At 38.1% G+C, this 72,089-nt stretch overlaps 1 protein-coding gene, 1 pseudogene and 5 gene segments (V, D, J or C); all 7 read left to right on the forward strand.

Moving 5' to 3' along the window:
- Window positions 1–2,019: 2,019 nt before the first annotated feature.
- Window positions 2,020–2,714, forward strand: LOC122125425. The segment is given in 2 exon segments: window positions 2,020–2,174; window positions 2,317–2,714. Coding segments are annotated over 2 exon segments (450 nt in total).
- A 7,925-nt stretch (window positions 2,715–10,639) lies between these two features.
- LOC122125427 lies at window positions 10,640–11,298 on the forward strand (annotated as a pseudogene).
- Window positions 11,299–18,177: 6,879 nt separating this feature from the next.
- LOC122125428 lies at window positions 18,178–21,243 on the forward strand. The gene is made up of 3 exons (XM_042700028.1): window positions 18,178–18,348; window positions 18,504–18,881; window positions 21,005–21,243. Exons 1-3 carry the CDS (start codon window positions 18,297–18,299, stop codon window positions 21,241–21,243), a joined length of 669 nt encoding a protein of 222 aa, XP_042555962.1. The 5' UTR covers window positions 18,178–18,296.
- Window positions 21,244–36,329: 15,086 nt separating this feature from the next.
- Window positions 36,330–36,886, forward strand: LOC122125429. The segment is given in 2 exon segments: window positions 36,330–36,420; window positions 36,531–36,886. Coding segments are annotated over 2 exon segments (432 nt in total).
- A 5,701-nt stretch (window positions 36,887–42,587) lies between these two features.
- On the forward strand, window positions 42,588–43,762 carry LOC122125395. The segment is given in 2 exon segments: window positions 42,588–42,664; window positions 43,347–43,762. Coding segments are annotated over 2 exon segments (417 nt in total).
- Window positions 43,763–56,642: 12,880 nt separating this feature from the next.
- Window positions 56,643–57,692, forward strand: LOC122125400. The segment is given in 2 exon segments: window positions 56,643–56,715; window positions 56,888–57,692. Coding segments are annotated over 2 exon segments (399 nt in total).
- A 9,050-nt stretch (window positions 57,693–66,742) lies between these two features.
- Window positions 66,743–67,281, forward strand: LOC122125430. The segment is given in 2 exon segments: window positions 66,743–66,803; window positions 66,947–67,281. Coding segments are annotated over 2 exon segments (381 nt in total).
- The last annotated feature ends 4,808 nt before the right edge of the window (window positions 67,282–72,089 follow it).

Consider the following 72,089-nt stretch of genomic DNA (forward strand, 5'->3'; position numbering starts at 1 on the left):
TTATTTAGAACTTGTTGTGAATGTGCAGCTGTAGCCCACCAGATCATGATATTTGCTAAGGGGTCTCAAAAAGGCTGGTCTAGCAGAAAACCTTTATGAGGGTCCTGACACAATTGACAGGAAATTTATGAATGGCAGCTGCTGTAAATACCTGGGTGCTTTTGGAAAAAGTCCTAGCAACCTTGTGGAACTGTCAGTGCTCTTCTCTGATGTTTCTCTATGTGTGCCAGGCTCGCCAAAAGAGGAGGAACACTCAGCCCTAAAAAGGAAAACTTCTTCCTCCTAAAATTGTCCTTTCATTCAGATCTAATGACAAAGCCACATATCATGCCAAATGGCCAAGGAAAAGTATTTATAGGGCTCAGATCCCATATCACAGACAGGGAGTAAAGGGTTGATTTGCAGCTAAGAATCAATAAGCTGATAACCGGCACTCTGCATCTCCTTGCCAATTGTTTTCATATGTACCTGTCTTTAAAAAATAGTCATAACCTCTTCTAACAGGAACACAATCTGCCTTGGATTAGGGTCATTCTAAAGACCACAGTTAAAGACCTTGCCTCCAATTACAGCCACATTCATAGATACTTAGTTCTGGGCCTTCAGCATAGACATGCTATGTAAACACAGCTTGATGCATAAGAATGGGCATCTGAGATTTTGTTTCTGTGACAGGTGGTAGATGGCCAAAGGAGGACACAGGGAAACAACAGTTTACAGTCAAGACATCCAGTTCAAGTATCAAGTTCAAGATCTACTTACCCTGCAGCTGTTAAGGTCCTCTGTAAAATGTGGACAATATATAGTAGTAATGCAGTGCTATCTTTCCAGAGTTGCGGAAAGCTTTTGATGAGATAACAAAATAGCATTAGAGCAGCACCTGACAGTAATGACTTAAATCTCTTGTTGCTGCATATATTAGGTGCTGGTGATGAGTGGCCAAGCTCATGTTACAAATCCTTTAGAAAGTTTTAAAATTGGGCTGGGAATGTGGCCCAGTGGTAGAGTGCTTGTCTAACATGCATGAAGCCCTGGGTTCAATTCCTCAGTACCACATACACAGAAAAAGCAGGAAGTGGCGCTGTGGCTCAGGTGGTAGAGTGCTAACCTTGAGCAAAAGAAGCCCAGGGACAGTGCCCAGGCCCTAAGTTGAAGCTCCATCACTGGCCAAAAAAAAAAAAAAAGAAAGAAAGTTTCTAAATTGATTTTAGGATATTCTGTGTATAAATCAGAGACAGAGATGGAGAAGAACAGGAGGATGCATTGTTACTAATTTTTGACTCAGGAATTACTTTGCAATAAATGAAAGTCTACTATTTTGGGGGGGGGATGGCTGTAATTGCAAGATGATGGAGATAGCAGAGCAGCAGGTCAGCAGAACCGCAGATGCCCACTGTTGTTCTTTGTGACAGCTTTATAGGCCCCACCTGTAGTGCTGGCCCTCAGGAGAAGGGCCTCACAGTAAGGCTCTGCAGAGTGAATTTCTGTCTTGTTCCTGACTGCATAGTGTTTGAGTCCAGTTCCTCAACCCTTCTTGGCATTTTGAGTCAAACTCAATCACTTTCTACCTAGTCATATCAGAGTCCATGTCCTTGACCATCCACAGAAGCAAAGGTATTTTATTTTCATTCAAGATACTTTGATAACGATTATAGTTGTTATAGGAAACCTATATTTCTCAAAGCTCTTTCTGTAAATCTTATCTCCAGCATTCTTCCCTCAGAGATCTCTTGCCTGACTTCAACTGCATCTGTTCCTCCTCCAAGCTGGAACCACAGTTCATAAAGGCAGAAAATGGAAAAGCTGCTTCAGCTCTGAGCTCTTGTCAGAGTGCTGTAGCCACCACTAGAGGGCAATGCCTCTTTCTTCTCTGAAGCCCTTGGTTTCCAAGCATCATCAATGGTGTGTGTGTGTGTGTGTGTGTGTGTGTGTGTGTGTGTGTGTGTGTGTGTGTGTGCTTTCACATGTAGTCAAAGCAAATAAGCGATCTGGACTCTGACTGGCTTGCTGTGGCAGGAAAGCTAAGTATCTTCTTAGAAACAGGAATTCACTCGTGCCTGAGAAATCAGCTCCATTTTCGTGTCCACAGTTGCATCTCCTGTGATCTTAAAAGGACAGAAGGATGGGGAAATTCCTGAGAGTGTTCTTGGTGACTCTGTGGCTTCATGTGGCAAGTGAGTTTTGACTGCTGGTGATGGAAATTGGGACATTAAATCTCAGAGGCCGTATGGTTTACAGTTGAATCTTCTTGTTGGAGATGGAATGTAATATGAAAACTGACTAACTCACCAGTCTCTGGCTTGTTTTTCATTCTAGGGGTGAACAGCCAACAAGCAGAAGAGAAAACTCAGACTCTGAGCATCCAACCTGGTGAAAATGCCACCATGAACTGCAGTTACAAATCTAGCATAACTGTCCTGCAGTGGTACAGACAGGATTCTGGCAGAGGACCCACCATGCTAATTTTAATAAGGTCAAATGAGAGAGAGAAAATCAGTGGACGGCTAAGAATCACCCTGGATACCTCTGCTAGAAGCAGTTCCCTGTCCATCTTGACTTCCCAGCCTGAAGACACTGCTGTTTACTTCTGTGCCACAGATGCACAGTGTTCAGTGTGCACCTGCAGCCTGACTCTAACCTCACCAGAGCTTCTGCCTAAAGGCCTCAGCACTGAGAGAGCTGTGTTATGTCTTCTTATGTCTTCCTATGAGTGAGAGTCTAAGATAAGTATGTGGAATCCTCTCCTACTGATGTATTTTGGAAATACCTGAAATTTTGCCAAGGTCTAGAATGTGGAATGGGGAAAGAAATGTCAGGCTCAGATCTGGCCCTCCTGCCAGCTGACCTCAAGCTCATCTTCAGTGCAATGGCCTTCTAAGTCCTCAATTGTTGTGAAGGGCAAGGATTCCTAAGTACCAACTATTCTCGATTTATGTTCAGGTTAACTAAGAAAGGGAAGCCCTGGGTACTTGGTGTGTGTGAGCAAGGACTGCTCAAGACTGGAAGATGCCCTCTGTACTATGTGGGGGATAGCAAAGATGGCCCTGAGAGGAAGTTGAGTGGGCAGAGCTGGATTTGTTTAGGTTCAGTGTGTAAACATCTCATGGAAGCTTAGGCGCATGATAAGGTGTGGCCTTTCAGTGATTGGTTGGTTCCATTTCCCCTCCTCCCACGCAGTCTTTTGCTTTAAAAAGGGGATGCTCCCTGTTAATAAACGAGTTCCTGCTTGGTTTGACTCCTGGCTGCCTCTGATTGTCTCCTGGGATACTGGGCTAAGGGAGGCTGGGAAACGGGCGAGCAGCTACCTCTCCCAACAGTACTATGCATAGCCTCTGGGCCAAGTCAGGTCTTTGTGATGCTGAGGCACTCTAATTTTCCTGCAGTTCTGGGGATTGAGTCAGATCTCAGGACACACACAGCCATGTCTTTCATTTCACAATGAGAACTGGAGCCAGTGTATAAGAAGAGAGGCAGAGAGCTGAATCTTGTAGTAATGGAACACAAGATCTGACTCTGATCCTGCCATATAAGGGTATGTGATTTCTAGGCCTCAACTTCATAAAATTTCCCCTCTGTGTATAAAGGTATGTGAGTCATGGGGGAGCTCTCTGTTCAGTTTTTTGAGGAACCTCCACACTGCTTTCCAGATTAGTTGAACAAGTTTACACTCCTACCAACAGTGTAGTAGCATTCTCTTTTGGCCACATCTCCTCCAGAATCTGGTGTTATTAGATTTCTTGATTATAGCCTCTCTAACTGGGGTGAGATGGAATCTCAATGTTTTTAATACATATTTTTATTGTAAAGATACTTACAGAGGGGTTACAGTTACATGAGCAAGGTAATGAGTCCATTTCCTATTGAGCATTGTTACCTCCTCCTTTGTTTTTCTCCTACAATCCATTTCCTCCCCACATCCCCAACTCCTCTCTCCCTACCCCCAAAGTTGCAAAGTTCGTTTTCAACATAGTGTCTTGTACATCTCATTGTTACAATGGGTCATCCTGTATCCTTACTTCAGCATTGTGTCATTTCCCTTCCCCTCCCCAAATTAGAAAAATGTATGTACAAAATACAGGACAAGAATCCAATACAGTGAAAACAGGGGTTATGGCTAGAGATATTGAACATTTCTTTATGTATCTATTGGCCATTCTGGGCATTTACCAAAATGACCACAAACAAGGCCACACTAAAGCTACCAGCACAACTATGTTTATTGCATCATAATTTACCATAGCTAAGATAATGAACCAAGCCAGATGACCCTGAGTAGCTGAATGGATAAAGAAAATGTGAGATATATAGATATATATATGTATATATATATATATGTATATATATATACATATATATACATACATACAATGGAATTCCATGCAGCCATTAGAAAGAATGACACTGCCACATTTGTAAGGAAATGGAAAGACTTTGAAAAATCATATTAAGTGAAGTAACTCAGGCCCAAAGAAACATAGGTCTCATGGTTTACCTTTTTTGAATAATTAGTATACACCTAAGATAACCTTAGCATATGAGAAAAGTAGCTCAATAACTATGTACATATGACCATATAAGATGATACTAACCAAAATGAACTCCTGCTGTCATTGTATTAGATTTTGGGCTCCTGGGTATTGCATATATATATATACATATATATACACACACACACACACACACACACACACACACACACACACACACACACACACACACACACACACACACACACACACACACACACATATATATTATCTGAACTGGGGAAGAGAACAACAAAATGGTGAGACAAAGGGGAAAGTGGAAACATATGCAACAGCGATACTCACAAGACAGTATGTTGGAACTGATCTGCACAACTTGGGTGGAGGGGGTTGCAGGGAGGGAAAAAGGGACAAAATGAGGGAGGGAGGTAAGAAGTCAGACAAGAAATGTAATCACTACCTTACATTTGTGTAACTGTAACTGCTCTGTACATCACCTTGATAATAAATTTTTTTTAAAAATTACAGGTAGTTTTTTACCTGTAATCCTAGAGACTCAGGAGGCTGGGATCTGAGTATTGCAGTTCAAAGCCAGTTCAGGCAGAAAAACCTGAGACACACTTATCTCCAATTAACTACGCCCCCCCATAAAAAGCCAAAAATGGAGTTGTGGCTCAAGTGCTAAATTTGGGGGAGGAGGAAGCTCAGCACAGGTATCACTGGACAGAAGTGAGGTTTAGTAAAATTTACCTTTAAATTTAGGAACTCTTCACTTAGGGTCCTTGACTTCGATTGCAGAATAAGAATTTCTGAGCAAGTCCTAATGGTTGGAAAACTTGGCAGAGCTTTATTGAGTAAGTAAACAAGCAGGCACACAAACAAATGGACAAAAAATGGAAGTACATGAAGGAATATCTCCTATATTTGCTGTTAGCTGACCTATCTCATTTCCCTCTAGTCTATCTGGCTTCCTGTCCTCTAAAATGACATTGTTCCCTTCATCTTAAGAGAAGTAAATAGACAAGCTGTAAGCTTGAGTCTTTGAATCCTTGACAGCCATTTACCTTGCCTCATTTTCCCTAGGCTATCCTGCCTCACAGGGACAGTATCCAGGCCCAAGATTGACACACAAAAAATTTAAGACATTGAATTTAAACTCCTTTGTATAACTACTGGAAATAAAATATAAAGATATTAAAATATTCTAAAATAAATTAATAAAAATAAATCTTTAGAAAAATTTCTCCCACTTTTTTTTTGGGGGTGGGGGGGGTCCGGTCGTGGGGTCTGAACTCTGGGCCTGGGTGCTGTCCCTCAGCTCTTCAGCTCAAGGCTAGCGTGCTACCACTTGAGCCACAGTGCCACTCCTGGCTTTTTTCTTTTTGCTTATGTGGTGCTGAGGAATCGAACCCAGGGATGCATGGCAAGGCAAGCACTCTACCACTGAGCCACCTTCCTAGCCCCTCTCCCACTTTTTTCTTGTCAAGGTGATGTACAAAGGGGTTATAGTTAGATAGATAAGGCCATAAGTACATTACTTGTCAACCTTGTTACCCCTTCCCTCGTTTTCTCCTACTTTCTCTCTCCACCCCCCACCCCCCAAGTTTTTCAGAGAATTTCCAACGTATTTTCTTGTGTATGCTGTTGCATTGTTTCCCTCCTTGTCCTTTGTCTCACCATTTTGTTGTTCCCCTTCCCTTCCCTAATTCAAATAGACATATATATATTACCAGGGTACCAAAATCAAATACAGTGACAACAGGGGATACACCATTGAGGGAAGACCATACAAAAGAAACAAAAAATCACATTGTACATTAAAAACAACAGAGACATGTGTCCAGGTTTTGTAGAAAAAATTTTAAATGCAATGTCTTGAAAACAGATTTTTTTAAAGCTCAAGCGTATCTATCACTTTTCATGTTTTTATTTTGGGCCTTCTAAGACATGTGGGTGATGATTATAGTTTTGTTCACAGTCTTGACACCATTGAATTCATGTGTGGAGGAAATCAGGGTCTTTCTATTCATGCTCATTTGGTGAGGAGTGAGTCGGATGGTAGGAGAAGTAAGGTTCATGGCAGAGCTCTGAAAAGCAGCCATGCACTGCCCCACCAGTATTTCCTGTATCAAAGGCATCCAGAGCCCCAGGGAAGGTCTGGGCTATTCACCTCTATGCTGACTTACTAAATCAGTCTCTCATGAAGTAAAACATTTATTGTATTGTTTTGTTTTGTTTTGTGTTTCTGGGGTTTTGACATGGGGATATGGGCTTGTTATACAATCACCTGCCCCCCCCCCCGCCATTTTATTGTAAGATAGGAGAGAACCTTGAATAATTTATGCTTTATCTTCCTAATATACTATCTCTTTCTTTCTCTGTTCCTTCTTCCCTCCCTCCCTCTCACTCTCTCCATCATTCAACTAGCAATTGATAGCTCTCTTCTACCAAATGTCTTCTGCTTCTTTTGCTGCATAACAATATTTTCATGTTAACGTTTTACTTTGAATTTTATTCATGTGATATTTTGCATTATTTGGTAATTGTGTAAACCTTACAAGCAAAATAAACTTCTTTATTTTAAGCTTTTTGTGTATGTTATAGGGTTACCACATTGAAATTTAGGTCTTTCACGTGCTCCATTTACTCACACTTGCTAGGCTCCTACTCTATCACTTGGTCCACATCAATAATCTCTCTTTTGCTGATTATTTTGGAGATAGAGTTTCAGAGACTTTTCTGACTAGGCTGCCTTCAAGTAGCAATCCCCCACATCAAGGCCTCCTGAAGAGCTAGGATTATAGGTGTGAGCCACCAGTATCCACCTCAAGAGTAAGATTACTTAATCCATTTGTGCTCATGAGCACATCAGTGACTCCATATCTCAGCTACTGTGAATAGTGCCCTACAAACCAGTGTGCTGGTGTCTCTTTAGCTTGCTCATCTCACTTTCTTTGGATGGCTGGATGCAAAAGTATGACAGTTTTATTTTGGTTTTCTGAGGACTTCCATATTGTCCACTAAAATGATATAAACTAATTCTTACTCTCAGCATGCAAGAATTCCTTTTTCCTTGTAAATTAATGTTTTTCATGATCATCATTTTATCTAAGGAGAGATGGTTCATTCTTCTTTATAGATTATTTTTTTTTATTTTTTACAGGTGTTTACTCAGTTCACTTGGTATTTTAATTCCAATACTTCTTTATTTGTTGTCATATTTTTATGTACTTCTGCTTATTACCCTATTAACTTTGGGAGACAAATATTTAGTAAATCACACAGTTGTAAGGTGTCTATGTTAATTGGCTACTTTCTGCAGAAAATTTTAGTTCAATGCAATTTTATTTTCAATTTTTATACAAGAGCACATTTCTCGTTGGGATGACTAACAAAGCAGAACATTTCTATAGATTTCATTGCTTTTTTGTATCTTTTTCAGCAAGCTAATGTCATTTTACAAATCAAGGTACTCTTTTTTTTCCAGTCATGGGGCTTGAACTCTGGGCTTGGGCACTGTCCCTGCACTCTTCAGCTCAAGGCGAGCACTCTACTGCTTGAGCCACAGCACCACTTCTGGTTGTTTATTGGAGAAAAGAGTCTTGCAGACTTTCCTGCCTGGTCTAGCTTTGAACTGCAATTCTCAGATCTCAGCCTCCGGAGTAGCTAGGATTACAGGCAATGAGCCTCCTACTCCTGGCCTACATACTCTTTAAATGGGTACATTTTCTTAGAATTTGATTGTTTTTATTGCTATGGCTGACAGAGAGAAGAGATTCCAAGACTGCACTATGAGTGAAAGACTGGTAATTTTAGAAAGGCAGATTTTCCTGCACCTTAAGATGAAGAAGGACTACATACATACCATTTGGGTTCCAGGCACTTCTGTGATGTCTACAGAAAGTATTTGGTGTTTCCTGCTTGAAGCCCCGTCAGTACCTCAGACACTCCTTTCCCTTCTCTGCACAAAATTTAAGCTCCCTGTTTAAAGATGCAGGGCAGGCTGCATGGACAGCAACCACAAGAGGGTGTGTTCCCTACAAGTTGCTGTCAGAAACAAATTCACCTTAGTGACTCAGCACACCATTTTCTGTTTTCAGCTAGTACTACCAGCATGAACTTTGTCTCATTTAATACATGAGCAGGATGTGTAAAACTCCAGCAAAAATCCAGCAATTGGATGAACCTTCCTAGGTTTGGTGAATCGTAACCACAACTTTCAGATGAATCTCAGCCAGCCACTCTTTCTGCTTCCTGGTCAGGGCTGGTGATCTTGATGATATTCAATGAGTAATTCTACTCAAAACATCAGAGATGTTTCCTTCCAGGTTTAGGCTGACCTGTAACCTCTTCAGAGCTGTAGGATACTCCTCTGACATAGACATTGTAGTAAAAGTGTTTACTGTTTTCAGAAAGAACTTATTGGTTCTTGAGGTTCCTGATGTAAAGCAGGTTACCTTTCCCAAGGCATAGGTCTGGCTCTGAACTGCAATTGTTACCACACTAGCTAACAATCTTTCCTTTTCATGTAAGTCTAGTGCAAAATTAGAGACTGAATCCTTCTGAGGAGCTCATCATACCAGGATTGGCAACAGTTTCCCAAGCCAGTCATGCTAAGAGAGACAGCTCCTTCTACTTGGAGAACCAGACCTCTAAAGAATTATGCACTAACTGCGTAATTTTGCATAAGAACATAATACAAAATCTATAGAACAACAACTATGAGATATTTACTGTCTTAAAATACTGATATATGAAGTACAAATTCAAAATTTGGAATTATTAGTGCAATGTCAGTGTAAATCTATGACCTCTAAACATACATGTAGATGGCTGAAACAAGTTACTTTTATCTTGAGACTACAAACATTTAATGATGTAGTGCCAGAGTCAAAAACCAACAGAGATTGAATACTGCTAGTCTTTATTTCTTAGAGACATGAGAGAATAAAAAATGCTTTAGCCTGCCTCCATCTTTTGAGTACAGGAATAACAGATGAGTGCCACCATGCTTGGCTCCTACTGTTATTTTTAAATGGCTTCTGTTGTTATTGTTAGTGCTCTGGTTTCAAGTTCTCTTCTTCAGTCTTTTCCCTCTCTTAATGTTCACCACAGCTTGTGAATACAGTTTGAAGGAACAAGAGGGATTTCAAGAAAATATGGATTAAATCATAAGTGAGATCCCTTGACCTGAGAACTACATGGAAGTGTCTAAAATTTAGTCCACATGTGTGATATCAAGCAATACATGGGTGATATCTTCTCTGCTGTTATTAAACATGGCACATTTATGACAGCCCTTGAGATCCAGAGGATGATGTAAAATCATTCAATAATAACATTTACTAGATAACATTTTCTTGAAGCCCATGACTGGTAAGAACAAGGATTGAAAATAAAGATCTTGACTTCATTTTAGAGTCAAATTTCTGAATAACCTTTCAGTTTGGTTGTGTCTAGAGAATAGGAGGCACATGTAGGAGACAAAGGTACCTGAGAAGCTGGTGCAGTGGCTTACACCTGAAATCCCAGCTATATGGAGGTCATCAGGGGGCCTGTGGTTTGAAGCCAACATGAGCAAAATATTAGTGTGACCCACATCTCATCAAAAATACCAAGTGAAGCAGTACTGTCCTCCTGTTATGTTGGAGATATAGAAGGAAGATCACAATCCAAGGCTGGTGTAGGCAAAACTATGAGATCCCACCTGAAAAATAACCAAAACCAAAGGAGCTGGATATATAGTTCGAATGGTAAAGTGCATTGCTAGCAAGTGCAAATTAGAGTTCAAACCTGAGTACTACTCATCCCAAAAGAGTTGCATGAGAATATGACCTAATACATTCATTAATGCAGTTGATAATAGTGAGTCCTGAATTATCCATGCACCAAAAATGAGCTGAATATAAGTAAATTTACCTATGATTATTTCCAGACCAGTAAGTTATGAGACACATCAGGTGCTAGGACAACACAGCACTTGCCCCTGTTCAGGAAGCCTGTGAGAGGACACAAGCAAGCCTGCCTCCTGTCTGCTAGCTGGTGGGCAGCAAATCACAGAACATACTATTTTTCCTAGTGGTTACAATTGTACAGATTAACAATTGGCTTTGAGGCATAACCTCATCTCTGTCACAGGAAGAGCCACTACTATGTTGATCACCAGCTTGCTGGGAGCAGCCGTAGCCTCCATGTGTCTTGGTAAGGATGTCCATAAACCCAGGTCTCACTCTCTTCTCAGTCATGAAAGTGATGAGGAGAGGAGCTTTGTTCCCTAATAAGGCTCAACAGGAGACATTCAGAGCTGAGTCTTAAATCCCTTCATCTTTTAAACGCCGTGATTATAAAGAAAATGTCAATCTGACTCTGTCCTCTTTATTTCAGGAACCAACATGGCTCAGAAGGTAACCCCAAGCTCAGCCTGCAATTTTAGTGTTGGAGAAGGAGGCTGTGACCCTAGGCTGCTTATATGACTGACGCAAAGGAATCTTCTTACTCCATCTTCTGGTACAAAGAGCCCACTAGCAGAGAATTGGCTTTTCTTATTCATCAGAACTTTTATGATAAGCAAAATGCAACAGAGGGTCATTATTTCCTGAACTTCCAGAAGTCATCTAGATCCATCAACCTCACCATCACAACCACACAACTGGAAGACTCAGCTGTGTATTTCTGCACACACATAGAGCCCATAATGAGAGAGAAGCCTTCAGGTACCTTACATAAACCTCAGCCAGAGCAAGAGACCCAAGGAGAGAAGCAGGGCTGTGGGCACAGAGAGACCATAGGGCAATTCACATACACTGTCTAGACACACCACCTATTAGACATGTGTATCTCCTTTGTTCTTTTATTGAGATAAAATATAAAGCACATGTAAAATCACTTGTAAAATGCTCGTAAACAAAGCCTATTATGTATACTTGTATCATTTTACTAAGGTAGAAAAAAATTATCAAGTTCTATTAACCAGTTGGAATAATTGTAGAAATATATGTTTATGCAGTGATGATTACATAGAATATCTTTATCTACTTTTAATACAAACATATTCCACTGGTTCTTATTAAAAATGTGTAATTCAAGCCTGGCACCAGTAGCTCACACCTGCAATCCTACCTACTCAAGAGGCTGAGATCTGAGGATCACGGTTCAAAGCTAGCCCAGTCAGGAAAGTCTGTGAGACTCTTATCTCCAATAAATCACTCAAAAAGCGGAAGTGGCACTGTGGCTCAAGTGATAGAGCATGTGCCTTGAGCTGAAGATCACAGGGACTGCACCCAGACCCAGAATTCAAGCCCCACGACAGGCAAAAATAAATGTAGAATTCTTAACCAGTTAGGAAGAATAAATTATTTGAATCTGGACTTTTTTACATAATAATGTGAACAATATTACATACAAGCAGAAGACATATAAACTATTTCTCAAATTATATTGTTATAAAATTATGAATTTTAAAAGCTATTTAGACAAGTTGTTCTCATTTGGATACTGCCTATGAAGGGAAATATTTAAAGTGGGAAAGTGTCCAGCCTGGCCAGTCTCTTGCTGCACCTTTAAAATGTCCAGTTTTATCTCTTTTGAAACCAAAAAGGGGCTAGGGCCAGAATGACAGCTGTCATGGTAACCAAGTCCAGACCATCATCAGTACTTACATCCTGCTATACAATGTAATTTTCCTCACATGTTACAACAGATGTTCAAAAACAAGAATTTTAATGTTCCTTGGCTCTGTTGGGGAACACTGACATCTCTAAGCAAGGCTGAAGGCACCCTTGGGTACATGTAAAGACACCATGCCAGGGATGCCTACATAGCAAGAGTCACTTAGAAGCAGAGTGCAGAGGCATACACAGAACAGTGGCTTTGGTCCCTACCCCTGACCCTTCTCCCAAACCAACATGAGAAGATAGCTAGTTGACTCAAGAATGTTAGCTTAAGAGGTTATGCTTGGCCAGTTCCCTAACCCTTCCTAACCCTTCTCCCACACTACGATAAGAAAAGTTTACTCAAGGATGTTAACTGAAGAGCTTGTTTAGCTCAGGTTTACTTTTCTGCCAAAATGATGTCTGCTTTGTGTTAAAAAAAAGAGACTTGTTTGTTCACTGGTTGTGTACAAAGTTTACTGCCTTTCTTACTGTGTCATGCTATCTGCATGGGAGATGAACTAGGGGCCTTTGTCCTCTAAGACATAGTGCCCCATGGCTTCCCCACTTTGATCCCTGAGATTATCTTTGTGACTTTGTTTCTATCTCACACTGTACCACCTGCCTCTAGGTACCTGTTCATCTTGTAGCACTGGACATGGCATGGATCCACAAAATTTTTGGAAACTTCTTGAGTCACTTACCACTATTTAAAATCAGGTGTCACATTAAAACCAATTAATTTCTCACTTACCTATAAAAATGGACACTAGACACAAGGAGGAAGAGGTCAAATGCTATGTTTGAATATGTAAAGACTTTGGTGTATATTCATTTTTCTAGTTCATATTATTTATTCACAATATGAATATATATATGTAAAATGTTAAATTATTGGTCATGAAATACAAAGAATCTCATAAAACAAAACAAAACAAAACAAAAAACCACCCCACAAAGCAGCACCAAGCACTGATGGCTCATGCCTATATTTATAGCTGCTCAAGAGACTTCAGTTCAGAGTCAGCCTGAGAAAGAAAGTCTGTGAGACTCTTATCTCCAATCAAGCACCAAAAAAGCTGGGAGTGCAGCTATGTCTCAAGTGGAGAAACTAGCCTTGAGCAAAAAAGTTCAGGGTCAATGTCCAGGTACTGAGTTCAAGCACCAGAACTTGCACCAAAAACAACAACAATAAAACTGGGTTAACATTGCATGAGACTAAGACCTTTTTCCCTCTGATTTCATATGCTTAATGTGTACACCAGTTTGGGAAACCTAAATAGAGTTTATTAATTCCAAGACACTACATAAGTGAGGGGAAACCAGGTAACAAGACAGACACAATTCTTGCCTTTGCAGGTATCATATTTGATTATGCTGTATCTGGTATGGAATGTCAGCAGACAGAACACTAAGCAACTCTTAGAGTTCATTGCATAAATAACCAGTGTGGCATTAAATAAGTTTTTCACTTTTCTATATTTCCATTTACATCTCTGTAAAATGCTGAGGTTTGGCCAGGCACCAATGGCTCATGCCTGTAATCCTGCATTCATTAATGCAGTTGATAATAGTGAGTCCTGCATTATCCATGCCTGTAATCCTAGATATTCAGGAGCCTGAGATCTGAGAATCGCAGTTCAAAGCCAGCCAGGGCAGGAAAGTCTGCAATACTCTTTTCTACAATAAACTACCAGAAAACCAGAAGTGGCACTGTGGCTCAACTGGTAGAGCACTAGCCTTGAGTTGAAGAGCTGAGGGACAGAGCCCAGGTCCGGAGTTCAAGCTCCATGACCAACAAAAAAAAATGCTGAAGTTTTAATTGGACAATTTCTAGTTTATCATTCATTACCAGCCTCACATGAGCAGTAACTTTGTTACCTTTTGTAGTTCCTAATGTTCATTATCTAGTCATTTTTATTTTATTTAAGAAATTAGCAGTTGCAGAAATTTCTTCCAATTCTTTTCCGAAAATATCTTTGTCTGATGATATAAAACTTCAATATTCTTAGAGACACAGCTACCTAAGCCAGAATATTATTGAGATTAATTTTTATTAAGTACCTATTCTCTCATGTCATTAATTCATACTTTTATATAAGATGGTATTGCCTAAGATACTATTACCTTGAATGTTTGTGTATTTCTTCAAAACCAGATGTAGTGATTCCAAATTTCAAACAAAATCCAAATATCCAGAAAAGCATAGTGAAGACAAAGTCTGTCCTACATTAAATAACAGTAATAACATGAAAGTCCTTGGTACTAGTAGAAATAAAAATGGGCTACTTAGTTTGCTGGATAAGAAGATGTAAGTCAGACATCAAACAAATCACATGTAGATTACCACAATGTCACACTAGCCAGTAGAAAAACAAGGTAAACTGCGAAGATACTTGAAAAAAATTGACTTCTTTTATCAAGTAGTTCAAATTACATTCTTAAAAGGTAAAATGTTAAGCACAATACAAAATGTCAGAATATTTTAAAATACCTTGGAGTAGATCTGACATTGAAATTAAGGTCTGAAATTGAGACAGCATATTGAACATGAACACATTTGAATAAACATGCAGTAAGATGACATGTATATAAAACCTTTCACATGAAAATACCATTAAAAAGTGAAAAATAGTCAGACATCAGTGGCTCATGCCTGCAATCATAGCTACTCAGGAGACTGAGATCTGAGAATCACAGTTCAAAGCCAGCCTGGGCATGAAAGTCCTTGAGACTCTTATCTCCAATAAACCACTCAGAAAACCAGAAGTGGTGCTGTGGTTCAAGTAGTAGAGTGTTAGCTTTGAGCTGAAGAGCCCTACAATCAAGAACAATATAAACAAAAACAAAGAGAATAAGGGAGCATGTCTCAAAGAGAGACATGATAATCTGTTATAAAATGTTTTCTTTCCTAGTTTCAATAGAAAAATTATACTTATCATACACTGAGTTAGCATATTCATCTATTAAATTAAGAAATTTAAAAAAATTGTTAACATAATGTGTTCACTGGGGAGTGGAGAAGTAGACACTGACACATTTATTCCATGGAAAATGTACATGTTTTCTATCTCAGTTTTCTACATCTGAACTTTCTTACTGATGACTTGTTTGCAACTTTTTGCCTGAGGAACTTTATGTTGGTGTAACTTGTGGTGGTAGAAGATCTGAAATAACCACAAATCAAAAACTATAAATCATAAATTTACAAAGAGCATACATTCACTGTGAAAGTCTGTGGCCATTCTGTATGGAAAAACAGTAAAACATAGATTTAGATATAGATATAGATAGATAGATAAATAGATATACACACACATATATAAATAATTCAATCTATATATTTTTCTGTGTGTGAGAGAGATAGAAAGTTGTAAAGTTCGTTTTTCTACATAACGCCTTGTACATCTCATTGTTGCAATGCATCTACCTGTATCTCTATTTAAAGATTTGTTTTTTCCCTTCCCCTCCCAAAATTATTCCAACATCAAATACAGTAAAAGCAGGGGTTACACTGCGAGGGAGGGACATACAAAGCAACAAAGAAATCATCTTATAAATATGTTAGAAACAATCACATGGAAGAAAAAAACATTTGAATACCTATCTTGGGGTTCATTTCACCTAACATCAACTTAATCTGACCTTTTCTGCTTGTCTTAGACATATACTAGTTATTGGAAATAAGGGAAAGCATGGGGCTATGTTTCTTTGGGCCTGGCTTACATCACTTAATATAATTTTTTCCAAGTCGTTCCATTTCCTAACAAATGGGAGCAATGTCATTCTTTCTGATGGAGGCATAGAATTCCATTGTGTATATATACCACATTTTCTTGATCCAATCATCTACTGAAGGGAATCTGGGTTGGTTCCATATCTTAGCTGTGGTAAATAATGCTGCAATAAATATCGTTGTGCTGGTAGCTTTCATATGGTCTTGTTTGTGATCATTTGGGTAAATGCCCAAACATGGGATTGCTGGGTCATAGGGAAGCTCTATGTGGAGTCATTTCAGGAACCTCCATACTAATTTCCAAAGTGAACAAGTTTACACTCCCACCAACAATGAAGTAGAGTTCCCTTCTGTCCACATCCCTTCCAGCATCTGTTGTTATTAAAGTTCTTGATTACAGCCATTCTAACTGGGGTGAGGTAGTATCTCAGTATTGTTTTGAGTTGCATTTCTTTTATGGCTAGGGAGGTTGAGCATTTCTTCATGTGTCTATTGGCCATCCTTCTTTCCTCTTCAGAGAAGTTTCTCTTTAAGCCTTTAGCCCACTTATTTACTGGGCAGTTGTTTCTTTGAGGATTTGTTGTTGGGGGATTTAATTTTTTGAGTTCAAGGTATATTTTAGATATGAGACCCTTGTATGTTGTATGGCTAGTGACAAAATGCAAACATAAAGGGGATCCAAATAGGGAAAGGTGAAGTAAAACTCTCGCTTTTTGCAGATGACATTATCTTGTTCAACAGCTGGTTCAATATACACAAATCAATTAATAAAATTCATCACATCAACAAGAGCAAGAATAAGAACCACATGGTTATCTCAATAGATGCAGAAAAAGCATTTGACAAGTTCCAACACCCCTTTATTATGAAGGCTCTAGAAAAATTAGGAATCCAGGGAACATTCCTCAATACAATAAAGACTGTATGTGACAACCCTACAGCCAGCATTATACTTAATGGTGAAAAACTAAAGCCATTGCCTCTTAACTCAGGAATGAGACAAGGATGTCCACTCTCTCTTCAATATAGTATTAGAATGCCTACCTACAGCATTAAGACAAGATGCAAACATAAAAGGGATCCAAATAGGGAAAGCTGAAGTAAAACTCTCCCTCTTTGCAGATGACATGATCTTGTATTTAAAGAATCCCAAAGACACTACTCCCAAATTACTCAAGCTGATTCAAAACTTTGGCAAAGTAGCAGAGTATAAAATTAACCCTCCAAAGGTAATGGCTTTTCTGTATGCCAACATTGAGAAAAGCATGGCTGAAATCAGGAAAGGAACTCCATTCGTAATAGCCCCACAAAAAATAAAAGAACTAGGAATTAAATTAACCAAAGAAGTGAAAGACCCCTATGATGAAAATTTTAAAAACCTGAAAAAGGAAATCAAAACAGAATGTAGAAAGTGACAAAACCTCCCATGCTCCTGGATTGGAAGGATAAACATCGTGAAAATGGCAATACTTCCAAGGCTATCTACAAATTCAATGCAATACCTATTAATATTCCAACCTCATTCTTCAAGGAAATAGAAGAAACAATCCAAAAATTCGTATGCAACAATAAAAGACCCCAGATAGCAAAAACGATCCTTAACAGAAAGAACAGTGCTGGAGGAATATCAATATCAAATTTCAAACTCTACTACAAAGCCATAGTAATCAAAACAGCTTGGTACTAGCACAAGAACAGACCTCAGGACCAATGGAAAATAACTGAAAACCCAGAAATGAACCTATAGACATATAGCCATCTAATCTTCGGTAAGGGAGGTAAAAAAATAGAATGGAAGAAAGACAGCCTCTTCAGTAAATGGTGCTGGCAAAACTGGTTAAATCACTTGTAGAAAACTCAAGCTAAGTACTTATATATCTCCCTGCACCAGAATCAACTTCAAATGGATCAAAGACCTCAGTGTCAAAGCAGACACTCTGAAAACATTACAGGGTGAAATAGGAGAAACCCTAGGTCTCCTTGACACAGGCCCAAATTTTCTTAATAGAGACCCAGAAACACAACAAATCAAAGAAAGGTTGGACAAATGGGATTGCATGAAATTGCAGAGCTTCTGCATGGCAAAGGACATAGCTAGCAGGATCAATAGAAAACCCATGATTGGGAGAAGATCTTCACTAGCCATTTACCCTTCTTATGCTGCATACTCACCAAGCATGAAGAATACTTCAGCAGGGACATGGAGTGAGCACTGTGGCCACTAGGCGTCAGTAGTTCCATTCTCCTCATTGCACAAATGCCCTGGATTTCAAAAGCATGAAACAACTAGAGGAGGTGCATTTGATTGGCTAAACTGAACTTTTCTCCACACATCTTAGAACAAGACCAAAGAACTGAAGGAAGCTCCCCTGAGAAGAGAAGGTTTGGAATCATTATAACTCATCTCAAGACTGAGAGCTCACCATGGAGAATATGTTGCAGTGCATATTCCTGGTCTTGTGGCTTCAGCTTGACTGTAAGTGAGAAATTAAGAGATGAGAACCCCAGGGCAGTTTCATCCAACCTGAGGAGTAGAGGGAGGTATTCAGTCTCAGCTTCTCCAAAGTCTTCTGTTGTAAATGTATCTGAACTGTAGACATTTTGTCATTTTGATTTTCTCCTCCTGAACAGGGCTGCATGGGAAAGATGAGGTGGAGCAGAGTCCTGAGAGCCTGAGCCTCCAGGAGGGAGGCAGTGGCAGCCTCAACTGCAGCTACACCACCAGCAATTTCAGAGGACTTCTGTGGTACAGGCAGGATGCTGAGAGAGGCCTCACACTCCTCTTCAGCCTATATTCAGCTGGGGATGCAAAGCAGAAAGATAGACTGGGAGCCACATTATCAAAAAAGGGAAGCTTTTTGCACATCACCAGTGCTAACCTTGAAGACTCAGCCACTTACCTATGTGCTTGTATGCACAGTGCTCCCCAGGCACCTGCTGACTGCACTGAAACCCTGCAGCAGGGTTCTGAAACAGACAGAGATGTCTCTGCTGCTTTCCTCAAAATGGGTATTTATTTAGCACCCAGAGATGTTACAATTCATTCCATCCAAGTCCTAGATTGTTCTCTGTCCATGGTCATAGTCAATCTGCTCTTCACAATGGATAAATGCTTTCTTCTCAGGAACTCAGAGGTGAAAGCTGGGATGTGGAGGGTCAAGGTTTCTAAGGCTCATTTGTAAGGGAATGCACAAGTACACACACTTCCCTTAGAGAATATTGATTCTCTCACAATATTGTGCCTACATGATAAGTAAATCTTTTCTATTTTAATAATCTCCTACAGTGGCCAACATGGCTATCATATCAGAATCAAAATCAAGTAAATTATCTATAATCTGACCCTTTACTTCCTCAAGTCCAGTTCTCCAGGCCCACTTGAATCTGTCCTCTCTCAGCATCTTTCCAAGGGAAGCTACCTAGAACACCAGGGATTTGTGGCTAATCTTGTCTGCAATGTCAGTAGTCTTTTCTCCTTTCCTTTAAAAATACTTCTATTTTAATTTTAATCTATTTAATCTATTTATTTACAATATTAAATAGCAATATGCATTTGGCACCAGCCCAGTGCAGACAGCAAGCTGGGCTGCCCAATGATAATTCTCAGGTGAGGGGTCCAACACTTACCCCAATACTTTGGAAAGCAATTTCCCAACACATATAATAAAGTACACAAAACATAAGCTTATTGCTGAATAAAATTTTATGCTAGGTTTTATTCTATATAATACCTTTGTATCTATATGTTGAAACTTTCTATTATTGAGATTTTCATGGCTCCTTCCAACTCTACAGCTCTCTCCTCTACCCCATTCACTTGAACTCCATCGTCAGCTCAAACTCTATAGGCCTGGAATCAGAGTCATTCTGTATCTACAACCATGTCCACCTTCCATCACTTAGCAAAATCTCTACAATTCATTGATGTTGTTGTGGGCATCAGTTCTTTTTTCTTTTTTTTAAATGGCAGTACTGAAGATGGAACTCAGAGCCTTGTACTTCCAAAAGTATCTATTCAAAAGTATCTATCCAAAAGTATCTATTCCTGGGCTATAATCCTCTTATGTTTCCTTGTGTTGCTGAAAATGACAGACCTGTACCACCACATCTAGTCATTATGCTTCCTTTTACCTGGAGCTTCAGTTTTGCCACTATGACCAGACATTTTAAGTGGGATGGAGGCTTCTGAACTTTCATGCCCTTACTGGCTTCTAAGTTCCATCACATAGTCTCTACCTGCTGCACAGCTGGAATTCAGGCATGACCCATTATACCTAGTTCTCTCTCTTGACTCTAGAATTATTGAGTAGAGATCCTTAAAATAAATACACATCAACTTATTTATACATTCCCCTTGGAACAGACATTTGCTGTTGGATTATTTAGTTTGGTGCCATAATGAGAGAAGCAGCAACAAACATACATCAGGTTGTAGTGTAGATATGAATTCATTACCTTTGGCAATTGAACCAAAATGGATGTATGAGGACTTACAGTACACATGTGTTTAGGATTAGTGGTTATAAAAAATATATTCCAAAGAGTTGAGCCAATTAAATTCTCAACAACAACACATGGATTTCCAGAAGCTGACTATCCTCATCAAAATTAGATCTATTTTCTTTACTTTTAAATGAGGACTGGATTTTTATTAATTTAACTAGAGAAAGATAGGGATGTTAAACAACGGAACAACATGTGGCACCTCCAAGCAAGAATTTTGGCATCTTGGCAGTTCTAGCCTAGCCCTTGTCTCAGCCAAGGTGTTCCTCAAGCCAGGGAGGGTGACTGCTGAGTCACACACAGCCCTCTCACACTGTCCAAAGGAACCTCCTAGTATAGCAATCATGCTCTGTAAAGATGAGCCCATTCGTCTAAGTAAAGGATGAGAATCATGTTGACAGACCTCTATTAGGAAGCTGAATTCTCTACATTTGAAAATTGGACATTGGAGGCTATTGATTTGGAACATGTACATTTGATGGATATTTCAAACCCCAAATCTCCTGCATTTGTTGGAACTCCATTTCCCCTTATGTCTGATGTAGTGTTGTAAGAGTGGACTTAGTTAATTAATGATTTCACATCAACAGAACCTGTCAACCTGAAGATTTTGATTCCATAATGTGTAGGTGTGGAAGTGCACAAAACAGTCTATGAGTCCTTCCAAGAGGCCTGTTGGGTAGTTATGGCTGGGTTCACTGCAGACAAAGGTGATGTCATGGCCATGTATCTTGATTGCATGATGGTGACACCAGGTGGTTGCAGTGGAGGAGCAATTTGGTCAACAGCTGGTGTTTTTATGGCTGCTGGGTGGCATAGAAAACCATTGTCAGATTATTGTCCACTTAAGATCCCTAAGGTGGGATGAGGTATGCCTCTTGAACTGGATGGATGGCCAGTATTAGAGCCTGATCCATGCATGGGCAGGAACTATGAAAAGTATATTGTTGGAGTCTTTCAAGGTGGAAATAATGCACTGTGTGTCAGATGATCAGAAGCAGGAGGTGGGTCCTGGTTCAACTCAGAAAGATCAGAGGAGAGTGAAAGAAGGAAGCCTTTGATGGTGGTGGTGTATGTATAGCATTATAATTGTTCATGAATGATTTAGTTGGTGAAGTATGGTCTCCAGGATGGGGATAATGACTGGTCCCATGTTAGGAAGGACCAAAGGACCAGCACACATGGGTAAAAAAGCACTGTGCTGCTATATGTCATGGATGATGTTTGGGGTCAAATGGTTAAAAACTAGAGAAGGGCGGGGCAAGCTAGAGGTGAATTGGTTGGGACTGGCGCTGTTACAAGCTGCTCCTGCTGAAAGTTATAGGTGATCTGGGGAAGTAAATAGGGGTAGAGTGTAGGGGAACTGTTGAGTACTGGTCCAATTAGAATGCATCCCTGTTGCAGGCTATAGAGATCTGGGGAAATTGATAATGGTCAGAGCTGGAGAATAGGGAAGATCTGAAAATGACTACTTCAGAAGGTAGTGTGTTGGGGTTGGGAAGGTGGCTCAGTGGTAGAGCGCTTGCCTTGCATGCCTGAGGCCCTGGGTTTGATTCCTCAGCACCACATAAGCCAAAAGAAAAAAGCCGGAAGTTGCGCTGTGGCTCAATTGGTAGCGCGCTAGCCTTGAGCTGAAGAGCTGAGGGACAGCGCCCAGGCCCAGAGTTCAGGCCCCACAACCGGACCTAAAAAAAGAAAAAGAAGGTAGTGTGTTATCCACATAGCTGGCTGCGTGGTCACATGATCAGATACCTTGGGAAGTGTATAACAAATACAATGCTGGTGGTGCCAATGTTCACATTATTCCTGGTTGTTTGGAATACAGGGTCGTAGGAAAGAAGTGATGGTAAATGTGCACACATAGAAGTAAGGGATCCTTTTGTATAGTATGAGGCAAATGTTTAGAGAGTGGTGCTTTGGGGAAGAGAGAAGTAGGAGAGATGACAGCTCTGGATATATGAGAACTTATCATTTAGAACCCCCAAGTTAGATGCAGGGGGTACAGGGAAGAAGACGGTGTGCAAAAGAAGCCAACGGGGAACTCGATATTGTAGGTGTAGTGCTTGATGAGAGTGTTGACAGGACCTTAGGCCCTCAGCAGCCAGTTTGTCCACATTAGTGGTGTTAAAAAGAGGTGGAGTCCTGAAATAGACAGGGACAGGTCCCTGCATGAGGTGAAGGAAAAAAAGAGGCAGTATTGATGTCACTGCCATCACCTCTGTTCTACCCTCCAAGACTTCTAAGATTTCCTTTCCATGGTGAAGTTTGAGACCTGGGAATGTCAGGGACATGCAATGGGGTACCTATAGGAGACATATGGACATCCTTGGAAAAAAATTCCACTGGGGACTAGTACAGCATCCCTTGAGAAGAGTCTTTCCTGATGTTCCCAGACTACATGGTGATTTTTCACCATTGCTAAGTTGACCCCTCTTCTCAATGGTCTGTCCCTAACCCTCTTCCTGAACTTCCAACTCCCCCTAGAGATCTTCTCGACCTTTGGCTTCTGTGTCTTTTGGGTGAGGAGAACAGCAATGGCATGACTTCTTCAGCTCTGAAAGCTAAGCAAAGGGCTTAGGTGTTGAAATGAGAAGCGTAGGACTACATTGAGAAGAATAAGAAGGGGTCGTCATGATTCTGGGGTTTCAACATCTCTGAGTAGCCAATTGGCAGTACAGGTATCATTTGCTGGAGTTGTTGTTGTTGTTGTTTTGTTGATGTTGTAGCCAGTCCTCTCTAGGTGCCAAACAGACATTCCATAGAGGGGAGTCTGTGGCCTCTGGCAGAGGGCACCTCCTCTTAAGGGCCCTGTGGTGACTAGCTGAAGAAGTCACCTAGCTGAGATCTGGTTGACCATCTGCAAATAGGCTAATCTGTGCTGTAAACCCTCCTAGATAAGGTTTGGTAGCCAGGCCTACAATTGTATTTACTGCGAACTTTCCCATTACAAGAAACTGTGTGAGAATAATCAGCAAAATCAAGAAGAAATGACTAGAGCTATTCCTTTTCCATTCTCTGGTAGCTATGAATGCACTGCTCAGTGTGGTCCTTCCTGACATCACATGGCACATTCAACAGAATAGGTGTGTATGCACACTCTGGGAGCAAGGCCGGTTCAATTCAAAATGCTGCGAAAGCCATCCAAGGACCAGTAGGCCAAAGGCCATCCACGGGGATTTGTAGCTCCTGCGTTCTTCCAGCTATCCTTTGCAAGTACCGGCACCAAAAGGTAACTCTCTGGTCCTGTGTTTGACCAATATGTAGACTTTTCTAGCAACACAGGATGGCCTTGAGCTGGGTGCACCACTACCAGGACCAAGGCACCTGGTCCTCTAAGGTTTCTGGTTCTGAGAAGAGGACAGTGTGACATAAGCAGATTGGCTGCTGCAATATCCAACATCTTTTTGTAGCAGACAGGTTAATTAACATTTAAGTCTCACATCCTTCTTCTAGTGCCACAGGTGTTCGTGCCCCAGCCAGACTCTGGACTCAGACTAGGTGGGTCATGCTCTGCATCCATCCACCTCCTTGTAATGAAAGCATCCTCCATTTTTCTAGTCTATACATAACCCTCATTCTCCATTTCTTATCCATAGTGAGCTCAAGCACTGTCTGGAAGAGTCATGAAAAGTCAAAGGCCCATATTCCAGGCTCTTGGGGAGGGATGTAGTACCAATGGTCAGAGCAGCTTCATTTCCCATCTCTCTTGGATTGAACCTTGCAGAATAGATATTTGTTGGTCGGAAGAATTCAGCTATGCAAACTTTATAAAAGATCTGTTTGGGTTTGTGCTGAATGAATTCACTACCATCTTATCCCATATAAATATGGAGCCAAGTTTCTGGTCTTCATGGATTGGGTTTAAAAATTAAATGCATTGAGCTGGGAAAGTGGCTCAGTGGTAGAGCGCTTGCCTTGCATGCTTGAGGCCCTGGGTTCGATTCCTCAGCACCACATAAGCAGAAAAAAGAAGCCAGAAGTGACATTGTGGCTCAAGTGGTAGAGTGCTAGCCTTGAGAAGAGCTGAGGGACAGTGCCCAGGCCCAGAGTTCAGGCCCCATGACCGGACCCCCCCCCAAAAAAATTAAAAGCATTATTGATTTGTTAACAAAGAGTGGAATAATATGTTGGACTAAAGTAAAATCCACTTGTTTTACACATCGTGAGTACACCTGTTGTATCAACTCTGAACATTACTGTCCCTTTAATGTAACTATAGAACTCCTATGCTCAAGAGAAGAATCATTTTCTTGGGGTGACAAGAGCAATACATATGATTATCCTAAAAACTGTAAATATCAGAAAGATATGAAAGGTTCAAACACACACGGCATTCTCTAGGTTGGATCTTGTTGCTTTGACTTCATTCATTCAGTTGATTTTCTCTCAGGAAGAATTATTTTGAAACCTCATGGAGAGGTTTCAAAACCCTGAGTGACAAAAAGCTATAGAAGTATTTACATATATATATATATATATATATATGCATATATGTGTTTGTGTACATACATATGAATGTGTATATTTATATAAATTTTTTTAAATAGCATACATACATACATACATACATACATACATATGCATGTGTGTTTATGAGTATTTTTTGTTTCCTTTTTGAGACCAGTCTCAGTAGTCCTAGAATGCATAATCCTTCAGCCTCAGGCTCCCAAGGGCTGGGACATCAGGTGTGTATCTCTAAGTCCAACTTAATTGTTTCAATTTACAAAATAAATTTAAGATAACACTTTAAACATTTCATATATTAAAAGTAACTTTTACTCTTCTAATAAGAATCTTTTCTTACCATATCAGAAAATATTTGGACATATATTCCTAACTCTGAGATGGATAGGACACGAAAAGTTTTATTTAGCCCCAAATTCTCTTTTAAAAATTAAGAAGTATTTCAGAGCCTTTTTACTCTTCTGAGAGCCAGAAGTAAGTTAGAATTGTTAAAATTAAACACAATTCTAATTTTCACCTTGGGTTTTTTTTAGCTTATATCAAGAGTGCCATGGGGGTTCATTAGGATAATTCTACAAATAATTTAGATAAATCTTCAGGTATATTGCATACATTGTCCTTTGAAGAAGTTCATCACTCTGGTACATTTCCTTTGCCTCTTTTGTTTTCATAACACTTTATCATTGTTTTGTGAGTTTCATTAGGCTTTTTGTGTATATGTGTTATGTATTTCAATCTTCTTTACCTCTCAATATAATCTCCTTCTGCCTCTTCAATCCTGCTTATCACTACCAGTCTCCTTTTTACATACATATTTCATTATCATTAGCAGCAATACAATAACCATCACGATTATCGTATTTATTTTAGGTTTACTTTCTACTTGATAAAAAATATGATATTTTGTTTTATCACATTCACTGTGATGATTTCACAATTCTATACATTTTCCTTCAAATAGCAAACTTTTGTTCTTCTTTATGGCTGAAAAATACTGCATGAAGTATATACCACATTGTCTTGATCCATTCTTCAGTTGTTGGGCACTTAGCTAATTTGCATTATGAAAAATGCAAAGACAAGCAGAAATGTGGAAGTGTTTGTCTTGAAAATTTATTTACATTTAGAGATATGTGCCAAGGTATTAAATGAGGTCTCATTTTAGTTGTTTGAGGAACTTGCATATGAATTTCTGTAGTTGTCTCACTGGCTTACATTCCCATCAATGGTGTATGAGAGTTCTTTTGCCCTGCCTCCCCATGGGTATTTCCTTGATGATTGCCACAATTGGGGTGAGAATCGCAATATCATTTTGATGTGTATTTCCTTACAGCTGTGATTAATATTTCTTGGTATATTACCATTACTATTTCTTCTGAGAACTATCAGTTAAATTCATTTGCTCATTTAATAATTACATAATTTGCCTTTTGGCGCTTTTTCTTGAGTTCATTGTATATTCTAAATATGAATGGCTTATGTGGTGAATAGTTCACAAAGATTTTCTTTCATTCTATAGGCTGTTTCTTCATTCTGTTCTTTATTTTGATGTACAAATTCTTTGTACTTTGATGCAGTAACATTTTTCACTTCTTGCTTTTATTTTCCTTACTAGATTCCTATCCAGAAAAAAATAGCATATGCTTATATCTTCCAATTTTTTCCCAAAGTTATGGTGAGATTGTGTCAAACCAATATACCACATGATTCCCACTTAAGAGAGGAGAATTTAATGGCAAGGGAAGAAAAGAAATAGAAATATATTTTGTTCTCTCTAAATTTTGAATTGAAGCAATGTACAAGGAGTACACATCTATGAAAAACCAAACTTATTTGTGCATTTTTTATTTGTTTACTCTTATTTCTAAGCATAGTTATTCTATATTAAGGTCATTTTGTGCATTGAAATCATTATAAATTGTCTTGACATTTGTACCTTCCATTGTACCTTCTATTTTCTCAGGAAGGCACAGGGATCTTCACATATGCTTAGATATTTATTTCAGTAAGTAACAGGTAATGAGGGAAGACTTCATAAGCTGATGTTTCTTAGAAGATTCTGTTATAGGAGTTTGATACTTAATACAGAGAACTAAGCAGTAATCTACCAAATCTTTCTTCAAAGACAAGAAACCTAGCAATCAATACCATACATACTATGGTATTAAAATACCTGACAAGCTGCCAACCCTATGTCAGCTGGCACTCAGAAAGACAACCTTGATTTTCTATCCATAATTTCATCCTTATTGTGTTACTATTTAGTGACAACTATAGTTACAGAAACTTGATAAAGGGATATATTCATGTGTAAAGGGAATTTAATGAATATCTATTTGAACTAAATAAACAGACCTGTGCTTAAGCAGTGTTCCAAGACTTGACTCATTGGCTAATAGGTGAGAGGAATATCCATGGCTGGAGAACGTAGTAAAATACAGTCATAAAGACGAATGATACTTTCAAGAGTCATTTTTATTAATTCAATGGTAAGAATTGAGCATAGGGCCTCACTCATGCTAGGCAAGCACTCTACTACTGAGCAAATCTTCAGCTCAAGAAAATTAAGGAATAGAGATAAAGTATGGTGGTACGGGGGATTATTCCCTATCTGAAATGCTTGCACCTGAGGTGTTTCTGATCTAAGATGTTTTCAAATATCAGAATATTTAGAAATATGGAAAGAAATTTCTTGGGGATGGGACTCAAGAAGGACATGGAACAAAAATAAGCATTTTTGTTTCCAAAAACATCTATGCACATAACATGAAGTTAATTTTATACTACAGTTCATGCATTTTGACTGTAACATGTCACATGACATGTTGTGGAACTCTGCTCTTTCAAGGTCATATCAATTGCTCAAAAACATTCTGATTTTGGATCATTTTAGATTTGGGATGCTTGAGTTAAGAGATTCCCAACCTGTGTTACCATTTTAAATGTGAAAGAAATGAAGATTCCAAAGACATGACTCTAAGCATTCTGAAACTTTATTTGGGGATTACCAGTTTGATATGTTTAGCTCATATTAGCAAAGAACATGTATGAATAAAGTTTTCTCATTGTTTTTCTCCAAACACAGTTAAGAGTACATGTGCACAAAGCTTTAAAACTTTAGAAATCATAGAAAACTTTCCTAAGCCTCTGATAATGACTTTAAGTGGTTTAGTTAATCTAAATTTGTAGCACAGAACAATGGACTTACAACAGATTTGGCTAACCTTCCATCTGTGATTACCAACTCCTGGCCTCACTGATTCTCTGAAGCTCTTTCATTCTGCCTAAACCAATTGGAACCAATTGGTGTGCAGCCAACTATGTAAGAAATGGAAGCTGTAAGCTAAGTCTTGAACAACATCACCCTGTAAGTAAGGACCACAGTATTTTGGAAGCTAAAATTCAAATACCAAAGGACCAAAACTGAGCTACAGCTAATTCTATAGGTAATATAGGGACTATAAATTTCCCTATTGATCCCCTTCCAAACTCCCCACCACATAAACAAGTAAGCTCTGAAATTCTTTGAACTTTGTGGTTTCACTGCTGAATCCTCAAGAATTAGCACAGCCTAGGTCTTCATAGTGGCTCAACAGTGGCTGAATGAGTGAATTTGCATTCTCTGTAAGAGTTGATTGATGTTTTTAAATCATTCCCTGGCTCCCACTCTCTTCCTCTGCAGATATTCAAAACCTCAAGCCCCACCCAGAAGTACTGACTCATACTGCATTTTCAACACACTTTCTCCTGAAGCACTGCTAAAATAACATAAACTTCACTTTTGTGCACCTCAGATAATAAAACCTCTAAAACCACTCTGCAGAACCCAAGCTAAAATGACCCTTAAGTATCTGGCAGTGGGTGCTCTTAGCAATGGGAAGACAGGAAGAGCCAGTAATTAGGGGCTAGGATTTGCTCTTTCTCGGCTTATCTGAGAGTCCCCCCCCCTCCATGTCTCACTGTCTTCAATTCTCTTCTCTGTCCCCTCCCTTTGCTCACTTCCTTGTTTCCAGAATGACATCACCTCAGGGAGTCAGCATAGAATCAACTTTTCTGTTCTAATGAACTTCTTAAATATTCAGAATTACTAGACAAACCCTATAGAAAACTAAAGCAAAACAGTCATTTGCCCTTATCCGCTCTCCCTCCACCTATCTTCCTTCTGGGTAGCCTCACTGCCCCTCCTCCTGCAGCTCTTGGAAAGGAAAAGACTCTTGAGTTTGTGTTCACTGAGCAACTGACGTGGGCAGGTGCATTAGGTTAGATTATGTGATCTCACCAACACCAACAGAGAACAAGGTGTAGTATCATGTGAGCTTCAATCAGACCTCATGAACATTCTCCAAAAGTATCCCTCTAAGTAATTTTAGAGGATCATTGTGGTTATAACTATGTATCAAATATGAGGAAAATGCATTCGCAAAAAAAGAAGAACAAAAGGAAAACTGTGAGGCTATACAACAAAATTGTTATGGGACATAGGAACTTGTAACCTAATCTCAAGTAACCAAGACTGTGCTCCTTAAACCCCATCTGCCTTCCATCAGATACCCATACTGCACTCTTCCTCTACACATTTCTACTTTGTAACTTTTTTGTTGCAAGAGGGGGACTTGAGCTCAGTAATGGATGCTTCCTCCATTGGCTGACACTCCACCAAGTGAGTCAAGCCTCCAACCCTACCTTGTATTGTGGAACTTAATTGACCATTGTTTTCATGTGACAACACCTACTACATATCCTTCTTGGGTTTGAGTGAGATTTCACCATGACTGTGTGCATCAGTCTAATTATGCACTACCACAGACTGGGTAAATTTCAACAAAAAAAACCTTTATTTTGTCTAATTCTGGTCTCAGAATTCTATTTTCCTTAAAGAATGGAAACTTGCCTAAGTGTACTATCAGGACCTACTCTGAAATTAACTATATTTCATTAAAATATTACAAGTAATATTGCTTATGTGCTATGGATGCTGGTAGCAAAGTCATACTAGGGGATGCAAATCTAAAGCTCGATCAAGATTTTTTATTTAATATCATTCTTATTATTAAATAGTTGTGCAAATGGGTTACAATTCCTTACAAGTCAGATGAATGTAACATTCTAAGTATCAATGATTTTTTGTTGTTGGTGGTCATGGAGCTTGAACTCTGGGCCTGGGTGCTGTCCCTCAGCTCTGCAGCTCAAGGCTAGAGCTCTACCACTTGAGCCACAGTGCCCACTTCCAGCCTTTTCTGTGTAAGAGGTGCTGAGGAATCGAACTCAGGGCCTCATGCATGCGAGGCAAGCATTCTACCACAAGCCATCTTCCCAGCCCCATATCAATGATTCTTAAACTATAATGTAAATATCCTCTGGATTTTTTTAAATTTATTTTTTATTGTGAAAATACTGTACAGAGGGGTTACAGTTACATGGTCAAGATAATGAGTACATTTCTTTTTTTTTTGGGGGGGGGGGGTGGGTCCCGTTGTGGGACCTGAACTCTGGGCTTGGGTGCTGTCCCTCAGATCTTCAGCTCAAGGCTAGCGCTCTACCACTTGAGCCACAGCACCACTTCCGGCTTTTTTCTTTTTGCTTATGTGGTGCTGAGGAATCGAACCCAGGGCCTCAGGTATGCAAGGCAAGCACTCTACCACTGAGCCACCTTCCCAGCATTCAAGCATTGTAGCCTGCTCTTTTGTTTCCCCTTCCCAGCCTCCTCGCCCCCCGCACCCCCACCCAATCCTCCCCCCCCCAACCAAACGCATTTATAAGATTATTTCTTTGTTGCTTTGTATGTCCCTCCCCTACAGTATAACCCCTGCTTTCACTGTGGAGGGGAAAGGGAAAAACAATTCGTTTAAATAAGGATACAGGTGGACCCGTTGCAACAATGAGAAGTACAAGTTGTCATGTCGAAATCTATCAAGATTTTTTAAATCACTATTTATTATTTAATGACTATATTTCTGACTAGTCAAATATATTGAAATTATTGAAGTTCTTCATTTCTTCATCTATAAAACGAATGACTGAACACATGTATCCTTGTCTTTACTCTGAATTTCTAGAGACCTTCCACATTCCAAATCCTAGTGGAAACTTCCTTCTGTATCTGGAATAAAGGTTTCCATGTAGTTAATCATCTTTCATTGGCTTTTAGCTTCTTTAGATTTATTTTATTACACAATTTTAATGATTACATGCTGCTCAGATCCAAAGCTCAGCTGAGGCCATTTAAGAAGGGAAAAAAACTGCAATATCATCCTTATCTCCCCACTTACCCACAACTCTCTCATTCCCAGGTGTGTATTTGCATATGCATGTGTATTCATGTATATGTAGATATATGCATGCAATGGAGCATTACACAAAAATCAAAAAATGAAACTAAATTATTTTTAGGAAAATTGAAGAAACTGGAGATACTATATTAAGTATAACAAACCAGTCTCAGAAAGAAAAATTCTGTATTCTTTTCTAATTTGTGGAATCTATATTTAGAAAAAAAAGACATATAAGAACATGTCTTAAATGGTAGAGGGCATGTCTAGCAAGGGAAGTCCCTGAGTTCAAACCACAGTACTGTTCTCCAAAAACTATCCTGGAGACATTATTCAAGTTGCAGAAGACAAACAATACTCTGAGTTCGAGTTTCAGTGCTAACTTAATAAATAAATAAATATATAAGAGTATATATAAAATTTCTTTGATCTATTTCCACATTCAGTATCACTCTAAAATGTATAATTATACAATGAATATGAAACATCACCTTGATACTATCTTATTATTTGTTATCATAAAGGATATTTTATGTTCTCTAATTATAGTTTGAAGTTTCTCACCATTGTATTTAATATAATTTCACCAAGTTGATTTCTACATATTTACCTGGTTATATATGTCCAGTTGAATTTCTTTTATATACCTTTACTAATATTTCAAGAGCAAAAAAGCTTTGTACATTGCATTGATTATTATGTTAAGAATTTCCAACCTACAAATATAGAAAATTTGCAGTGTATTTTTACTAGATTTGCTGTTAAACTTTATTTATATAACTAGCCTAAACTTAAATCTAAAGTAAAAATAGTAGCAAAATAAAAATGTTCAGTCTTGTCTAGCAAGAAGGATGATAAAGAGAATTCTTCAATATAAAATTTTTCATTGGGATATTTATATTAATTAATGAAAAAGCATAGCCACTATATCAGCAGTAAAATAGTAGGATTTATTTAAACATCTATTGACTTAATTACCTTCTATTAAAACATCATTGAGGGACTAGTCTCACACTCCTTATACTATGAACAATTTGACTTAGAAGATTAATAAATTCTAGCATGAAGAACTAAATTTCTACACTCTATGATTTATGGTCTATAACCATCTTATTCATACATTATTATGCTCTTCAGGGAGACACTGTGGAGGACAAACTCAATTGTCTCTTTCTTTTGCCGCTGGCTTTCATGGTATCTCTTTAAAAAGCACTTGATGCTATCATATGAATTAATTTTCAGTGTTGCACAACTCACAGTCTTTACACACGGGGATTTCCTAATTCTATCTTTCTCAACAACTTTTTTTTGTCAGTCATGGGCCTGAACTTTGGGCCTGTCCCTCAGCTCTTCAGCTCAAAGTTAGCACTCTATCACTTGAGCCACAGCACCACTTCTGGCTTTTTCTGCTTATGTGGAGCTGAGGAATCAAACTCAGGGCCTCATGCATGTGCGGCAAGTACTCTATCACTGAGCCACCTTCCCAGCCCTCTCAACAACTTTTTAAGCTCTGAAATTAGAATGTCTGTTTTTGGCTGGTAATTGATTCTGTATTTTAAAATTCTTTTATGTTTGCACTCAGAAGATATAGATGTGATAATAAGTATTAAAGTAAAGCACTTTTCTACAGATTTCAAAACTAATTCAAGTTGTGGTAAATGATGGATAACAAAACAGTTAACCCTACCAATTCTTTTAGGTTATTGTCTAAAAGTAAATATGAATTGTGTGTTCATAGTGCTGTGCAATAATACCTATCTAGAATTCTTTCATCTTGTAAACTGAAACACTCTGCTATACGTTATTCTTACACTCTGCACCTTTGGATCTACTATGCCTTCTCCTCATATATAAACACAAGGTTGCAGCCAATTATCCAGAATTTCCCTCTAGTGTAGTTCAATGTAGGTTCTGGCAATATTATTTGAAGGATGGTGGATATGAAAAGGGATGTGTGAACCAAAACAGTATCTGGGCCTGAGAATCTCACTTAATTTGTCCAAGTAATTATTAACAGATTGTCTCTGGATTCATGAGCCCCTTTGTCTGAATCTGTGGAGATTGATTACCAGGAAAAAGTATTGGCTAGGACTCTATGTAAAAAGCATCCTTCATGATCAAAAGACATTGAAATACATCAGTCTGTGGCCTGGATCCCAAAATTGGTCACCTTGTCTAGAGCTGAACTGTAGAGGAAGAAGACATCAATCCCAGACCATTTTATAAGAAGTTAGTAATTTTATTTATGGTGTTCTTCTGCATAGGATTCACACCTTTTCTATGAATTACTATGAAATTTGGAAGTTCTGATTTGAGTACTGATTATAAAGAGTAGATTTTCTCTCTGAAACATCTTTGCAAAAACGTGGCATTCCAGCTGAGCACAGGAGATTCATATCTCTAAATCCAAGCTATTCAGGAGGCTGAGTTCTGAGGATCAAGGTTCCAGGCCAGCCAGGAAAAGACCCTGAGACTCTTATCTCCAATTTAGCACCAAAATGCCAGACATGAAACATTGATTTAAAAGGTAGATCTCTAGACTTGAGCACAAAAGCCCAGAGACAATGCCTAACCTCTAAGTTTAAGGCCAAGGACTGCCACACACATAAAGAATGGCATTCTTACAATTATTCCACCAAAGACCATCTATTCATATTTCAGCTTCATTTGACAAATATGAATTAGGTACCCAGTAGATGTCAGTCACTGTTCTAGGTTTTGGGGAACACTGCAACAGAACAAAAACAAAAACAAAAGCAAAAAAAGCAACAGAATCACTCCATACTGACTTCACTTTACTACTTCCTATGAGTTCAACAGCAAATACTTGTAGGCATATCAGTAGATTATGGGCTAGCTGACAATAAGTGTATGAAAATATAATGTCCTTTTAAAATGTTAAAATATGCCAAGTAATTTATGTTTTCTTGGTTACACAGACTGCCAGGAATGCTCTACACAAAAGTGTTTTCATTTCAAGTAAAATCCTAAGAGAAAAATAAAAGAAAAAGAAAAGTGAAAAGGATAAATGAAAAATATTTTCATATTTACAAAGTAGGGTTGAAGACTGATATATACCTTCTAAAGGAGGTAAATGTTGTGGTGTAGAAATTAAAGATATGGGGGGGGGGGAGATGGGAAGGGATGGTAAGAGGAAACGAAGAGATAAGAGGAAACAAAGCTTGATAAGATTAGCTTGCCCATGTAATTATAACCCCTCTGTACCGTATTTTCACAATTAAATAAAGGTATGTAGGCCATGTAGAAATTAGAAGCCTCTGCTTATCGATAATGGATCATTTTTTAACTTTTTTTTTGTGTTTATAAAGCCAAACTGTAACTCCACTTCTGCTACTAACTAAAAGTGTGACTCACATCTTTTCTTCTATTCCCCAAGCTTCCTGTCAACAGTCCCTAAGCAGAAGGCCCCAGCAAAAAACTTCTGGAGAGTCCATTGCCAAAATAGACAAAGAGCCCAACTGTGCAAGCTCAAGTCTTTCCCCCTTCCCCTTCTGGTGTGGACTGGCATTCAGAGCCGTGCTCCAGCATCCCGACCTTGAACATGGTCCTGACCTGTCAGTGTATTGTTCTTTCGCTCAAATAAAATTAAATAAAAATTAAAAACCACAGCGGTTTTGGGGTCCTAATGTCTATTAATTCCTGGGCACCCTTATAGTCAAGAGAATTTTGAAATGTACTAGTCATTGCAAACAAGGGAAACCATGGGACCTATGTTTCTTTGGGCCTGGCTTACTTCACTTAATATAATTTTTCCAAGTCTTTCCACTTCCTAACAAATGGGGTGATGTCATTCTTTCTGACAGAGGCATAGAATTACATTGTATATATACACCACATTTTCTTGATCCATTCATCTACTGAGGGGCTTCTGGGTTGGTTCCATATATTAGCTACGATGAATAATGATGCCACAAACATAGTTGTGCTGGTAGCTTTAGTATAGCCTTGTTTGTGGTCTTTTGGGTAAATGCCCAAAAGTGGCATTGCTGTGTCATAGGGGAGCTCTATGTAGGGTCTTTTGAGGAACGTCCATACTGTTATCCAAAGTGGTTGAACAAGTTGACACTCCCACCAACAATTCAGTAGGGTTCTCTTTTGTCCACATCCCCTCCAGCATCTGTTCTTGCTAGATTTCTTGATTATAGCCATTCTAACTGGGTTGAGGTGGAATCGCCACATTGTCTTGATCTGCACTTCTTTTATAGCTAGAGAAGTTGATCTATTCTTATTTCCTCTTCAGAGAAGTCTCTCTTTAAGTCATTAGCCCACTTATTTATTGGGCAGTTGTTTCTTTGAGAATTAGTTATTGGGGGATTTAGTTTTTTGAGTTCTAAGTATATTTTAGATATGAGACCCTTGTCCATTATATGACTAGTGAAGGTGGGTTTTCTATTGATCTTGCTAGCTATGTCCTTTGCCATGCAGAAGCTCTGCAGTTTCATGCAATCCTATTTGTCCAACCTTTCTTTGATTTGTTGTTTCTGGGTCTCTATTAAGAAAATCTCCCCTGTGCCAAGGAGCCCTAGAATTTCTCCTATTCCTTCCTGTAATGATTTTATTTCAAGGTCTTTGATCCATTTGGAGTTGATTCTGGTGCTAGTACATCTCTAGGACAAGCAAAGAAGGTCAAAGGCTTTGTACATGTGACCATATGAGATGATGTTAAGTGAAATGTACCCCAAGACAGGGACAGGAGTAGTTTTTTCTTTGTTGCTATTGTTTTAAATGTATTTATAATGTACTATGTGATTCTTTTGTTTTGTATGTTCTTCCCCCATGGAATAACCCCTGTTTTTACTGTATTTGGGGAGGGGAAGGGATATAGCGGAATGCTTAAATGGGGGTTCAGGTCGACCCATTGTGACAATGAGATGCACAGGACGCTATGCTGAAAATGAACTTTACAATGTCGAGGGTGGGGCCTGGAGGAGTTGGAGAGATAGGGAGGGAAAGGATTGTTGGGGAAAAAGAAAGGAGGTAACAATACTCGATAGGAAATGTACTCATAACCCTACTCATGTAACTGTAACCCATCTATACAGTATTTTTACAATAAAAAATATATTTTAAAAAGAGAATTTTGAAAGGCATTCAGTTAAGCATTCAGCACAATTCAGTCCCTGTTCACCAGGGGGAGCAACTTCATAGCACCACTCATATCCTGACTGCATTGAAGGTTAAGTTTAATCAGTTCTCTTTCATTTGAACATAGTATATGGGAAGATTATTTATGCAATACTCTAAGATGTGTGCTTCTCCAAGCTTAGTAACTGTGATACTCTTACTACTTGGTAAGTAACATGCTAATTTTTTATTCTTTCTATTGCAAGCAAAAATTTTAACCTTAAGCTTACTTAAGGTCTCTATTCACAAAGTGACACACATCTCTTTTCCCTCCCAGGAAGGACTCATGGAAATTCAGTGACCCAGACACAAGGGCAAGTGATGGTGCTGGAAGGTGCTTCCCTAAGGATAAACTGCACTTACACAACCACAGAATATCCTTCTCTCTTCTGGTATGTTCAATATCCCGGAGAAGGTCCACAACTCCTCCTGAAAGCCATGACAGCCAATGACAAAGGCAGCCACAAAGGATTTACAGCCAGTTATGACAGAGAAGCCACCTCTTTCCATTTGGAGAAAACTGCTGTCCTGGAGTCAGACATGGCTGTGTACTACTGTGCTCTAAGTGACACAGTGACAGAAACCACAGGGGAAGCTGAACACAAACTGAGCATGACAGGTCCTAACAGCTGAGCGGCTGTGTCAGAGATTCCTATAGCTTCAGCACATTTATCTGCTGATGAAAAATCATACAAATATCAGAGAAAAGAAACAAGAAATGGACATCCCCATGCCTCGCTGTGCAGTAGTGAAACTGAGAGCAGCATCTGGCTATTGAGTCTGATGGACAGAAAGATGGAAAAGCTTTTAGGAGTTTCATTCAAGCTTTTCTTGTAATAACTGCTTGGGAAAGGGTGTCTTTCAGAGGTCTATAAAGAGGACAGATTATTGTAATCTCCTATGTAGGTCTGGAATTTCCACAGGGAGCTGAGAGTTGTTGTGCTCATTTGTGGTCACCATTTTTAGAAGAATGTATAAAAAGTAGTTTTAATACATCTCCTCTGTGTGGTTTCCATTTAGACAGGGTGTGTAACTGTCTGTGTGTAGCAGAGCCTTTCATTTATGAGGACCCAGAACAAAACACCTGCCATTCTCAACTACAATTACCAAGTTCTTAATTGCTTTGGTTCTAGCAATGTCCTGAGGAAGGATATCTCTCTTTAGTGTTAATTCCATCTGCTCAGAAGATAAAAAGTTATTGATAAACCTAGAAATAATACAGTCCATAGTGTTCTGAACATTCCAGCCTCTCATCCTGTTGATGTACCTTCCTTCTGCACTTTGAAGGTCAACATTTCCAAAACATCTGAAGGCTGAACCATATCACTCTACCTGAGCCACATTGCAGATCCAGGCCTGGCCTTAAGGTAAACAGTGAAAGTTTCTGCATTTATTTTTTTCTGGAAATTATCATCAGCTTTTATTTCATGTCTTTTTATTTTAAAATTAGTGTACAGAGGGGTTACAATTAAATGATTTAAAATAATTTAAGGTGGGATTTTTCCTTTTATAACCAGTGTCTCCAAAGAGTGTGTTTATAACATATCAACTACTTTATGTGATGAATCTGAACTTACCTTGAATTAAATTCCTTTTTCTACTATTTCATTCTTTGAAATGATAGGCTACTGATTTCTCTGAATTTTTCCTTTTTCACAGCCCAGCCAGACCTTGTGGAAGCAAGTAACATGAAAGCATCAATTAGTTCAGAACCACAAACACTCCATCTCCAGCTAAAGTCCCATCAGAAGTTAAGCCTAGTGAGACAGAAAACATTTAAACTGTAACTAGTCTCCTCAGTAAGACAGGAAACATTTAAACTGTAACTAGTCTCCTCTACCCAAACAATATGTAATTGTTATAGTAGTTGTAAAACACCAAGAAAACAGAAAAGTAAGTAAATCCTGGTATGAAAACTAAATGGTACTTTGTGTATGTGTTTATGTTTGTGTGGCGTGGAACAGCCATGGGGTAAAACTCAATGCCTGGCACTTTCCCTGAGTTTTTTGTTGTTTGTTTGTTTCCCACAGGGCTAGAACTCTACTACTTAAGCCACAGCTCCACTTCTGACATTTTTTTGCCAGTCTTAAGGTGTGAACTCAGGCCTTGACACTGTCAGTGGGCCCTTTGTGCTCAAGGCTAGCACTCTACCACTTGAACCACAGAGCCACTTCTGGCTTTTTTGAATAGCTTATTGGAAATAAAAGTCTCATAGCGACTTTTCTGCCCAGGCTGGCTTCAAACTGCGATCATCAGATCTCAAATTCCTTAGTAGCTAGGATTACAGGCCACATGCACCTAGCTTCCACTTCTGACATTTTGTTTGGTGGCTAATTGGAGATAAGTTTGTCACCAACCTTTCTACTTAAGGTAGCTTTGAACTCCAATTTTCAGATCTCAGTCTCCTGAGAAGCTAGGATACTAGTTGTATGCTAATGGTGCTGCCAGGCACCATTAACAGTATTTTAACTGTACATCTTGATAGTCTATAAATGGCCATACACAATCCCACTATAGATTTCTGCTACTGATAGAAATAGAAGGGGCTTGTAATTAAAGCACAGAGCTTGGGTGCTTTGATTGTGAAAAGTTTGTTGAAAGAGTAATGCAAATGATATAACCCAGAACTCTATTAAGTCAGTAAGATCGCCATGAAGGGGAAATTACTCAAAAGAATTTCACATGAGTGATTCAGCAACATATTTTAAACATTCAAGAGAAAGAATCCTCAAACCTGGTGATAGGTAAGTTGACATTATCCAGCTTAAAGAGGAAAGAAATAGAAGTAGAGACTGAGATATTTGAGACATTATCAAATATGGAGACATAGGGATAATAGTAATCCTAGAAGGGGAAGGGAGAGGGTAGAGTAAAGAATGAATAAATGAATCAATGACCAAAACTTCCCCAATTCAGTGGAAGACTGAATGTATATATCCTTGAAGCTCAAAATGTGCCATAAGGATAATGACTAAGAAGTCTATATTACACACTGTAATCCATCAGTTGAAGACAAGAAGAAGCTGAAAATGATGAAAAATATGACAGAGAAGTGACATGCTATGGACTTTCAATTTTTATCAGACATCATGGATGTCATAACACATTGGAATGACATATGCAAAAGGCTGAAAGTAGCAAACAAAACAAACAAAAACAAAACATTTCAACCAGTGCCTCTATATCTTATAAAATGTCAAAAAGAAAAAGAAAACTGGAGTATCTAAAGATATTCAAGGCATATAGAGTTCATCATGTATAAACCTTACCTCTAGGGAGCTCTAGAGCTGAGCTGTGAGACCAGGAAAGGGTTTAGGGGTTGGAAGGCTACCTCCTCAGTACTCAGAAGGTTGACAACTGGGCCTTGCAAAGGTCAAAACAGGCAAGGCAAGAAAAATGTGTAAGTTAAAATTAACTGGACCCGATGTTGTATAAGTCACAGTAGACTGGCCCCTATAATGCTTGAAGCAATGGGAATATGATGAATGTGTTATGGTCACTGCTTCTCACTGCTCCCTAGCTATAGGGAGTTATTACTATGTACACAAATTAGGTCTTATGTCAAAGATGGTAACCACAAGATAGGTTAACACCTTGTTTTCTGCACATACCTATAGTAACCTTCTCTGTGCTGAACTAAATAAATAAAGTCACTTATGGGAGCTTGGGGTTCAAAAGCCAGTGAGAGATAGACCCTATGATACCTGGATTTTCTATCCTCTGCTCCCTTTCTCATTTCTTGGGCTGTCTATCCCATTGTGTTATCACTGGTTGCCATTAGCAACACTGATCTACAGGAAATGCTGTAGGAAGTGATCTGGACTGAAATGAAACAGCACTGGGCACCAGTTTGGAACTATAGCAAACAAAGAACAATGGGTCATGATCATATAGATGATTAGAAATCTGGTATCTTATTTTGTTTTATTCATTTTTTCCTATATAATTTAAAAGACTAATGTGTACAACACAGAGATGAGCAGAATAGGAAAAGCTCTATATTATGGATTTCTACCTATATAAAGGTTTCCTTCATTCATATTTTTAAAATACAGTATATATAATACAATGGCCCAAATAACTACCATTGGTTTTGGTATTTAACTTAAGATAATTGTAATTGTCTTGGATTGGAAACTGGCATTTTTGTATTTTGATGTTCACAAGTTGTGTCTGAAAATGATCGGCACAAAGAAAGATGACTGTAGATTTCTTTGGTGATTAATGGCTATAACTCCACCGAAGGCACTGGGAAGAATTCTGTCTCCTTTCACATCATCAGGCATGTGAGCTCTGAAGGACAGTTTTGATGGCAAATAAGTTGCATCATATTGCCAGTGCTGATGTGGCTCTTTGGTCTACTTTCACATTAATGTATTCATACTATTTTTCCTGCTTCCTAGTAAAAATATTGCTTTGGGGCTATATCCCATATTTAAAGTTCTATGTTTCATTTTCACTCTTGTCTAGTATGTTATGGCTGTGTTCACATGCTGCTGGAACTCCTCCTTTAGACTGTACATTTACCGAGACAAGCTATTTTACTTTTTCCTTTTTTGGTCAAGTGCAGTGAACTCTTGAAGGAATGAATTTTGCTATGAACAGCTTTTCTCTCTGTTTCTGGTGCATTTCTTGGTGAGAATGGGAAGGGTCTGACTAAACAATCTTTTTTGGGTACTGATTTTGTGTTTCTTGAGTAGGCAGGGCCTTCTGCCTTGTTAGTCAGTGTTCCTCTCATTCTGCAAGGCCATGGAGTAGGTCATGGAACAAACTAGGGACAACAGTTCCTATGTTTGTTTTACTGTAGTTGAACATTGTAGGCATACAGAACATGGATCCACCATAGCTTTTAGAGATCAACTCTTAGAAATCACAATTATATTCTAATGAAGAAATAAGATAATTTGAACAGATTCACGTGATACAGCTGTATTTAAAGTCTAAGTATGGAATCCAGCTCTAGTCCTACTGCATCAACCTAAATCAGTCCTCTTTCCAAAAAATGTGTATTGATGGAAAAGGAGAGAACAATTCTGAGCAGTTAAGTCCTAACCTTATTTGTTAAAATGTTTCTCAAGTCAAAACTACATTGAGATTCAATCACACTCTAGTTAGAATGGATATGAAAATATGCGACAGATGCTTGTAAGGATTTAGAGGCAAAGGAACCCTTATATGCTGTTGGTAAAAATTTAAATTAATCCAGCTTTCTTTGTAAGTCAGTGTTGACATCCCTCTGAACATTGAAAGGAGATATATCATATGGTTGAACTATGTTTTTCTAGCTTTATGGCCAGCCAAATGAAAGTAAGCAGATAAAAATGTATCTGAACACTCATTCATTATTACACAATTCATAATGACCAAGTTGTGCAATCAGCCTTAGTGTTTTGCAGTGGACAAATAATATAAGGAAAATATAGCATTTGCATAACATTCAAGCATAAAGAAGAATGAAATGAAGCCATTTGCAGAAGAAAGTGTAGAACTAGAATTCAGTGTGTTTAATAAAATAATCCAAGTTCAGAAAGACATGTGTCACCAGTTTTCTCTCATTTATGCATTCTAGAGAGAAAAAAAAAAACATGGAAGTCGAAGGGAGCTACTAGGAAGAAAAGGGGTTGGGAAGGAGGATGGTTAAGGATTAAAGCAATAATGATACCAAAATACATGTATTAAAATATCACAAACCATTATTTTATAAAGTTAATTTAAACTTTGTAAAATAAAATTTAAAATAAATGCTGCTCCAACTGTGAGAAGAAATTATGTTAGCTAAGCCAAATTTTAAGACATTCTGTTTTAAAATGATATTTTAAATTCCAGGAATTAAAAAATGAAAGAGGAGCGTGTGTTGGGGTGCCTTGGCAGAAGAGATCTGCAATGTGAAATGGTCCCTGATCTCATAAACCTCACCCAGATTTCTATAGTAGAAGAGTTATGAGTGATTTTCAGTGCAGGAAAGTGGTATTTGGAAGTCACTCCTCCAACTCAGAAAAGAGCTGACATCTGATAGGAAATACATGCACAGAAAAATGACAAACAGATTGATTTGGAGAAAAGTCTCAATTTTAATTTAATTATATGTCTGATTTTTAATTTACAAGTCCACCGGAGAAAATTTTGCCCTTTGAATATAAGTGAGAAGCCACAAGATGGCAGTGTCTTCTCAAGGACGTGGAGGATAGCTCACAAAAGATTCTGAGTGTGAGTAAAGGGGAGGAGAAGGTTGTGTAAAGATCCTCTCTTCTGATTGGTAGATGGGATTCTTGAGAGCCCAATAACTGGAAATACCTGAATGAGTCTCATTTTTCTTTTAGGCTTTGTTATCTGAGTCATCCATGAATCAGGGGGAAAAAATAATGAGATCCTTTAGTATCTTTTCAGTGACCTGGTGGCTTCACATGAGCTGTGAGTTAGTCTTTTTTTTTTTTTTTTTCTTATTTTCCTTTCCTTTCCTTTCCTTTCCTTTCCTTTCCTTTCCTTTCCTTTCCTTTCCTTTCCTTCCTTCCTTCCTTCTTTTCTCTCTTTCTTTCTTTCTTTCTTTCTTTCTTTTTTTCTTTCTTTCTTTCTTTCTTTCTTTCTTTCTTTCTTTCTTTCTTTCTTTCTTTCTTTCTTTCTTTCTTTCTTTCTTTCTTTCTTTCTTTCTTTCTTTCTTTCTTTCTTCCTCCCCTGTTCTTTCTTTTCCAGTCCTGAGGTTTGAACTGAGCCTGAGTGCTATCCCTGAGCTCCTTTTGCTCAATGCTAGCACCCTACCATTTGAGCCACAACTCCACTTCCTGCTCTTTTGTGGTTAATTATAGATAAGCATCTAAAGAACTTTCCTGCCTGGGCTGGCTTAGAACTCTGATCCTCAGATCTCACTTTCCTGAATAGCTAGCATTACAGGCATGAGCCACAGGCATGAGTTAGTATCTCTATGGGAACATAAAGTTCAGTTTGGGGGGTTGTTGTCTGTCTCGAGTCTATGAGGAAAAACATGAAGGCACTCATCACTCGATAAGAGTGGAGGCACATAGAAAGATAAATTACAACCTGCAAATGGAGCTTCCACTATCCAACTACTATGTGTGACCTTTGTCTTTCTGCACAGGGGTGAGCTGTCAACAGAAAGAGATGGAGCAGCATCCTGAGTCCCTCAGTGTTCCAGAAGGAGCTACCGCTTCTCTCAACTGCACTTACAGAGACAGTGCTTCTCAGTACTTCTGGTGGTACAGACAGTATTCCGGAAAGGGCCCTGAACTACTGGTGTCTGCATACTCTAATGGCGATAAACAGGAGGGAAGATTCACAGCACATCTCAATAGAGGCAGCCTTTATCTTTCTCTGCACATCAGAGACTCCCAGTCCAGTGACTCAGCCACCTACCTCTGTGCAGTGAGTGCACAGTGCTCCCCTGACACCTGCAGACTGAACCCAAATCTATGGGGGCCCCAGTAAGGCCTGAGCTGCAGCACAGACCCCAGAGCAGAGAAATTCTGCTACATTCTAGATGCTGTAGGAGTTAAGAGCAATAGCAGGGAGGGTTTGAGTAATTGAGTATTTCCCTTAAGGCTTTGGTGGGAGGGGGATTGGATGGGGGGGTGGGGGGAGGATGGGAAGGACTGGGAAGGGGAAACAAAGGAGGAGGCTACAATGCTTGATAAGAAATGTACACATTATCTTGCCCATGTAATTGTAACCCCTCTGTACAGTATTTTCACAATAAAAATAAATAAAAATTAAAAAATTTTCATAACAAAAAAATAAAAAAATATTTCCCTTAAGGTAAATTAAAAACACAATATTGTTCTAGTCAAAATAATTTTCTATTTTCTCTTTTCATTCGCATTTATTTTTTATATGCCAGTCTTTGGGCAAGAAGTAGGCTATGGGCACTGTTCCTAAGTGTTTTTGCTCAATGCTAACACTTCTCCACTTAAATTACAGCTCAACATATAGCTTTTTAGTGATTGAGATAAGTGTTTCACAGACTTTCTTGCCCAGGTTGGCTTCTAATCTCCATCCTCAGATCTGAAGCATGATTATAAACATGAGCCACTGGTGCCCAGCAATTTAAATTTTTATGGTGCTATGAACAAAAATATGGATATATGTGTTGCCTACATCTTGCAAAGTTTAAAGAAACTATCTGTAAAACTATCAGTAAAAACAAGTATATAAACTTAAACATTGTCCTTAATACTCTTCTTTTTTCCTTAGATAGATAGATAGATAGATAGATAGATAGGTAGATGTGCAACATGTCCACATTTGACTATTGAGGGCTGAATTGATTACAATAATGTATCAAGGATACTCAAAACTACACCTTTGTTTATTTCCAGACCAACGTGTATGATAACATTTATGCAAACTGTTTTTTTTCTCTTTTTTATTGTGAAAATACTGTACAGAGGGGTTACAATTACATGGGCAAGGTAATGAGTAAATTTCTTATCCACCATTGTTGCCTGCTCCTTTGTTTCCCCTTCCCATCCCTTCCCATCTCCCCCCTACACACTCACCTCCCCCCTTCCCACCCCTTGGCCAAAGTTGTAAGTGGAATACAAGAATATGCAACATAGACTTGATTTTCAGAGAAGGGCAGTGACTGTTACAAGAGCAGGGAGCTATGGACCATGTCCCAGGTTTCCCTAGTCCCTGCTGCATTTAACCCATGGAATTTATTCCAGAATCCCCTGCATGCATTGCCACTAGAAGCCAATGTGGAATGCCAAATTCTTCATTCAGTCTCTCCCAGAAAGATAGAAAGACAGCTTTAAAGGGGGCTTTAATTAACTACTCTGGCAGCAAAGGTAATGGTACTGGTGTGTGTGACATGGTTTAATGATGGAGGGTTGAGTGAAAATTCTAGGTAGTTTCCATTCAAGTCTGTTCTTGATAGGAAAGAAACCAAAGGTGTAAGTCTTGGCAGCTCTTTAAGGAGGTGGTAGCCTGGCTGGGCCCAGGGACAGTCAACTGTGAACAGCCACAGCCCACCTGGGATGACTGCCTCAAAGTCTGTCCCCTGTGGCCATCCCAGAAGGGCTTAGGCTGAGGATCCTGAGGTGCTGCAGGGTCCCTGGCCCTCTGGAACCATGCTGTTCTACAAGATGACCCCAAGAGTTCAAGTCTTTGCATCTGCCTAAATGCTCTCCACATGAGCTTCCTACACAGTGGCTACTCCCCCAAATGGCTCTACTTAGAGTCCCTGTTGACCTCGGGGAATCCAGGTGGAAGACACTGTGGTCCAGGCTAGCAATGAAAACACAAACCTGGAGCTGGAGCTCTTGTGGGATGCAATGGAATGGTGTCTAGCACCCTGAAGGCCTCTTCATGCCTTTGCCCTGGGCAGTAGGTGGCATCTGACATTCTGGGCCAGAGGCTCAGAGGCTCATCTCTTAGAGGTCAATGCAAGAGACCCTGCCTCCTGCTTAGGAGTTTGAAGAGAAGACCAGGAATGATGGTTAGATGGGGAGCACAGGATCATTTAGAAGGGTTTGTCTATGTTTTAAATTCCTTTGTCGCTCATTGGTGGAAACTAATTGGGCAGAATTCATGCTAATAACTTATTCTTATTTATTCAAATGAAGAGGTGGGAACTGGGAGGGACCTGCTTCCTGTCCATTACTACAATCTCCTAGAGCCAGGACATACTGATGCAGAAGGCAGCATAATTGTCTTTCTAATCTTACAGGTTTCAAGACTGGAAAATGATGCATTCATTGGATGTGTTTGAGAAGAGAAAAATAAAGTTACATTGGGGAGGAAAGAAATGATACACCAAAATATTTGGTCATTCATTCAACTGTACATCCATTGCTGTCTCCTAGTAAATGTCTCCAAAATATCGGTCACCTTACAGACTGAGCATGTTTTCTCACTTCAGTGTCTCTCATGACAAAGTAATTTCTCTCACCAGTCATATCCACTTACTGTTTTAGCGTCATTAGTCATGTATTTTTGAGCAAAGTTTATGAGATAGTGGCTTCAATATTTGTGATATAGACCAGATACTCGAAAGAGTAAGTTTCTGAACTTAGGAGCACCAATCAGAGCTTGAGAAACAAAACACACAGGATTCTAATAAGGCATGGGAAGAACAGGGACAGAAGCACATATGTTGGAAGAAGAGGTGACACTGATGCAAGAGATAACTGGGTTCTCTCATCCAGAGGTAGGATACCTGTTGGTGATTGAACAGTGACTAGGAGTTACACAGGCACAAGTCGGGGGGAGGGGGGAAGGAGGATTTCTGAGCAGAAAGGTCATCTTTCAGAAGACCCATCTATTCCTGAATACATCAGGAAAAGTGTTATACCGTGTTATACTCACAGTCAACTGTAAGGTGCATCAAATTATCTTAACTTTTGATGTGACTGAACAGTAGATGCAAGCCTGTGGTGAATTCAGGTACCATATTGCCTAGTAGTCGAAGATGAAAGGAGAAAGAACCATTGTTTAGGCCTCATACACCCCTTTGAAGTCTGCTAAAATGTTTGGTGTTTTCTGCTTTTAGCCATATCTTGACCATAGACATCTCTTTTCCTGATGCTCAAGGCACTGCAGACACATGGGAAGCCAGTCTGTATGGGCTGATGCCTGGTGTGCCTTGCTCACACTGAGACACCCTTCCCACTGGCCTTCATTTGGCCTGGAAGGTCATTGTTATGATGTACTTGGTCTGAACCTGAAGATCTTGGCTATCAGAAGATTTGAATTCTAGACAGCCCTTCTGCTGTGAAGCCCATATATTTTTCTTATATTGTGATTGTTTCCGTGGTTCTCCTGCAGCATTTAAAGCAAGGAAAGAACTCAGATATAAGGGGAGGGGCTCACGGGCTGCAATTCACTGGCCTCAGATGGTTAATATCCTGCTCTGTTTCTCCATAGTCTGGCTCCCACACAGAGGAAGGAGACCTCTTACTGAAGCCCTAGGGTTCAGCTCATCTAGAGAACCTCCCTTTACTTTCTGAAGTTCTGGGCTGTTCATTCCTTATCTGGGCTTGCATATGATGAAATGGGTTTTGGAGGCTGGGAGCAGTTCTACTTTCTGAAGTTCTAAAGAGAAAGGAAGACAATCGCCAAATACAAGTCTATGGCGCTTATAATCTCCAGAGACCCTGAGAAAAACACTTGGTGTAAATTCACAGTAACTAGGTCTGGGGTCCTGTAGAAGCCATTTTCCTCTTCCAGTCTAACAGACTGTTACCACTTCACTCTTGACTCACACTGATTAGTGGGTTCCATCCTCCACTGAGGTATTCAAACCCCTCAGCTATCATTCAGAAGAGTATGTTTTATCACTTTGAATTTAAATAATTGTTTTAATGAAGACACAATTTATAAACATTAAATTCACTTTTAAATATATTGGCAGAAATATCCAGTCATCACTATTTTTTAATTCCAGAACATCAGGACAGTTAAACTATTCTATAGGATAGATACTGTAATGATGAACACTTTTCAAAGAGATTTATCTAGATCTGAAGAGCAAACAATAAAAAGAATGAACCTTAATGTCACACATGGAGTGTGAATGACAATGACATCTCCATGAGAGTTTATCAGTAATCACAAGTATATCCCTGGTAAAACAAGTAAATAATAGGAAAAGCCATGAACATGGGGTAAGAGAGCTTGAGGAAAAACTGTGTACTTTCCATTCTATTGCTTGTGAAATAATATTGCTCTAAATCACAAAATCTATAGAAAAGTAACTGTTTGAACATATCTGTTATCTTAAAATATTAATCTATGAGGAGCAATAATTCAAAACTTTGAAGCAGTTGGTCTTAGTGTAAATATAAGACCTCTTAGGGATGTATATGTAGATGAGTGATGCAAATTTATTAATTTAACACTACAAAGATATATTTTCCTGAGACAAATTCCAATAGAGCTTGAGTCTTCTGTCAGCTTTTTTCTTGGACAGGGTCTCACCATATAACCCAGGCTGTTCTAAAATTCCTGAGTTTGGAGAGAGCAAGTGTATACTAACATGCTTGGCTTCACTGGTGGTTTAATAGGTTTTCTACTATCTTTGCTAGTGTTCTGGTGGCAAATGATCTGGTTAGAGCTTCTCACTTTCCTAATTTCCACCAAAGTTAGTGTGCATGCTCTAAAGGAGCCACAAGCATCTTTTCTTGGTACATGCATTGGATCTTAACTGAGAAACCCATACCAGGCCACTATGTGGAAATTTCTGAACTTTAAGTTAACACATACCATGTGGAGCACGTACATGAATATGATCTCTCCTCTGTGACCACTAGACATGGCGCAAACATGAAAGATTTTTAGATCAGAGGCATGCTTGGAAATCATGAACATTTCTCATACTAATTTTTGCTATAGAAACATGGGCTAAAAGCTAGAGCCTTCATTTTAGAATGTTAAATTGTGTAGTTCCTTTATACCTGTGATCTCTCTGAAAAAAAGGAGACATATGCAGGACCTAAACAAGTGTGGAAGTCTGGTGCAGTGCTCAGACCTCTAACACCTGCTACGTAAGAAGGTGGAGGAATTGAAGCAAATGTGGGCAAAATTAGTGAGACCTCATCTCAAGAAATAGTGAGGTATTGTGATTTTATCTGTCATTGATTCTGCTGGAAGCATATATATGCTTGAGGTTGGACAGAACAAGACCATTATACTCTTTCGGAAAATATATCTTATAATAAAAACAGTTAAAAGTGTGTTCCAAGTTGAAGAGTGTTTTTCTAACAAGTTCTTGGTTCTGAGATCAAACACCTGCACCAACCCCCAAAAGAAATTCATGAGTATATGACCTAGAGTTGATAATAATGTGAATGTCTTTAATTACTTGTGCAAAAAAGAACAAGTGAACTCCAATGCATTTATTTGGATCATAGAACTTTTACCTATGTAAAAGAATCATAAAGATAGCTATGTGCTGGTGGCTGACACTTAGGTACTCAGGAGGCAGACATCTGAGGATCACAATTGAAGCTAAGCTAGGCATAAATATCTATTTTCAATTCATAATATTTTTATTTTTTTACAAAAATGTGTCTTGTAATTTTTGGAACTAATAGAAAATATATCAAAATAGAAAATAGATCAAAATAAATTAACTATAGTGCATTGTATTCCAAAAGGATAAAAATTTAAAGCAATAAAAAGAAAAGGAAGATAAAGAAGTTATTAACATTCATGCAGCTTAGTGAGGCATGCATTCAGGCATTCTTACCATGTGCTACAGGGGCAAAGTCCATGCTCACATTTCCAGTGAATGCCCATGTATGATGAATAACTGTTGGGGAAAAGTTCAATTTGTTGTTCTACTTGTCTATTTCCCATTCGTGGTTTTGAGTCTTGAATGAACTGGTCACTCTGGAGAGGTCTCCCTGCTTGCATGAGATTATGTGTATCATACTGTCAAGTGGAGGTGAGTCAGAGCTTCTCTCTTTATAGTGTTTCTGTTAAGTGTCCAGTTGTCCTATCTTTATTAAATACAAAGTACTGAAGTCCCAACTATTATTGTTGAAATGGCTGTGTCTCCCTGCAATTCTACTAGCTTTTACTCCCTATTTTGGGGGCTGGTGTTAGGAGCATATATATTTATAAGGGTTTTGTCTAAATAATTGACAATTTTATTATTAAAAATAGTTGCTCTTATTTTTGGCCCCTTCTTTCATTTAAAGTCTGTTTCATCAAATAATAATACAATTCCATTTCTCTGGCTCTACATATAGTATACATTTTCGTTGCTTATCAAATTTCTGTCTGCTTGACTTGGAAATGGAATATTCTGATTATTGTAAATTGGTTTATATAAAAATAAGAATATCCTTTCTCAGAAAGTTTTCCTTACATTTCCAAACCACAGAATAAAAGGAAGGGTTTAAATGTTTCTTTCTTGCTTGCTATTGTTTCTAACATATTTGTAAGATATTTCTTTGTTGCTTTGTGTGTCCCTCCCCCATGGTATAACCCCTGTTTTCACTGTATTTAATGTAGGTATAATTTGTAGGGGGGAAGGTGGACCCATTGCAACAATGAGCTGTACAAGACGTTATGTCGAAAAATGAACTTTACAATTTTGGCATGGGAAGGGGGGGTCGGGCTGGAGGAGGGATAGAATGGTTAGGGGAAACAAAGGAGGAAGCAACAATGCTTGATAAGAAATGTACTCATTACCTTACCCATGTAATTGTAACCCCTCTGTACAGTATTTTCACAATTAAAAAAAGAAAAAAGAAAAGTAGACCCACAATTCATTTTCATTTAATAGATTTGGATGCTTACTTTAAATCATTTTCCATCATTGAAGTGTTTTTTATCTTAACTGAAAATTATTGACTATGTAATTGCAAACCTCTTTATCTAATATCTACTTCTTTTACATTAATCCAATATCTACATTAGGGACTCATCAAAGAAAGTATTGTAGACCCATTTCCTGGATAAACATAGATGCAAAAACCTCTGAATAGAATTCTGGCCAACCAAATTCAACAACTAACAAAAAAATCATACACTATACCAAACAGGAATCATTACAGGGTTGCAAAGCTGGTTGAATATATGCAAGTAAATTATTGTAATTCAATAACAGAAATAAGGACTATATCCACATGATCATCTCAATAGATACAGAGAAGCACTTGACAAGATTCAATAACCCTTTATGATAAAAGCTCTGGAGAAGCTAGGATTCCATGGGGTGTTCCTAAATATAATAAAGGGCATATATGACAAGCATAGAGCCAGTATTATACTTAATGATGAAAAGCTAAAACCATTTCCTCTAAAATCAGGAATGAGACAAAGATATCCACTCTCTCTACTCCTGTTCAACAGAGTGCTGGAATTTCTAGCCAGAGCAATAAGGCAAGAGATAAACATAAATGAGATTCAAATAGGGTAAAGGGGATTCAAATAGTGAGCAAAGGAGTAAAACTCTCCCTCTTTGCAGATGACATGATCCTGTATTTAAAGAACCCTATACAGTCCTCTCCCAAGTTACTTGAGCTAATATCAAACCTTGGCAAAGTAGCAGGGTATAAAATTAACCCACAAAAAACAACAGCTTTTCTGTATGACAACAATGAGAAGAGCAAGACTCAAAGCATGAAAGCAATAGGCATTAACTTAACCAAAGATATGAAGGACCTCTGTTATGACATCTTTAAAATCTGAAAAAAGAAATAAAAGCAGACTTAAGGAAATGGAAAAACTTCCCATGCTCTGGGGTTGGAAGGATTAATATCGTGAAAATGGCAATACTGCCCAAAGCTATACCCATCAAAATCCCAACAACATTCTTCAATGATATAGAGAAAACAATTCAAAAATTCATATGGCATAATAAAAGATCCCAAATAGCAAAAACAATCCTCTGCAGGAAGAACAGCGCTGGAAGAATATCAATATCAAGTTCAAACTTCATTACAAAGTTGTTGTTACTAGCACAAGAATAGGCCTGAAGATGAATGGAATAGAATCAAAGACCCAGAAATGAACCCACAGACAGACTTATAGCAACCTATCATTTGATAAGAATGTCAAAAACACAGGATTGAAGAAAGACCATCATTTCAACAAATGGTGCTGGTAGAATTGGCTATATACATTTAGAAAACTGAGCTAGACTTACATGTCACCCTGCAAAGAATGTGAGACCAGATGCCTCTATACTACAAGAAAGGATATTGAAAGCACTGGGGCTCCTAGGCGTATGTCAAAACTTTCTAAATAAAGACCCAAAATTACAACTGATCAAAGAGGGACTGGATAAATGGGATTCAGCAAATCAAAGAGATTCTGCAAAAGACACAGCTAGCAAGGTAAATATAGAAAGCCTACAGAATGAGAAACAATCTTTACCAGCTATGTATCAGGAAAGGGCTTCATATGTAAAATGCACTTAGAGCTCAAAATATTAATCTCTCATAAAGAAATCCTCGGGGGAGATGGGAAGGGGTTGGAAGGGGAAAGAAAGGAGGAGGCAACAATGCTTGATAAGAAACACATTCATTATATCTTGACCATGTAATTGTAACCCCTCTGTACGGTATTTTCACAATAAAAAAATTTGAAAAAAAGAAACCCTCTAAGAAACAACTACCCCACAGTAAGTGGACTACAGACTTAAAGACAGACTTCTCAGAAGTAAGTATGGCCAATACACACATGAAGAAATGTCCAACATCTCTGAAGAAAAAAGAAATGGAAATCAAAACAACATTGAGATTCTACCTCACCCCAGGTGGAATAACCATTATGAAGAAAACTAACAATAACAGATGTTAGTGGGGATGTGGCTAAAATGGAATGTTACTATACTATTGGTGGGAATATAAACTTGTTCAACCACCCTGGAAAGCAATATGGAGGTTCCTCAAAATACTAATCATAGAGCTCCTCCAGGACCCAGCAATCCAGGTCCTGGTAATTTATCCAATAGATCACAAACACTAAAACTACCAGTACATCTATGTTCATTGCAGCATTGTTACCATAGCCAAGACACGGAATCAACCCAAATGCCCTTCAATAGATGAATTGAACAAGAAAAGGTGATACATATATACATACATACATACATACACACACACATACACAATGGTATTCTATGCTTCCATCAGAAAGAATGACATTTCCCTATTCATAAAGTAATGCAAAAATGTGGAAAAAATTATCTTAAGTGAAATAAGCCAGACTCAGAGAAACATAAGTTGCATGGTTTCCTTTATGTGTAATAATTAGAATGTTCTTATAAGTCCACAAGTAAACATGATGGTAAAAGACAAAAAAAAGTTACACTTAGATATGATAAATTATACAGGACTCTAAACATTCACACAGTGAGACCAAAGGGAGAGGATCATATAGCTATGTCCATATAGTCATATAAAATGAGGTTTAGTGAAATGCACTCCAAGAAATAGATACAATTATTGCTTTACTTTTTTCTCCCTTTGTCACTAGTTTTATTTCTATACATTTTACCTTGTATGTAAGTTTATCTGTTTTGAGGAGGGTAAGAGGAAACATAGAAATGTTGGGACAATGGGTAAACTAATGCAGCAGTGGTACTCACTAGATGCTGTGTTGAAAATGAACTATACAAATTGTGGGGTTGGGGATCAGGAGGAGAAAATGAGGGAAGAGTGACACTGTTAAAAAAAAAAAAGAAATGTATTCATTACCTGACTTACATAACTGTAACCCCTCTATACATCACCTATACAATAAAAATAAATAAATTAAAAATAATTCAAAAAAGATAAAAATACTTCATGCTGATCTAATGTTGATAGGGAAGGGAGAAGAGCACATGCAGTATCTTAGCCTCAGGACCAACAGCCACTCTCAAAGGAACCCAACTGAAATGTGGTGCATATGCTAAATTTTTGTAATCTTGCTCTCCCCTAGCAATAACAGCCTACCAAATAGTTCCTATAGACCCACTTATAGAACAATGGAAGTCTCTCTTAATCTGAGATCATTGGCCACAGAAGAAGACCAAACACTTTCTTGTAAAGGACAAACTTTGCTGAGGCTGAAGGAAATTATCCCGTGTAATCTTTCTTTATGACCATGAAAAGGCAACACTACCTCAGTGATCAAACTTAATTTCTCTCATCCATATCCAATAATTAGCAGGAGACTATCCTTTAACATCTAGTAAATTATTGTCTTCCACTATGGTTCAATTAATGTAGATGTCAAGGGTATATCTAAGAGCTGTCTACTTAATCAGTAGCTCAGAGTTGACATTGTTACTTTGGAATGAGAAATTTCTATGAAGATACATATTAATCCTTCAAGGCTAGAGCCACATTAACTTATCTAAATGCATTTATTATACTTTCTCCAATAAATGACCCATCTCTGGCTCAACTTTTTTCAGAAATCTGTTGTCCACCCTTTCCACTGGGAAATATAAGCACGGAAGACCCAATTCAAGCATCTCCTCCAGAAGACCCTTCTCTGACTGAAACCTAAAGCAGAGTTTATTCTTCTCTTCTTTTTCTAATAGTCTGGACACACAGATCTCTCTGGTTGCCTTATTTTGCTGTCATACAGCACTATGACTCAGGTGACTGAAGGCAGGGACTGTTTCTTTTGTAAACAAGACCCATATACTGCCCATCCGGGAGGCATTTGTTAAGTACACAATACTTCCCTGTCATCCTTATGCTCATTTTCACTATATCAGGACCCTGAAGCCAATCATAATCTGATAATAGTAAATGAAGAATTCAGCCATAAATAATTAGTAAGCTGTAAAGTGTACACCATGCTGAGTAGCATGATAAAATCAGTGACCTCACCTCTGTTGTCCCATCCAGGACAACCGTAATCACTGTCCAGTGTGTCCATGTGAAGTAAGGAAACTGGGTCTCAGTAATATGCCTTGTCCTTACTGCCATGTTGGTGCCTTGCTGGGTGGAGCAGGCTTTCTACACAGCTCTGAAAAACTCTAGAGGTAATAGAGGACATTTTTGGATCACAAATGTGTCCTGAGTTGTTAAGCTCCAGGAAAGTCTTACTTCCCTCAAATAATTGCCTCTTGATTTCCTCTGATATTTTTCCTTAGATTTGCTTAGATTTAAAACCTTTATTAGATTTAAGTGGTCATATGGTTTTCTTTGCTTATGGAGAACAATTTTGTTAGGATAAATTCCTTACACCTTAGGTGATTTTGACATATATAAGCTTTTTGCTAGCTGGCTGCTGGTCTTTGAGACAAGGGTCCACCAGCAGTCCACTGGTTCTCCAGAGCCAAATTCCGGAGTCAAATGCCAACAGAGATTCGTTCCTACAGATAACTTTTTGTAGACAGCATTTCATGCTCTAAAAGTCATGAACTTTCTACTGTCATTTTCTTAGTGTGGAGATAACAAGTGTTGTCGAACTTGCTTGGCTTCCTCTGCTGGTAAAGTTTAATAGAGTTTCTATTGTCTTTACTAGTGCTCTGGTTGCAAATGATTTATTTTGATCTTCTCACTTTGGTAATATCCTCAAAAGTTAGGGTGCATGTTTTAAGGGAGCCACAAGGCTTTTCTTAGCACATAACAGAGGAGGTTTCTGAACTTTTAAATTACTTGTGTCATGTCAAATACATTCACAAGTGTTTTCTCTTTTCTGTGGTCCCTAGACATGGCACACACATGAAAGATTTTTAGATCAGGAGGCATGTTTTGAAATCATTTATGAACAAGATTTCTCATAGTGATTTTTACTAAATCCTATGACTGTTAAAGTAGGAACACAAACTGGAAAAATAGTCATTGCTTCCTTTTCAAGCTTGGTTCTGTCCAAAGAAAAGAGGGCATATGGTGGACTTAAATGTGCTTGAGAATCTGGTGCAATGACATGGGAGGCAGAGATTGGTAGTATCATGAATTGAGGTAGCATAGGTAGAATTAGTGAGACCTCATCTCAAAACACAAGCAAAGTGGAAGCTTTGTGGTTTACTCCTGTCATGTATTATGCTATAGGCATGGGTGAGATCACAATGTGAGATTGTCCATAGCAAATATATCATACTCTATCTGAAAAATAAACTACAAGGAGCTGGAAGTGTCGGTCAAGTGATAGAGTGCTTACTTAGCAATCTTTAGGTCATGAGTTCAAATCATTGTACCACTTCCCAAATAGGATGCATGAATATATGACATCATGTATTCATTAGAGTTGGTAATAATTTATATGTCCTAAATTACCCATGCAACAAGAATGATTTAAGCCTAATGCATTAATTTGGATCATAAGCCTACATTTTAAAGTACCATAAATATAACTAGGCAATGGTGGTTCATACCTGTAATATTAGCTCTTCAGGAAACCAAGTTCTTAAGATCACAATTTGAAGCCAAACCAGACATAATTTTATGTCCATTTTCAATTTTTAATGGTGTGTCCAACTTTTAAAAGTTGCCTGATAATTTTTGTCTTCACAAAACTTAAATATTTCTCTATGAATTATAATATTGAACCCTGGAAGAACATAAAAAATAAAGTTCACTGAAATGGTGCCTATACTGTGTATACTTTTTGTCATAAGAGGGCACTGTTGGCTATAAAGGAAATAGCTTTTCTGTAGATTAAAACTAACCTTCCTACTCTGCAGCTAAAGGAGGAGTTCTGACTAAACATTTGTTTATTCAGAATCATAAACTCAGGTGTCAGAAATATGTACATTTTCAATAGATTATTTCTTCCTAATAACACTTTCAATGTTCTAAGAAACATCAGAATCACACTCTCCCTCTCCCCTTCCACTCCACGAAGACACTCAGCTAGGTGTGGGGGAGGGGCTTCCTGCACAGAGGCTGTAAAGGAACTCAGCTGATTGGTTGCAGTAGAAGGAACAGTGCCAGAGTCAAGCCCTGACACACCTGGCCCAGTTGAATTATATATACCTATCTCACATAACCAGACAGGCAACATGAAAGGGATATTGAGCACTCTGTTGGGACTTTTGTCCGTCCAGATTTGCTGTGAGTTGGGCTGTCCCACATCTAGGGTACACAGAGGGTTTCTCAGCTGTAGCATGTGGAGGAGAAGCAGGAAGATGTGTCCTTCTCATTCATAATCTATGGCAGCACTTTCAGAACTCTGCAGTTGTGGTAATGACGATCACATAAATGATCATTTCTCTCTTTTATTCAGGTGTAAGAGGAAATCAGGTTGAGCAGAGTCCTCCAGCCTTGCTTCTCCAGGAGGGAGTGAACTCCACGCTGCAGTGCAACTTTTCTAATACAGTAACCAGTGTGCAGTGGTTTCAGCAACATCCAAGAGGAGGCCTCATCGGCCTGTTTTACCTTGCTTCAGGAACAAAGCACAATGGGAGACTCGTAGCCACGATAGACACCAGGGAACGCCGCAGCTTGCTGTACATCTCCTCTGCCCAGAATACAGACTCTGCCACTTACTTCTGTGCTGTGAGAGACACAGTACTCCCTAGGCACCTGCAGCCTCTACACAAACCCTCAGCCTGGTGTAGTCCCTTTAAATAGTTTCTTGTCTCTTTCCTGCATTGGCAGTTTCACCCACAGTTGCTCCATGGGTTTGGTCTTTTCTTCCCTTCTCAGTCTATACCTCATCATTCACTACAAATAACTTACTTGGAATGAGCCAAGTGGCTGATACAAGATGGTATCAAAATAAATTAACTGCAGTGTGTTGGATCCCCAAAGGACAAAATGTAAGAGCAATAAAAAGAAGAAAAAAAAAGTTGGGATAGAGATGTTATTGACAGCAGTGCAGCTTAGTTTAGTGTTTCCAGAACATTCAGGCATTTTCACTCTAAGTCAGCTTAGGCCTTCACAGGCCTAAGCTCCGCAGATGAGGCACCTCCCACCTTCAACCACAGGTAACACCTCCAGCCCCCAACTGTATATAAAGGGTCCTCCAAGGAGCCAGATGACGCCCTCTTCTCCCTTCCCTCGAGACAACTTAGCCTTGTCTGCTCTATTGTCAATAAATCTTTTCCTCTATGTGACTTTTGTCCAAGTGGTCTTTTGGATACTTTCTGCTTGGGTTACTTTTCCTTTCATTCACCACATGCCCCAGGGGCAAAGGCCATTCTCCATTTCTTGCAGCCTAAAATATCAGTGAAGCAGAAATAGAACAATGTCTGAGGAGAGTGTCCACCTGTATGCTGCATTCATCTAATTCCCATTCATGCTTTTGTGTTGAATGGTCTGCTTACACTATAGCGGGCTTCTTGCTCAATTGAAATGGATGTGTGTTCTCCTGTTGGGTGGAGATGTTTCAGAGTTACTTGCTTTATAGTGTTGCTGTTAATCTACTAAGTTGTCCTAGCTTTTACTGAAGGCAAAGTATTAAACTCCCAACTATTATTGTTGAAATCTATTTCCCCCTGCAATTCTGAAAGCTATAAGTATTATATGTTTCTAATGTATTGACTTTTTATTATTAAAAGTAGTCCTTAACTTTGGACTGCTTATTTGGTTAAAATGTATTTTATCAAATAATGTTATGGCAATTCCATCTTTCTAGCTGTTTGTGCACGATACATTTTCCATCCTTTATCTTATTTCTGTTTGCTTGATTTGGATATTAAATGTTTCAATAACTTGTAAATTTGAATTAAGTAAAAAAATTTAAATGTGCTTTCTTAAAAAGTACTGCTTTACAGTCTGAAATTGCCGTCTAAATGAAGGTAAGTTGAAGTATTTTTTTTTTTTTTTTGGTCTGGTTGTGGGACCTGAACTCTGGGCCTGGGCGCTGTCCCTCAGCTCGTCAGCTCAAGGCTAGAGCTCTACCACTTGAGCCACAGCGCCACTTCCGGCTTTTTTCTTTTTGCTTATGTGGTGCTGAGGAATCGAATCCAGGGCCTCAGGCATGCAAGCCAAGTGCTCTACCACTGAACCACCTTCCCAGCCCATGTTGAACGTATTTAAAAGTTGAACCTGCTGTTCATTTCTATTTGCTAGATATGGATGGTCACTTGATTTCTTTAAGTCATTTTTTCTTTTTTCATTAAAATGTTTCTTACCTAACTGAAAATTGTTGAACGTATATATGTAAGATTATTTCTCTACTACCTACTTTTTCTATACTGATACAACATCTACATTAGCCTATGTGTCACATTTTCACCAACACCATCTGTTTCACTGTTCTTTCTAGTAGATCCTGTTAGGGTGAGTTCTCCATATTAATCCTTTCAAAATTTCTTTTCATTATATGAACATCTTTTCATTATGTGAGTCACTATATCTACTTACGGAAAAGTAGGTCTGCTTCTCATGTGAGCAGCATTACGTAATGTACAATTTGTGGGAATTAAAGCTAATAGTTTTATTTTCCAGTTTGTTGAAGTTTCTTTATTTTTTAGCATTACTTTCAACTTTTCTGGACAGTAATTTGTAAATCTTTAAGGAAATAAAAAGATAAACCATTAGCAAGGATAAAGGCTATGAAGCAGGTAAGTTGTGAAATGATTGTTTTTACAGAAAATACATAGAGCTTTACAATTCAATAAAAGAGAAACAATTAAGGTGAGAAATATTATTGAGCAGACTGTTCACCAAAAAATTATAGGAATGACCAAATCACAGATGAAAAGGTTCTCTACATCAGACCCTAAAAGGCAAAGCAATCTTGTCTATACACACCATCTTCCATACCACTTGAGGAATGACTTCAGCAAAAGCAATGTTATTTGCCTCATTCTTCAGACATCCTTGACACAAAACAAGACAATGTGAACAAGGAGGCAATGTGGGAGGTGGTAGGATTATGAGTCAACAAGGAGATCAAGGGCAATGCCTGAGAGGTTCTTAGTGCCTGGAACTGGAAATCTGCAAATACTTGACATAGTTACTGAATCACAATTACATTACAAATGTTGTGCATGACTTCTACAAGCTAAACCACGCAGGAAAGTAGGTGCAGACAGAACTCAAGGTGACCAACAGGTGATGTGGTAGCTGTATACAGTCCTAGTTATGTGGAGACAGTGTACAGCTACCACATTGCTTATTTGTCACTTTGAGTTCTGTCTTCACCTACTTGAATTCCAAGTTCAAATAAAGCCATTAGTACAATCATACTTCTTCCTAATATGATACAGTACTCTTCATTCAAACACAAACTCCCTAACCCTCTTCCACAAATAGGATGATGAGCTCATTTCCCAAATATGAGATATATTTCTTACATTTCTAGATGATTCACACTCTCTACTGAAATCCTATAGTTTAACTACTGAGTTATGAAGTATAACATTACATCATGTCCCATCTTCCTGGTATTAATTTTGTTAAATTGTTAATAGTTCAAAAAGTTTAAAGAATATTCACTGTACACATATGAAAAAAGAAGTGGGAAATATGAGATGAGGCTGGAGAAAGGATACCTTCATAATGTCAAAAGTTGTGATCCCAATCTGGACATTTACACTTACATGACATGGTAAATTCTAAGCCCCTTATACAATCTTGTTCTTAATTTAAATTTAAATATTATTGTAAATGTGATGTACAGATGGGCTACAGTTACATAAATAAGGTAGTGAGTACATTTCTTTTTGAACACTGTGACCCAGCTCTCATTTTCTCCCACTTTCCCCCTTCCCCTACCTCCTTTCCCATAAGTTGTAAGGTTATTTCTAACATAGTGTCTAATTAGTATAGCTTTGAATTGGTTCACCCTTTGTCACACTGTTTCTGTGATGCCCTTCCCTTCCCCAAATCAGATAAACATATATACAAGACAAAGGGTACTGAAATAAAAAACAATGACAATGAAAAAAAGAAAGAAAAAAAAGAAAGGAAGAAAAAAAGAAGGGAAGGACTGAAAACAGTAAATAAAAAAGTTCTGTTTCCATTTCTTGGAGTTCATTTTGATAAGCATCATCTTATATGATCATATGCACATAGCCATTGTGGTCCTTTCCTAAGAATATCCTCCTTTGTTCTCACTGTGCCATACTTCAAGTTATGTTTAGTTAATCATGTCCAAGTGTAATTATCTTTTACTACACATTGGATTAACAGGGGAAACCAAGCATTCTATGTTTCTTTGGGTCTGTCTTACTTCACTTAATATACTTTTTTCCAAGTCCATCCATTTCCTTACAAATGGGCCACATTCTTTCTGATGGAAACACAGAATTCCATTGTGTATATATATCTCATTTTCTTGATCCGTTCATCCAGTGAGGGGCATCTGGGTTGATTCCATATCTTGATTATGGTAAATAACGTTGCAATGAACATGCTTGTGCTGGTGGCATTAGTGCAGGCTAGTTTGTGGTCATTTGTGTAAATGCCAAGGAGTGGGATTGCTAGGTCCTAGGGAAGCTGTATGTTTAGCCTTTTCAGGAACATCCATACTGCTTTCCAGAGTGATCAAACAAGTTTAAATTCTCATTTAATTAAGTTCTCATAAATCATGGCCTCATCCATGTCATCAACTGTTATTATTAGTTTTCTTGGTAATGGCCATTCTAACTGCGATGACATGGAATCTCAGTGTTGTTTTGATTTGCATTTCTTTTATGGTAAGAGGTGTTGAATATTTCTTCATGTGTCTATTGGCCATTCTTATTTCTTCTTTAGGAAGTATCTCTTTAAGTCTTTAGCCCACTTATTGATGGGGATTGTTGTTTCTTTAAGGATATTTTTGAGGGGGTTAATTTTTTGCGCTCTAAGTAAATTTTATAGATGAGGCCTTTGTCTGATGTATGGCTAGTAAATATTTTCTCCCAACCTGTGGGCTTTCTATTTATCCTGCTATCTATCTCCTTTGCCATGCAGAAACTCTTCAGTTTAATGCAATCACGTTTATCCAGACTTTCTTTTATGTTTTGACCTGTTCCAAGGAGCCTTAGTGTTTTTCTTATCCCTTCCTTTAATATTTTCAGGGTATTTGGTCTTACATTGAGGTCTTTAATTCATTTGTGATTGATTATGGTGTAGGGTCATGTATCCTGAAAGGATGTCAGTTTGGAGTAGTTAGGACATTTTGAATAAACTCTGAGAGTTAATTATATCTAACTTACATGCTAGAAATCTAGAGTCAATTTGTGAGTGACATTGTGATTTGTCCAGAGAATAATCTTATTCATAGAAAGTCTATTATGTTTCATTTACTTGATTTTTCTCAGTATAAACTGTAAAATATCAGGAAGAATATTTAAATACCTTACAAAGCTTTCATACCAATAAGTCATGGCTGACATTTTGTTCTATATTAATATATTATTCAAATAGGTTCACACATTCTGATACTTTTATTTATTTCCTCTTAATATATTTTAACACAGCATTTCACAATTGTCCAATCTTATAAACTTAAATTTTAATGATTGTAAGAATGATTTTCCAAGTCACAATTTAATCTCTTGTATTCATCATCTTGTGTTTGCATGGAAGACCTTTTTTTTCCTGAAGTTAGATGTTGCTCTTTACCTACATGATTAGCTTCTTAAATAGGCTGTTTTACATTTCTTCTGGTATAGGACAATGCACTTCATTGTGCATGTGCCGTTTCTCCAGCTGTCTCATCATTCTTGAGATGTTGAGTCTTTTTATTCTTATACTTTTTGTATTTTCATAGTATTTATAAAGGTATATATTTTGAAGTATTGATTTTTGAACTCAGGGACTTTCACCTGCTAAGTAAGCCCTCTAACTGCTTGAGCCACACTCCCAACCCTAATGAAAGTAGATTTTATATTGACAACACGGTAATCTGAGGTTACTCATATCACTGATGGACACAGATTTATTAAACATTCTTTCAAGGCAGTCAGGGAGGTCATAGTTCCCTTCCAAAGGTCAACACATCAGATGCTGATAGGGATGGTCCCTTACCCATGTTGATATCACAGCTATGGCAGTGACTCTCACTGGATGATCTCCCAGAGCAGTCTTCTCCATGCCTGAAATATCAGTTACTTCTGCCTCCTGTGTGACAGCTTCAGCATAATAGGGAGAGAGAGAGCACTCAGTGACTGAGCACAGCTGGTTTCTCTCCTTATGCAAGATAGTAATGCTGCTTGATGTCATTTTAATAGCATATAAGCAAACTGTATTGTTTCCAGGACAAAAGTTTTGTAGGAAAGCAGATATTTCTTTTCTGAACTTTTTATAGAGAATATTTTATAGAAAAAATCAAAAGCCATCTTTAAAGAAACTACATGTTTCCTCACATCATTGTGAACTGATGATTTTTCCCTTTTCTTTCTATCTGTATTTTCTGCATTCCCCAAATAAACTGTTTGCATTCAGTCACTTTTCCAGTGTTGGTATCTAGAAAAATTCGGGCTAAGAGATAATGTAATATTGGTCCTAGGAAACACATACACAGAGGATTCTAGAACTTAATGGTTCATAACAGCAGGATCTCAATATTAGAAGGAAGTGAAGGGTGCTGAAAGGGTACAGTATCACACATGCTAATCACCATGGTGATTGCTAAGGATTCAGGGCCAAGTTGTTGAAGTAGTTTGTGTGAAATCTTTAGCATTCTAGAAGCATTTGGAGTTCCCAGTTTGTACATTAGGAGACTGTTATTATTGCAAATGAGAGATCTTGGATAAGAAAACTAGAAAGCATAGATTTATGAATTTTTAAAAGTACATTTACTGAGAATAGGTGAGCCACAGATTTATGCTAGGAGACTTTTAGTTTTCATCTCAATGACAAAGAAAATTTCCTGTGTCATCTATTGCACATTCAATGATATTTATCAAACTTATGAACTTATTTTGTATTGAACATAGATGTCACTCCTAGTGAGGTCTCAAAGTGCCTTAAGACTCATATAAGAAAGATAGACAAATGTTAAGAATTAGCCTAAATTTTCATGTTTTGTATGTTTCTTTCTATGTTCAAGCCATTCTGCCAAAAAATGGCAAAATATCTAAGGAGAGTGTATAAGACATTACAGTGTTTATACTCTCAGTTCAGCCACTGTCTTCTAATGGCCAAATATATTTCTGTTACATTCCCTGAGTTTTACCTGTATTTCACATAGTAACAATAACTTAATTCACTTGTTTGTCTTAAGACTCCAAGGCCCTGAAGCAAGTTGAGTTCTTAAAGTTAGGACATGTGAGTCTATTACTAGCTGGAAATTAGCTTGTGTGATTTTTCTCATTGATTTCTAAGTTCTTCCACATTCCACTCATAGCCCTGCTGCAACTCCCCACCAACACTCATGTCCCAGTTCTGGGTCCTCTATTCTGTTCCATTGGTCAACGTGTCTGTTTTTGTGCCAAGACTATGATCATTTTGCTATTATAGTTCTTTTGAATGAAGTCAGATATTATGATTTTTCATCAAAGAATTTGACTTTTAAGGCTATGCCATTTCTTCAACCACACTATTCACCATGTAAATTAAAGTAAAGATATTTCATATTTACTGTATTTATCTACTTCTGCTTTTTCTCGCCATTAGTTGTGGGGCTTGAACTGGGGGCCTGAGTTCAGTCCTTGAGCTTTTTCATGTAAGTCTATCACTACTATTTGAGCACAGCATCACCTCTGATTTCTAGTGGTTAATTGGAGATAAGAGTTTCACAGAATTTCCTTCCTGAGCTGGCTTCAAACCACGATCCTCACATGTGAGCCTTCTGAGTAGCTAGGATTATAAGCATTAGCCCCCAGTGCCCAACTTTATCTACTTGCTTTTTATTAGTATATGCTAGTTGTACAAAGGTAATTATGTTGGTTATACATTTCTCATACATAGAATTCAGTGAATTCTTTTCTAAGTTTTTTTCAGAGCTTTTATCATAAATAAAGTTGAATTTTGTTAAGGGCTTTTTATGTGTCAGTTGAAATGATCTTGTGATTTTTTTGTGATGGTACTTATGTAATGTGATATATTTATTGATTTATGTATGCTGAGCTTTCCTTATATTGCTTTATATTCTTTATATTCCTTCTATTTCCTTATATTCCAAATTGTTCATGGTGTATGATCTTTTTAATATATTGTTGAATTGTTTGTATTTTAGTGAGTATTTTTCCAGAAATGTTCATCAGGAGATTGATTTACAATTCTCTCTTTTTTGATTGGGTCTCTGTCTAGATTGGGAAAAGTTCAATACTGGCTTTATAAAATGAGATCAGTAGTATTTTTTTTCTTTCCTATTTTATTGAAAAGCTTGATGAATATTGCAATTAGTATTAGTTCTTCTTAGAAGGTCTGATAGAGTTTGGCTTTTAATTCATACAGTCCTGGGCTTTTCTTTGTTTGAATATTCTTTATTACATTTTTAATTTCATTCTTTATGTCAGATCTGCTTAAGTGACATATCCTCGATTGAATTTGGGTCGATAAATTATATCTGAAAATTTGTTAATTCTTTCTGGAGTTTCCAGTTTATCTAAACATAGATTTTTAAAGTTTGTCAACATGATCTTCTTTATTCTTTGGTGTTTGTGATATTTATTTATTTTATTGTTGTTATTTTATTGCTTGTCATGGGGCTTGAACTCATGGCCTGTGCATTGTCTCTGAGCTCTTCTGCTCAAAGCTAGTGGTTTACCAGATTGAACCACAGTAACACTTCTGGTTTTCTGGTGGTTAATTGAAGATAAGGGTTTCAAGTACTTTCCTGCCTGGGATGGCTTTGAACCAAGGTCCTCAGATCTCAGCTTCCTGAGTAGTTAGGATTACAGATATGAGCCACCATCACCTAGTTTGTGTATATTTTAAATTATAATTTTATTAACTTCTTCCCTAATCTTTATTATTTATTCCTGTCCAATAATTCAAGATTTTGTTTGCTTTTGTTTTTCTAGAAGTTTGGTGTGTATGTTAGTCTTTGTATTTGGAAGTTTTATGTGGCTTTTATTTTTTTTGGTATAGAATCTTGGCACTTTTAACTACAACTGACATCATGTCCTTTGCTGTTTCCCCGAGATTCTGGTAGTTTGTGTTTTTTATTTTGATTAGATTCCAGGACCTTTTAGATTTTTTCTTTTATTTCTTTATTGATCCATTTGTCATTCACAATGTGTTTACTCAATCTTCAAGTGTTTAAATATTTGTAGTATCTTTTTACCAAACTGAGTTTTTTAATTGCTTGTAATCTAATAGAATGCAGGGGAATTTTTAATTTTTTCTGCATTTGCTAAGATTTCTTTATGAAATAAAATATTATGTATTTTAGAAAATGTTCAGTGGACTGCAGAAAAGCATGTGTATATCTCAGCTGCTGTATGACATACTTTATTGATGTTCCTTAAGTCCATTTTATCTGTTTTTGTTTAGTTCTGAGTTTTCTTTATTGATTTTTTTGCTGGACTTACCTAACTATTGGTGAAAGCAGGGTATTGAAACTTCTCACTAATGTATATTTGTTGGGACAAGGTCACTGTCTATGCAATCCAGGTTGCTTAAAAGGTGCTATATAGCCCATGCTAGCCTAGAACTGATGCACATCATGCTTTAGCCTCCCAAGTGCTATGATTAAACTACCATTTATTCATTTAATTTCATTGATATGTATTTATTAATTACCTGGCAGATTTCTGATATTGTTTGAAGTGTGGGAATAGTAAAATTTAAGTCTCTGCTATCCAAACTGACCTAATGACTAGACGATGATATTTTTGCAATTCTATGCTAAAACTTGTTTTTCTAATTTTTCAGTGACTCACTGGGTGACCAAAAAATAAAGTCAAGTAGTAAAGATAAATTCTTCTTACAAGTGTTTGGAGTAGTGTTTCCAAATAAGGCAATGTAATGGCTCAAAATACAAAAAAAAAGAAAACAGAATTAATCACCAGAAAGCTACAAGTAGCTGTGGGGAGGTGGGAAGGAGGGGAGAGGAGGGAGAGGGAGAAGGAGATCCAGAAATGGAGTTATAAAACTGGCCTTTGAGAGGTTAACAGTCCTCTGAGTTTTGGATCTTGTCCACAAGGGGGCGCATCTTCCAAACACACACCAACTTCCTGCTGTCATCCTCAGCTTACATTCATCTTTCCCTATGCCTTCACCTTTCCTTAGAACAAGAGGTCAAGATTCACAGACTGCAGAAGCTCTGAAAATGAGCTGCTCCCCAGGACCAGTGATTACACTGCTCTTACTGTTTGGTGAGTGATATGGCACACAAAAAAATGATTCTTCTGTTCATGATGCTGAGGGAATCTTTAACCATGGTTTCTCTAACAAACAGGAGGGTCATAATGGAGCATATCAAGGTAATTCTCACTGAATTCTCATATTTTGTTTTCAGGAGGAAGCAATGGAGACTCGGTGACCCAAACACAAGGCCAAGTGGCCATGTTAGAAGGGGCTTCCCTGACTGTCAACTGTTCCTATGAAACCAAACTGTACTCCACCCTATTCTGGTATGTCCAATACCCTGGAGAAGGTCTACAGCTCCTTATTAAAGTCGCCAAGGCCAATGAGATGGGAAGCCATAAAGGATTTGAAGCCATGTATGATAAAGAAAACACCTCCTTCCACTTGAAGAAAGCCACAGTCCTAGTGTCAGACTCGGCTGTGTACTACTGTGCTCTGAGAGACACAGTGGCAGAAACCACAGGGGGAGCTGAACACAAACAGTGACAACAGCCTGGCTTCTGAGCCCCTGCTGTGATAGCTCTGCTTCAGGGAGAGGAACCAGACTACAAAACTAAAAAAACTGTTGCCATCACCACATCCAGCAGTAGAATCACAATAGGAGAACATGGAATAGACATGCCTAACAGTGAGAAGGAAAAACAGTCTGTACCATAGTTCCCAGACTGAGTGGGAAATTTGTAATTTTAGAATTACAAAACTTAGAGATGAGTGAAATGTTCTATATATTCAAGTTTTGTTTTTGTTTTTGTTTTGGTTTTTTAATTCTTATGCTCTGTGGTAACATGGATTGAATTCAGGGCTTTATACTTGCTAAGCAAGTCTTCTAACATTTGAATCTTATGCTCCAGTCTTCTTGCTTTTAGATTGTTTTTCAGATAAAGTCTTGAACTTTTTCCAAGGCCATGATCCTACTCCCTATACCTTCCAACTTTCTGGGATTATGGCATGCACCCCCACACCTGGCTTGTGTATGTTCATCCTCTGATATCACTCTATCCCCCTGAACTTGGCTAAGGTCACAAGCTTTTTGTTCAGAGGCACAGCTAAAAATGTAAATATTAATATCTTCCTCATAAGTTGATGATCTAAAGAAGGTTATTCCAGAAGGACAAATCATAAAGCTGAGTTTATCTCAATAAATAACATGTTCTTAACAAAAGAAATTGAATTTCTATCCTGGTAGCTTGGAGGTTGTGATCCTAGTGAAGCATGGCTTTCCTAGTATCTGCCAAGCCAAAATGGGGAGGAGATGACCATGGCTACAAGACAGAATGGATGGCAATAAAAGAATATACACATGTCTTGGATTGCCTATTTTAGGCATTACCTATTTATCAGTTTTTTGGCCATGTAGTACATTTTTCCTTGTGAGAAGTATTCATGGCACAAAAAGTAAGAGAGAAGGGAAATATATACTCATTCACTGTCTCACAGTCTGTAGGGAAATGCCTTAGTGATCTATATCTATGTTTCTCTATCATCTATCATCTATTTATCAATCTATCATGCATCTCTCTCTCTCTCTCTCTCTCTCTCTCTCTATCTTCATTGGCTATAACAAAGTCGGGCCATTTCCATTGTTTGGTTATTGTAGCAAGTGCAACAATGGACATAGGTATGCAGGTGCCTTACATTCTGACTTATATTCTACTGTATAAATGTTTGAGGAATATGTCTGGGACATACAATAATTCTGTTTGCTTATAGTTTTTGTTAAAATTTCATACTGATTTTGATTGGGGTTTCAGAGGTTTAGGCTTCCTTTTTATTCATACCCTCAGCATTTTTGCTTGTATACTTATTATTGGTAATTCATATTCTGTGTGTGTGTGTGTGTGTGTGTTTCTGTGTCTGTGTCTGTGTGTGTCTGTGTGATGGTACTAGCCCTTGAACTCAAGGGTAGCAACTACCACTTGAAGCACAGTTCGGCTTCAGGCTGTTTAGTTTTGTGGTGATTAATTGAAGAAAAGTGTCTCAGGAATTTTGCACTTGGTTGACTTTGAACTGTAAATACACATCTCAGATTTCCAAGTAGCTAGAATTACAAGTGTTAAACCCAGACTCTCAACATTGTTTTGGTTTGCGTTTATTTTATGGCTAGGAATGTTGCACAGTTCTTCATATATTTGTTGGGAATTTTACCTTTTTTGTTGATCGTCTTTGACTGTTAATTAATTGGGTTGTTGATTTTTTGACAGCTTAATTTTTTAAAGCTCTCTGTATATATTTTAATCAGATGTGTAGCTCTCCTCACATATTCTGCTTCACCTTTCCACCAAGAATGAGAAATCAGATGCTGCAATTCCCAGACTTTCAAATTTTGGGATAAGATGGATCTTGGAGGGGTGTTTGGTATTGCTGAAAAGATTACAAGTTTGATCCTCACATCCTCAACCACTCTGATGACAGCTATTCCTGTGCACCAAACATGATCAAAAGTAAAGGCTTACTCTCTGGAATGGTCTGTGATTTGGGGGACAGCCTGTAAATCACAGAGTGCCATGAGCTATAAGTTGAAAATAGATTCTTGCAAGAATTTTACAGTCATCTTTTACTTGGCTATCACTAAGTGAGTGCATATCCTTTTCTTCAAAAACTTGTAACAAAGCAGCCCTTCCTTAGTCTAGCAAACTCACAAACTTCAAGTAGCAGCCAGGCACCAGTAGTTCATATTTGTAATCCTAGTTACTGAGGAGGCTGAAATCTGAGGACTGCAGTTCAAAGCCAGCCCAAGCAGGAAAGTCCATGAGACTCTTGTCTCTAATTAACCACCAAAACCAGAAGTGGAGCAGTAGCTCTAAGTGGTAGAGTGCTAGCCTTAAACAGAAGAGCCCAGCCCCTGGGTTCAAGCCCTACAACCAGCCAAAACACAGCAACAATTATAAAAGCATGTTTGGAAAAAGTACAAATAAAATAAATCCATATATGTTGTAATATAGTTCAAAACCCTTTTTCATATTGGTGGTTTAAGTGGCTAAAACATAAATATAATAATTACTACTGATCTGTATACTTACATGATTTATATGTATATATACAAACTTTTTTGAGATCGTTTCTCACTACATAGCCCCATGTGACCTCAAAACCATGACCCTCCTGATCTTTTCCTGCCAAATTCTGTGATTATAAGCATCAGCTGCAACTCTGAGTGCAGGGTACACATTTTCTAATCAACTCAACACTGATAGTTTTTCTCAAAAATCATCTGGTTATTTTTTATTTACAATATATGTACAATATATGTATCTGATACAAAGTTACTTTCAAATTTTATAAAATAACTATGAATAAATGTGAAATTGAGTCATTTGCTATTGACCATTCTCTTTAAATTCTAACACTTAAACAATCACAAACAAGGCCACACTAAAGCTCACAGCACATCCATGTTCATGGCAGCATTGTTTACCATAGCTAAGATATGGAAACAACCTAGATGCCTCCTCAGTACATGAGTATACTAAGAAAATGTGGGGTATATCTAATTGTAACTCCTCTGTACAGTATTTTCTTAATAAAAAATAAATAAAAATTTAAAAAAGAATATTGGGGTATATATACATATACAATGGAATTCTATGCTTCCATCAGAAAGAATGACATTGCCACATTCATAAAGAAATGGAAAGCCTTGGAAAAACTCACATTAAGTGAAGTAAACCCGACCCAAAGAAACATAGGTCCCATGGTTTCCCTAATTTGTAATAATTAATATATGTCTACGTTAGTTCTAGCAGAAGATCACACAATAGCTCAATGGCTATGTACACAAGACCATATAAAATGATGCTAACTGAAATAAACTCCAAGATATGGAAACAAGAGGGTTTTGTTGTTGATGTTGTTGTTGCTGTTGTTGTTGTTTTGGTCAGTCTTGGGGCCTGAACTCTGGGCTTGGTCACTGTCCCTCAGCTCTTCAGTTCAAGGCTAGCGCTCTACCACTTGAGCCACAGCACCACCTCTGGCTTTTTCTGCTTATGTGGTGCTGAGGAATCGAACCCAGGGCCTCATGCATGCAAGGCTAGCACTCTACCACTGAGCCACCTTCCCAACCCTATTGTTTTTAATGTGAAGTTATTTTTTTTCTTTTACTTTTTTTCCCCCTTCGGTTTATCCCCTGACATCACTGTTTTTTATTTTGGTAGCCAGTCTCTTGTATATATGTTAATCTGATTTGGGAAGTGAAGGGGAATAACAAAATGGTGAGACTAAGGATAAAGGGTGAACCAATACAACAGCTATACTCAAAAGATACTATGGTGGAAATGAACCTTACAACTTGGGGGTGGGGAGCTGGGAGTGAGAGAAAGTGGGAGAAAAAAGATGAAGGGGTAACAATGTTTAACAAAAAATGTACTTACTACTTATGCAACTGAAACCCTTCTGCATATCACCTTTACAACAAAATTAAATTAAATTTAAAAAACAAGAAAAAATATTTTAAAATGAGCTAATGCTTTTAGCTACTTGTTTATCTGCTAAGATCAAATTCTGAAAGATTATTTTCAGCTATTTTCTTTTTTGTGGTCACTAAAATGAGTATTTTAGTCCCTCAATTTAACAACTTTTAACACCTCCCAAGGTCCTTATGATTCTTCTAAATGTTTTACCAAATTTAAATTGTGTACAGTCACAGCTCTTCTGATTTCATTCCATGATTGAACAGAGCACATATACATTTACACGTAAGTTTGTCTCATTAAAAGTAGACGCCAACAAAAGACAATTTTCACAAGTTGCGTATTACTACACAAAAAGAGAGAAAGAAAATAGGGACAAATTGCTTTTCATATGTAAAAGAAAGAAACTGACCCAACCTTCTGCCATACATAAAATCAAATATAAATGGACAGTAAATTAAATATGTGCTAGCAGTATTATAAAAATAAATATAAAATATAAAAGCTTTCATAATATTGATTTGGGTAAATCCTTAGATATGATACTGAACTGCCAGGCAACAAGAGGAAAATGGACAAATTTGTCTTCATCACAAATACAGATATTTCAGCTTCATGCTACTTCAAAAGTAAAAAGAAACCCTCAAAATGAACGAAATATTTATAACTCATATATCTGATAAAGCACTTCCAATGAATATATGAAAATAATTTTTACAACTTAGTGAAAAAGATAAAACACCCTTTGATACAAATCATATATACTAAGAAATTGAATGACATGAGATTAAGCCCGGCTTGGTTGAGAGGTAGGTACCAGAAGGAGGCGTGAATCATGGAGTAGTATGGAAAGGCTAAGAATGAGTGTTGTTAAAGTAGCTCAAATTC

This window comes from Dipodomys spectabilis, unplaced genomic scaffold (genome assembly GCF_019054845.1).
Source record: "Dipodomys spectabilis isolate Male_0828 unplaced genomic scaffold, ASM1905484v1 ptg000265l, whole genome shotgun sequence".
Lineage (NCBI taxonomy): Eukaryota > Metazoa > Chordata > Mammalia > Rodentia > Heteromyidae > Dipodomys > Dipodomys spectabilis.

Coding starts and splice junctions, on each gene's coding strand:
- LOC122125428 (XM_042700028.1), top strand. CDS start 18,297: ATGGAGAATATGTTGCAGTGCATATTCCTGGTCTTGTGGCTTCAGCTT. Junction 18,349..18,503: donor CTTGTGGCTTCAGCTTGACT/GTAAGTGAGAAA, acceptor CCTCCTGAACAG/GGCTGCATGGGAAAGATGAG. Junction 18,882..21,004: donor TGCTGCTTTCCTCAAAATGG/GTATTTATTTAG, acceptor CATAATGTGTAG/GTGTGGAAGTGCACAAAACA.